The 72,089-nt window shown below is 47.8% G+C and overlaps 1 long non-coding RNA gene across 1 annotated transcript; it reads right to left on the reverse strand.

Annotated features, from left to right (window-relative positions):
- Nucleotides 1-18,747: 18,747 nt before the first annotated feature.
- LOC137320407 (uncharacterized) lies at nt 18,748-42,830 on the reverse strand. The gene is made up of 3 exons (XR_010962506.1): nt 42,609-42,830; nt 20,911-20,958; nt 18,748-18,926 (listed from the first exon to the last, which is right to left on the reverse strand). It is a non-coding gene; the product is annotated as an uncharacterized lncRNA (long non-coding RNA).
- Nucleotides 42,831-72,089: the final 29,259 nt, after the last annotated feature.

Here is a 72,089-nt window from a genome sequence, read left to right on the forward strand (position 1 = left end):
ATATTAACAAACTCCTGGGGCCCCCCTGTAAATACTGACACACTGTAAAGAAATACTAATGAACTCCAGTAGGAGTTAGGGAAGCTAGACAAGTAGATAAGGGAGAAAAGAATACGAGGATATGTTGATAGGATGAGGTCAAGTGAGGTGGGAGGAGGAACATATGGAGCATAAACACCGGCATAGGCCAGATGGGCCAAATGTTCTGTTCCTGAGCTGTAAATTCTATGGAATTTTATGAGTTAAGGGCAGTTTCTCAGAGTAGTTGGAAGGGGGTAGTAGCGTCCCATAGGGTTCAGTTCTGGAGCCACTTCTGTTCACTGTGTGCATCAATGAGTTGGATACAGACCGAGAGGGAGTGGTGTCACAATTTGCAGAAGGCACGAAACCATAAGACCATAAGAGATACGGTAGCATAGTGGTTATGTTACTGGGCTAGTAATCCAGAGGCCTGGACTAAAATCCAGAGTCATGAGTTCAAATCCTGCCACGGCAGCTGGCGAATTTAAATTCAATTAATTAATTAAATTCAACTAAATAAAAATCTGGAATTAAAATACTAGTATCAGTAATGATGGCCATGAAACTACCGGATTGTCATAAAAACCCACCTGGTTCACTAATGTCCTTCAGGGAAGGAAGCCTGCCGCCCTTACCCGGTCTGGCCTATATGTGACTCCAGACCCACAGCAATGTGGTTGATTCTTAATTGCCCTCTGAAATGGCCAAGCAAGCCACTCAGTTGTAAAATCTCGCTACGGAAAGTCATAATAAGAATAAAACCACGAGGCACCGGACACGACAACGGCAAAAAAACACCAAGCCCAGTCGACCCTGCAAGGTCCTCCTCACTAACATCTGGGGACTTGTGCCAAAATTGGGAGAGCTGTCCCACAGACGAGTCAAGCAACAGCCTGACACAGCCATACTCATAGAATCATATCTTTCAGCCAACGTCCCAGACTCTTCCATCACCATCCCTGGGTATGTCCTGTCCCACCGGCAGGACAGACCCACCAGAGGTGGCGGTACAGTGATATACAGTCAGGAGGGAGTGGCCCTGGGAGTCCTCAACATTGACTCTGGACCCCATGAAATCTCATGGCATCAGGTCAAACATGGGCAAGGAAACCTCCTGCTGATTACCACCTACCCTCCTCCCTCAGCTGATGAATCAGTCCTCCTCCATGTTGAACACCACTTGGAGGAAGCACTGAGGGTAGCAAGGGCACAAAATGTACTCTGGGTGGGGGACTTCAATGTCCATCACCAAGAGTGGCTCGGTAGCACCACCACTGACCGAGCTGGCCGAGTCCTGAAGGACATAGCTGCCAGACTGGGCCTGCGGCAGGTGGTGAGCGAACCAACACGAGGGAAAAACTTACTTGACCTCGTCCTCACCAATCCACCTGTCGCAAATGCATCTGTCCATGACAGTATTGGTAGGAGTGACCACCGCACTGAGGACACCATCCAACGTGTTGTGTGGCACTACCACCGTGCTAAATGGGATGGATTCAGAACAGATCTAGCAGCTCAAAACTGGGCATCCATGAGGCGCTGTGGGCCATCAGCAGCAGCAGAATTGTATTCCAGCACAATCTGTAACCTCATGGCCCGGCATATTCCTCACTCTACCATTACCAACAAGCCAGGGGATCAACCCTGGTTCAATGAGGAGTGTCGAAGAGCATGCCAGGAGCAGCACCAGGCGTACCTAAAAATGAGGTGCCAACCTGGTGAAGCTACAACTCAGGACTACATGCATGCTAAACAGCGGAAGCAACATGCTATAGACAGAGCTAAGCGATTCCACAACCAACGGATCAGATCAAAGCTCTGCAGTCCTGCCACATCCAGTCGTGAATGGTGGTGGACAATTAAACAACTAACGGGAGGAGGAGGCTCTGCAAACATCCCCATTCTCAATGATGGCGGAGTCCAGCACGTGAGTGCAAAAGACAAGGCTGAAGCGTTTGCAACCATCTTCAGCCAGAAGTGCCGAGTGGATAATCCATCTCAGCCTCCTCCCGATATCCCCACCATCACGGAAGCCAGTCTTCAGCCAATTCGATTCACTCCACGTGATATCAAGAAACGGCTGAGTGCACTGGATACAGCAAAGGCTATGGGCCCTGACAACATCCCAGCTGTAGTGCTGAAGACTTGTGCTCCAGAACTAGCTGCACCTCTAGCCAAGCTGTTCCAGTACAGCCACAAAACTGGCATCCACCCGACAATGTGGAAAATTGCCCAGATATGTCCTGTCCACAAAAAGCAGGACAAATCCAATCCGGCCAATTCCCGCCCCATCAGTCTACTCTCAATCATCAGCAAAGTGATGGAAGGTGTCGTCGACAGTGCTATCAAGCGGCATTTACTCACCAATAACCTGCTCACCGATGCTCAGTTTGGGTTCCGCCAGGACCACTCGGCTCCAGACCTCATTACAGCCTTGGTCCAAACATGGACAAAAGAGCTGAATTCCAGAGGTGAGGTGAGAGTGACTGCCCTTGACATCAAGGCAGCATTTGACTGAGTGTGGCACCAAGGAGCCCTAGTAAAATTGAAGTCAATGGGAATCAGGGAGAAAACTCTCCAGTGGCTGGAGTCATACCTAGCACAAAGGAAGATGGTAGTGGTTGTTGGAGGCCAATCATCTCAGCCCCAGGGCATTGCTGCAGGAGTTCCTCAGGGCAGTGTCCTTGGCCCAACCATCTTCAGCTGCTTCATCAATGACCTTCCCTCCGTCATAAGGTCAGAAATGGGGATGTTCGCTGATGACTGCACAGTGTTCAGTTCCATTCGCAACCCCTCAGATAATGAAGCAGTCCGAGCCTGCATGCAGCAAGACCTGGACAACATCCAGGCTTGGGCTCATAAGTGGCAAGTAATATTCGCGCCAGATAAGTGCCAGGCAATGACCATCTCCAACAAGAGAGAGTCTAACCACCTCCCCTTGACATTCAAAGGCATTACCATCGCCGAATCCCCCACCATCAACATCCTGGGGGTCACCATTGACCAGAAACTTAACTGGACCAGCCATATAAATACTGTGGCTACGAGAGCAGGTCAGAGGCTGGGTATTCTGCGGCGAGTGACTCACCTCCTGACTCCCCAAAGCCTTTCCACCATCTACAAGGCACAAGTCAGGAGTGTGATGGAATACTCTCCACTTGCCTGGATGAATGCAGCTCCAACAACACTCAAGAAGCTCGACACCATCCAAGATAAAGCAGCCCGCTTGATTGGCACCCCATCCACCACCCTAAACATTCACTCCCTTCACCACCGGCGCACTGTGGCTGCAGTGTGCACCATCCACAGGATGCACTGCAGCAACTCGCCAAGGCTTCTTCGACAGCACCTCCCAAACCCGCGACCTCTACCACCTAGAAGGACAAGGGCAGCAGGCGCATGGGAACAACACCACCTGTACGTTCCCCTCCAAGTCACACACCATCCCAACTTGGAAATATATCGCCGTTCCTTCATTATCGCTGGGTCAAAATCCTGCAACTCCCTTCCTAACAGCACTGTGGGAGAACCGTCACCACACGGACTGCAGCGGTTCAAGAAGGCGGCTCACCACCACCTTCTCGAGGGCAATTAGGGATGGGCAATAAATGCTGGCCTTGCCAGCGACGCCCACATCCCGTGAACGAATAAAAAAAAAGGAGCAGGAGTAGGCCATTCGGCCCCTCGAGCCTGCTCCACCATTTATTGAGATCATGGCTGATTTGATTTTTACCTCAACTCCACTTTCTAGCCCTTTCCCCATATCCTTTGACTCCCTTGCTGATCAAAAATTTGTCTAACTCAGCCTTGAATGTATTCAATGACTCAGCCTCCACAGCTTTTTGGGGTAAAGAATTCCAAAGAATTCACGACCCTCTGGGAGAAGAAATTCCTCCTCGTTTCCATCTTAACACAACCTACGTGGGAGCTAGAGTTAATCCTTCAGAAGATCAAAGGAAGCTGCAAAGGGATATTGATAAGATGGGGGAATGGCTAAAAAGTGGTAGATGGAATCAAATGTAAGTGCGAGGTGATACATTTTGCTAAAAGACAGTAACAGCAGGAATTATACTGTAAATGGAGGTAGGCTTGGTGCTGTGGAAGAACAGAGGAATTTGGAGCTACAGGTTCACAGGACATTAAAGGCAGCACCTCAGTTGATAAGGCCCCTGCTGTACCTGCCCTGTGAGTGTTTGATGGGAGAGTGTGGAATCATAGAATCATAGAAGTTACAACATGGAAACAGGCCCTTCGGCCCAACATGTCCATGTCGCCCAGTTTATACCACTAAGCTAGTCCCAATTGCCTGCACTTGGCCCATATCCCTCTATACCCATCTTACCCATGTAACTGTCCAAATGCTTTTTAAAAGACAAAATTGTACCCGCCTCTACTACTGCCTCTGGCAGCTCGTTCCAGACACTCACCACCCTTTGAGTGAAAAGATTGCCCCTCTGGACCCTTTTGTATCTCTCCCCTCTCACCTGAAATCTATGTCCCCTCGTTATAGACTCCCCTACCTTTGGGAAAAGATTTTGACTATCTACCTTATCTATGCCCCTCATTATTTTATAGACTTCTATAAGATCACCCCTAAACCTCCTACTCTCTAGCTTTACTCCGTATATAACCCCTGCTGTACCTACCCTGTGAGTGTTTGATGGGAGAGTGTAGAGGGAGCTTTACTCCGTATATAACCCCTGCTGTACCTGCCCTGGGAGTGTTTGATGGGACAGTGTAGAGGGAGCTTTACTCTGTATCTAACCCGTGATGTACCTGCCTTGGGAGTGTTTGATGCTGACACTGTACAAAAAATATATTTTGCTTGTTGAAAATGAAATATTATGCTCTATCCCATAGAATCACAAAACTGAGAGATTAATGACCAAGGCTGCATTCCGTGAGGTTACAATGGGGGCTGTTGTTTTTATAAATAACTTGTAGGCGGGGAATAAATCGATAGGAAGTGTCAGTCTCAGTCAGCAAATGCCAGCAGGCAATGGAAAGTGATATTTCTGAGAAGAAGTTCTAGGAAGATGTAAAGTTCTCTGGGCCCACACACTGGTAACAGAAGGAAGGTATGTGGGCAGCTTGGCCGTTAAGCATGAAGGTGTATCATTTCTGGCTCTGTGATCAGATAAAGTGCTGCGCAGATTGAGGCACTCAGCTTCTTCGACTAAGCACAGTAACATCACAGCTAACATCACAACTCCCTGTAGTGCGGATGTCACTTGCAGCCCGTGGCAGAATGCACTCATCATTATTTACAGCACACAAGAAAGCCATTTGGCCCATCGTGTATGTGCCAGCTCTTTGCTAGGGCAATCGTAAAACTACTCCCACCGCTCCACTTTCTCCCTATGTCCCATTATCTTCCTCTGCTTCAAATGTTTACCTGTTCTTACCTTAAAACATGCAGTGGTCTCGTCTCAGCCACTCCCTTTGGCAAAGCATTCCATCGCTCCAACAATCTGAGTAAAGAAATTCCTCTCTCCTCACTTTTGTAGCGATCATATTAACTTGATGACACCTCGTCACTAACTCACCAAACAGAGCAAATAGACTTTCCCTATTCACTCCGTCGAAATTCTTGAAAATGTCAAAAACCTCTGTATAATCTCCTCCTAGCCTTCTCTGCTCCAATGGAAATAGTCCCAGTAACTCAAGTTTTCATCCCTGGCATCATCCTGGTGAATCTACACTGTACGTTCTCTATGGGTTTAATGTCCTTTCTATAATGGGTGCCCCAAAATGCACACAGTACTTTATCAGTAGCCTAACCAATGTTTATGTATAAATTTATCATTACTCTATTACTCTGGTACTCTGTAGCAACATCATACTTGCATTTATATAGCGCATTTAACATAGAAAAACATTCCGAGGCGCTACACAGCATCACAATCAGACAAAAATGAACAAGAGCCAAAGAAGGAGATATTAAGAGGGATAATTAAAAACTTGGTTAAAGAGGTAGGTTTTAAGGAGGGCCTTAAAGAAGGACAAATGTAAGGAATCTTACAACACCAGGTTATAGTCCAACAGTTTTATTTGAAAATCACAAGCTTTCGGAGATTATCTCCTTCGTCAGGTGAGTGAGTGAATGAGAGGTTCTCAAATCGCATATCTTATATTAGGTTGGGACACAATCACACCAATCAAAGGTGTCGTTGGTGTTCAGACAGGTTAGCCACGGAAAACAGTACGTCCCAGTATACTGAATACACAATGGGTCAAATTACACAGACAAAGAGAGAAAGAGACCCGGTAGAGCTGGGTGTCGTCAGCGTACATAGTGGAACCTGAAGTCGTGTTTTTGGCTGATATCGCCAAAGGGGCAGCATGTAGATGAGAAATAGGAGAGGCCCAAGAATAGATCCTTGTGGGACTCCGAAGGTTATGGTGCAGAAGTGGGAAGAGAAGCCATTGCAGGTGATTCTCTGGCTATAACTGGATAGATAATAATGGAACCAGGCGAGGATCGTCCCACCCAGCTGGACAACGGAGAAGAGGCATCGGAGGAGGATGGTGTGGCCAACCGTGTCAAAGGCTGCAGACAGATCGAGAAGGATGAGGAGGGATAGTTTACCACGGTCACAGTCACATAGGATGTCATTTACTCCTCCCGGGGGTCGATCCTTTATCGCCTATTTTACACCACCACTGAAAGTTAAAATTCAGCATCTTGTGTACTTTGTATCTCCGATGCCGTACCTGAACGGTGGTTCCATGTATTCTGTGGTGAGGTCCAGCTGGCAACGAAGTACTTGCATGGCCCACCGCACATTGCCAGCCAGCCAGCCAATCAGCTCAGATTTTACTTGTCTGCGCAATAAATAGTCATGACACAACTTCTTTCAGTGTTGGAGATCAGAAACATCTTTCTTTCCACCTACTTCCAAAGGGGAAAAAAATATCCCCATCACTCACACATTTCAGGAAGTTTCGGGCAACACCCGAGTCAGCACATCTCCGCTGCTGATCCAAACACTGCTGGAAATAACTGGGCTTTTTGCAAATAATATCTAACAATGTTTAACAGCGGAGTGAAGGCTCCTGAAAGTACCCACTAGCAAATGGAACAGTCCAACCCTGTCTGTTATTCTTTAATAAAGATTCCTGATCTTACCCCACTAGACTCTAATCCCACGGAAGAGGCTTCTGCTGTCTCTCCCAGTCTCTCCACCATGGAGAGTTGAGTCTGGGGACAGACAGTCAGGTCACTCGTGACAAGCAATGAATTATGTGTTTTCCTTCTGTTAATAAAGATCAAATCCAGCATTTATTGCTCAATAAATCAGCTGCTTGAATCTAACATGTAGGAACAAAGCAACAGGGTGAGGCCATTCAGCCCCTCGAGCCTGTTCAACCATTCAATTAGATCGTGGCTGATCTGTACCTCAACTCCATTTACCCGCCTTTGTTGCAAATCCCTTGATACCCTTACTCAATAAAAATCTTTCGATCTCAGTCTTCAACATTTCAACTGACCTCCAGCATCCACAGCCTTTTGGGGGAGAGAGTGCCAGATTTCCACAACCCTTTGTGTGAAAAAGTGCTTGCTGATTTAAAGCCTAAACGCCCTAGCTCAAATTTTAAGATTGTGCCCCCTTGATCTGGATTCCCCCACCAGAGGAAATAGTTTCTCTGTATCTACCCTATCAAATCCCTTTATCATGTTAAACACCATGATTAAATCACCACTTAATCTTCTAAATTCAAGGAAATACAAGTCAGGTTCATGCAACCTGTCCTCATAATTTAATCCTTTAAGCACTGGTATTATTCTGGTGAACCCGCGCTGTATCCCCTCCAAGGCCAATATATCTTTCCTGAGGTGCACTGCCCAAAACTGAACACAGTACTCCAGATGGGGTCGGACCAAGGCTCTTTACAACTGAAGCATCACTTCCTCTCCTTTGTATTCCAGCTCCAAGATAAAGGCCAACATTTCATTAGCCTTTTTGGTAGGTCAGGTCAGGTACAGCACGGATTGGCTACAAAGCCTGCTTTAGGTACCCACAGTCCCATGGCTGCCGGGGCATCCAGCTTGCTGGTAAATTCTCTACTTGGAATGACCTTAATGCAGTCAGGTCAATGTAAGCACGCACTTTGACGCTGTTTTATAATCCGCCTCCACTGTGGATGGTTTGTGGCCTTTTAAACAGCACCATCCCATTGAGGAGGAACCCCTAGGTAAATCTTGCCAAGGGAGCCGAGCTAATGGTGAGTCGACAGTGGTGCTGGAAGATAAAGCCCCCCACAGACCTCCCACCTCACAGCGGCCAGTGTCAGAGCGGTTTTTAGGATATATTGTTCTTCGGGCTCCTAATAATCCAGCAGCAAATGGAGAAGGAAAAGCAACTGGATTTAATATGGAGCAACTTGGGCTTCTCGCTCTTGAAAGTGGCCAAGAGTGAACCTTAGAGAGGAACATAAGATAATAAACAGCATGGAAAAGGTAAATCCCGGAAATTGCTGAACTGTGAGAACGGAAATAAGGATCAGGTCCCAACAAGTGAAAGGCAGATTTGAGACTGATGCCAGGAAGTTTTTCACCCAAACATGGTACGGGCCTTTGGGTGATGCAGTGAAGGCAAAATGCCTGGATTCATTTAAGAAACAGCTGGTTCTGTGATTGGGGAAGGGGAGTGCAAGTTGCAAGTTTAACAGAATCATAGAATGATACAGCTCAGAAGGAGGCCATTTGCCCCATCATGTCTGTGCCAGCTCTTTGACAGAGCTATCCAAATAGTTCCACTCCCCTGCCCTTTCCCCAAAGCCCTGCAAATGTTTCACCTTCAAGTATTTATCCAACTCACTTCCGAAAGTTATTATTGAATCTGCTTCCACCACCCTTTCAGGCAGCGCATTCCAGATCATAGCAACCGCTGCGTAAGAAAATCTCTCCTCATCTTACCTCTGGTTCTTTTGCTAATTACCTTAAATCTGTGTCCTCTGGTTACCAACTCTTCTGCCACTGAAAAACAGTTTCTCTTTATTGACCTCATCAAAACCGTTCATGATTTTGAACACCTCGATTAAATCTCCCCTCAACCTTCTCTGCTCTAAAGAGAACAATCCCAGATTCTCCAGTCTCTCCACATAATTGATGTCCCTCATCCCTGGAACCATTCAAGTAAATCTCTTCTGCACCCTCTCCAAGGCCTTGACACCCTTCCTAAAGTGTCATGCTCAGAATTGGACACAATACTCCAGCTAAGGCCTAACCAGTGTTTTATAAAGGTTTAGAATAACTTCCTTGCTTTCATAATCTATGGCCTGGATTTTAACATGGAGCCGGAAAGACAGCGGGGTGGAAGTTTATTGGATGCGAAACCCTGAAGTAAACATTTTATCCTTCAATTAAGTTGTGATCCCAGATCGGAATCTGGGATCAGAACTTAATTGAAGGATAAAATGTTACTTCCAGGTTTCACGCCCGGCAGCCAGCCTGATTGATAGGCTGACTGCCTGTCAGGTGGGAAAGCAGCCGGGGAGAGATCAGAGTCCTCGGGGTTCGTATGGGGAGGTCGGGGAGAGATCTGGACTTTTGGGGATTGGACGGGGGGGGGGGGGGGGGCAGGGAAGAGATCGGGATCTTTGGGGGTTGGATGGGGGTGCCAATCGCCGGGGTCGGGGGGAAGATGAGAAGTCGGCCGTCGGGAAGGTGAGAAGTCGGCCGTCGTGAAGGTGAGCAGTCGGCCATCGGGAAGGTGAGCAGTCGGCCATCGGGAAGGTGAGCAGTCGGCCATCGGGAAGGTGAGCAGTCGGCCGTTGGGAGGGTGAGCAGTCGGCCGTCGTGAAGGTGAGCAGTCGGCCATCGGGAAGGTGAGCAGTCGGCCGTTGGGAGGGTGAGCAGTCGGCCGTTGGGAGGGTGAGCAGTCGGCCGTTGGGAGGGTGAGCAGTCGGCCATCGGGAAGGTGAGCAGTCGGCCGTTGGGAGGGTGAGCAGTCGGCCGTTGGGAGGGTGAGCAGTCGGCCGTCGTGAAGGTGAGCAGTCGGCCGTTGGGAGGGTGAGCAGTCGGCCATCGGGAAGGTGAGCAGTCGGCCGTTGGGAGGGTGAAAAGTCAGCCATCGGGAACAGAGGAACATAGGAACAGGAGTAGGCCATTCAGCCCCTCGTGCCTGCTCCGCCATTTGATAAGATCGTGGCTGATCTGTGATCTAACTCCATATACCTGCCTTTGGCCCATATCCCTTAATACCTTTGGTTGCCAAAAAGCTATCTATCTCACATTTAAATTTAGCAATTGAGCTAGTATCAGTTGCCGTTTGCGGAAGAGAGTTTCAAACTTCTACCACCCTTTGTGTGTAGAAATGTTTTCTAATCTCACTCCTGAAAGGTCTGGCTCTAATTTTTAGACTGTGCCCCCTACTCCTAGAATCCCCAACCAGCGGAAATAGTCTCTCTATCCACCCTATCTGTTCCCCTTAATATCTTATAAACTTCGATCAGATCACTCCTTAACCTACGAAACTCTAGAAAATACAACCCCAATTTGTGTAATCTCTCCTCATAACTTAACTCTTGAAGTCCGGGTATCATTCTAGTAAACCTACGTTGCACTCCCTCCAAGGCCAATATGTCCTTCCGAAGGTGCGGTGCCCAGAACTGCTCACAGTACTCCAGGTGCAGTCTAACCAGGGTTTTGTATAGCTGCAGCACAACTTCTGCCCCCTTGTACACTAGTCCTCTAGATATAAAGGCCAGCATTCCATTAGCCTTCTTGATTATTTTCTGCACCTGTTCATGACACTTCAATGATCTATGTACCTGAACCCCTAAGTCCCTTTGGACATCCACTATTTTTAACTTTTTACCATTTAGAAAGTACCCTGTTCAATCCTTTTTTGATCCAAAGTGGATGACCTCACATTTGCCTACACTGAATTCCATTTGCCACAGTTTTGCCCATTCACCTAATCTATCAATATTCCTTTGTAATTTTATGTTTTCATCTACACTGCTTACAATGCCACCAATCTTTGTGTCATCGGCAAACTTAGATATGAAACTTTCTATGCCTTCATCTAAGTCGTTAATAAATATTGTGAATAATTGAGGCCCCAAGACAGATCCCTGCGGGACTCCACTAGTCACATCCTGCCAATGTGAGTACCTACCCATTATCCCTACTCTCTGTCGCCTTTCGCTCAGCCAACTTCCTAACCAAGTCCGTACTTTTCCCTCAATTCCATGGGCTTCTATCTTAGCTAACAGTGTCTTATGTGGGACTTTATCAAATGCCTTCTGGAAGTCCATATAAATAACATCCATTGACATTCCCCTGTCCACTACTTTAGTCACCTCTTCAAAAAACTCAATCGGGTTTGTCAGGCACGACCTACCTTTCACAAATCCATGCTGGCTCTCTCTGATTAACTGAAAATTCTCGAGGTGTTCAGTCACCCTATCCTTACTTATAGACTCCACCAATTTCCCCACAACAGATGTTAGGCTAGCTGGTCTATAATTCCCTGTTTTCCCTCTCTCTCCTTTCTTAAAAAGCAGAGTGATATGTCCAATTTTCCAATCTAGAGGGACAGTTGCTGAATCTAGAGAACTTTGAATGATTATAGTTAGGACATCTGCAATGTGCTCACCTACTTCCTTTAAAACCCTGGGATGGAAACCATCTGGTCCTGGGGATTTGTCACTCTTTAGTGCTATTATTTTCTTCATTACTGTTGCTTTACTTATGTTAATTTTATTTAGTCCCTGTCCCCGATTCAATATTAGTTTTCTTGGGATTTCCGGCATGCTATCCTCTTTTTCTACTGTAAATACTGATGCAAAGTAATCGTCCGACATGTCTGCCATTTCCCCATTGCCAATGACAATATCCCCACTTTCAGTTTTCAGGTGAGAAGTCAGCCGTCGGAAAGGTGAGAAGTGATTTAATGACCTAACCAGGTCAGGAAAAGTGAGTAAAGTTAATGATTCACCCACATTCTGTCGTGCACATCACCTTCCCCCCACTCTGTCTTGCCAAGCCCACTCCATCACATCACTCCTCACACCCACTTAAGTCTCAATATCAACTTACCTTCACTTTCTGAGCACTTCCTCACCTCCCCACTTGTGAACCCATCACCCCAATCCTGATGTAATGTCATTAATCTGTCTGATAGTCACCCTCTGCTGCATCACTTGCATGGGCAGCCTCACCCAAAGCAATGCATCCATTGAGTGACCCCGTCACCCTCACTCACTCACAAGTCTGTTCTTTCTCCCCTTGTAGAAGAGAGCGCAAAATACACAGGAAAAGAGTGGGACTGGCGAGAGTCCACCACAAATAATGGCCCTGAAAGAGGCGGAGGAGGAGGCGTTGGAATTAAGCCGGACGCAGGTATGCCTGGCTGTCAGAGCTGCCGAGACTGGCATCCCACAAATGTCTGGTAAGGAAACTTTAACATCCCTCACACACAACATGAATTGATGAATGATTAACCCGTTGCACACCTCAGAATGCTCATCGCAACTTCTGCAATGATTATTAATATTGCTGTAAGTTCTCTTCTAGGGCCTTAAAGGAGCGCTGAACAGGCCGACGACCTGGATGAGGGCAATTCCTCAGAGGAGCTCCATGCCTCTGAGGGCACACCGTCACATCATAGTGAGCCATGCACCAGTGCAGGAACTCACACCTCAGTAGGTCTTACTAGAGAGTTAGATGGGTAGTCACCTGGTGAGTCACCACACACAAGAGAGCACGAGCAGACACTGGTGGCGAGGCAGCTGTGGAGACTCCGCGTCTGTGGGCGCACGTCTCTCCAAGCTCTGCTCAGCTGGACACAGATGCTGGACACAAATGCGGAACCCTGGGGGGGCCATCCTTGAAAAGGAGAATGATGGAGCTACGGACCACCTTTGCGATGTATTGGAAGTCTTGCCACGCTCAGTCTAAGTGGAGAGGATGGAGGGGTCCACCTCTAGCATTAGTGGTCTGGTGGCGCACGTAAATGCGGGAATGTCTGCGATGGAGAAAATGGCAGGCTCCATGGTGCTTCAAGTACGGCTCACCAATGAGTCCATTCAGGTCCTGACAACGGCCGTGTGGACTCAGGGTGAGCAACATTCTGCCGCCTTGAACAGGCATACAGATACAGTAGCAGTTGCCTTAAAAGGCATCATGCATGACCTCCAAGCTGCTCTCCAGCAGAGTGGTAGGACTAAGGTGACCCTGGCCCAGGAGAGGGATGATGGCGAAAGGAGTCATGAAAGTGGGGACTCCAATCAAAGCGCTCCCATTTCTCACCCATTGTCCCCCCTCAACCAGTACCCGCAATGCTGCCTCCTCTCCAGGTGGCCGAGTCTGCCCCTGCACAGGTGCAGGTGGAGCAGTCTTTGGCGGGGCCCTCAAAAGCTCCAAAACCCAGAGGGCGTAGGTCAAGAGCATCTAAGCAGTAAGGGCAGGGACCTGAGCAGCCTGCCACTACCTCTGCTGAAGCCACAAGTGGAGAAATAGCAGGAAGAGGAAGGCAAAGGTTTTGTGATCACCAAGGGTATGCACAAGGGTGTCTGACTGAATGTCATGTTTTTCATTTCTAATTGCTTTTTCTTACCTGCACAATAAATGTTACAATTTTCATCATCACTGCCACATCTTGTCCATTCTTGAGTCCCTTTTGTGAAAGCGATCTTGCATGTCCTCATCATGAACGGCAAGACCTGATGCCATTCATTGGGCGCATTTGCGATGGGTGTATATGCGGTTGAAGGATTGTTTCGTGCAAACGGTGGGGGGGGCGGGGAGCTGGTGTTGGTGGTGGTTGTTCCAAGTACTTCACTTTCTTCACGTTGCACGTCTCTTTATCAGAATCTATCAAATATGAGTGACTCCCTAGTAAAATTGAAGCCAATGGGAATCAGGGGGAAATTTCTCCAGTGGCTGGGGTCATACCGAGCACAACCGAGTGGTTGTTGGAGGCCAATCATCTCAGCCCCAGGACATTGCTGCAGGAGTTCCTCAGGGCAGTGTCCTAGGCCCAACCATCTTCAGCTGCTTCATCAATGACCTTCCCTCCATCATAAGGTCAGAAATGGGGATGTTCGCTGATGACTGCACAGTGTTCAGTTCCATTCGCAACCCCTTGGATAATGAAGCAGTCCATGCCCGCATGCAGCAAGACCTGGACAACATCCAGGCTTGGGCTGATAAGTGGCAAGTAACATTTGCACCAGACAAGTGCCAGGCAATGACCATCTCCAACAAGAGAGTCTAACCACCTCCCCTTGACAATCAACGGCATTACCATCACCGAATCCCCCACCATCAACATCCAGGGGGTCACCATTGACCAGAAACTTAACTGGACCAGCCACATAAATACTGCGGCTTCAAGAGCAGGTCAGAGGCTGGGTATTCTGCAGCGAATGACTCACCTCCTGACTCCCTAAAGTCTTTCCACCACCTACAATGCACAAGTCAGGAGTGTGATGGAATACTCTCCACTTGCCTGGATGAGTGCAGATCCAACAACACTCAAGAAGCTCGACACCATCCAGGAGGAAGCAGCATCCTTGGTGCCACACTCGGTCAAATGCTGCCTTGATGTCAAGGGCAGTCACTCTCACCTCACCTCTGGAGTTCAGCTCTTTTGTCCATGTTTTGACCAAGGCTGTAATGAGGTCTGGAGCCGAGTGGTCCTGGCGGAACCCAAACTGAGCATCGGTGAGCAGGTTATTGGTGAGTAAGTGCCGCTTGATAGCACTGTCGACGACACCTTCCATCACTTTGCTGATGATTGAGAGTTGGCTGATGGGCAGATAATTGGTTGGATTGGATTTGTCCTGCTTTTTGTGGACAGGACATACCTGGGCAATTTTCCACATTGTCGGGTAGATGCCAGTGTTGTAGTTGTACTGGAACAGTTTGGCTAGAGGCGCGGCTAGTTCTGGAGCACAAGTCTTCAGCACTACAGCTGGGATGTTGTAGGAGCCCATAGCTTTTTTTGTATCCAGTGCACTCAGCCATTTCTTGATATCACGTGGAGTGAATTGAATTGGCCGAAGACTGGCTTCTGTGATGGAGGGGATATCGGGAGGTGGCCGAGATGGATCATCCACTCGGCACTTCTGGCTGAAGATGGTTGCAAACGCTTCAGCCTTGTCTTTTGCACTCACGTGCTGGACTCCATCATCATTGAGAATGGGGATGTTTGCAGAGCCTCCTCCTCCTGTTAGTTGTTTAGTTGTCCACCGCCATTCACGACTGGATGTGGCAGGACTGCAGAGCTTTGATCTGATCCGTTGGTTGTGGAATCGCTTAGCTTTGTCTATAGCATGTTGCTTCCGCTGTTTAGTATGCATGTAGTCCTGAGTTGTAGCTTCACCAGGTTGGCACCTCATTTTTAGGTACGCCTGGTGCTGCTCCTGGCATGCTCTTCTACACTCTTCATTGAAGCAGGGTTGATCCACTGGCTTGTTGGTAATGGTAGAGTGAGGAATATGCTGGGCCATGAGGTTACAGATTGTGCTGGAATACAATTCTGCTGCTGCTGGTGGCCCACAGCGCCTCATAGATGCCCAGTTTTGAGCTGCTAGATCTGTTCTGAATCTATCCCATTTAGCACAATGATCGTGCCACACAACACGTTGGATGGTGTCCTCAGTGCAAAGATGGGACTTCATCTCCACTCGGACTGTGCAGTGGTCACTCCTACCAATACTGTCATGGACAGATGCATCTGCGACAGGTAGATTGGCGAGGACGAGGTCAAGTAGATTTTTCCCTCGTCTTGGTTCGCTCACCACCTGCCGCAGGCCCAGTCTGGCAGCTATGTCCCTCAGGACTCGGCCAGCTCGGTCTGTAGTGGTGCTACCGAGCCACTCTTTGTGATGGACATTGAAGGTCCCCACCCAGAGTACATTCTGTGCCCTTGCTACCCTCAGTGCTTCCTCCAAGTGGTGCTCAACATGGAGGAGGACTGATTCATCAGCTGAGGGAGGACGGTCGGCGGTAATCAGCAGGAGGTTCCCTTGCCCATGTTTGACCTGATGCCATGAGATTTCATGGGGTCCGGAGTCAATGTTGAGGACTCCCAGGGCCACTCCCTCCTGACTGTATACCACTGTACCACCACCTCTGGTGGGTCTGTCCTGCCGGTGGGACAGGACATACCCAGGGATGGTGATGGAAGAGTCTGGGACGTTGGCTGAAAGATATGATTCTATGAGTATGGCTATGTCAGGCTGTTGCTTGACTAGTCTGTGGGACAGCTCTCCCAATTTTGGTACAAGTCCCCAGATGTTAGTGAGGAGGACCTTGCAGGGTCGACTGGGCTTGGTGTTTTGCCGTTGTCGTGTCCGGTGCCTAATGATCTGATACCGGGTGCTGCGTCCGGTTTTGTTCTTATTATGACTTTTTTTAGCGAGATTGTACAACTGAGTGGCTTGCTAGGCCATTTCAGAGGGCAATTAAGAATCAACCACATTGCTGTGGGTCTGGAGTCACATATAGGCCAGACCGGGTAAGGACGGCAGGTTTCCTTCCCTAAAGGACATGGGTTGCCCATCGTCGTCCTCCTCATCTTCTTTCTCCTCCTCCTCACCCTCCTCCTCGTCTTCTTCAATGTTGATGGCAAGTGTGGATGCTTCATGGGGGCATAGGACCTCATCGACTGGTAATCCTCTCTGTTGAGCGACGTTGTGCAGGACGCAACAAATGACCAATATTCTACACACCCTTCCCGATGAGTACTGAAGGGATCTCCCAGATTGATCCAGGCACCTGAAGCGCATCTTCAGCATTCTTATGCTTTGTTCAATGACAGACTTGGTGGTGATGTGACTGTCGTTGTACCGCTGCTGTGCCTCGCTGGTGGGGTTTCTCAGAGGTGTCATGAGCCACGTCTGCAGGGGGTATCCCTTGTCCCCAAGGAGCCAGCCCTTAAGTCTGTTTTGTGCGTGGAAGAGGGCGGGATGTTGGATTCGCGCAAAATGAAGAAATCATAACAGCTGCCAGGGAATTTGGCGCACACCTGCAGAAACCTCTTCCGGTGGTCACAAACCAGCTGCGCATTGATGGAGTGATATCCCTTTCGGTTGATGAACGGTCCTGGCTCACATACAGGTCCTTTGATTTCTATGTGTGTGCAATGAATTGCACCCTGTATCCGTGGGAAGCCAGCCAGAGAGTGGAAACCCACTGCCCTCTCAGTCTGACTGATGTCATGCCCCCACCATCCGTGACCTGTGGTATACACTTACGTGCAGACGACTGAGAGTTCCTGGTGATGTCACCGGTGATGCCCTGGAAGGATCCGGAGGCGAAGAAATTGAGGGCAGTGGTGACTTTAAATGCATCGCCGCCAGGTCCAGCCGGGAGCAGCTCTGCCTGAAGGAGCCTGAAGATGTCCTCGACCACCTGGCGGCTCAACCTGAGCCTTCATAGTACTGTGGGAGTGCTGCACTGTCGGAGGTGTCATATTTTGGTTGAGAGAGGTCCAGGAAGCTCAGCCTCTCTCTGTAGGCCCTCCCATGCGGATAGTGCCCCTCTGTTGGTCCCCTCTCTGCTCTATTGCGGGTCCTTGTGGTGCACCTCTGTCTTGTGGAGCTGCAACTCCCAGAACTGGATAACATGCCTGCCACAGTTGGTGATGTGCCTCCTCCTCATTGCACCCTCCCGTCCTGATGGCATCAGTTAGAGATGAATGTCGGTAAATATGTGTGAACACAAGAATTCTGAGTGTGAACCAAGAAATCTCAATCTAAACACAAAGAACACCCAGCAAAGGTTTGTCTCAGAGAACTGAATGCCATGCAGCTAAAACTCACCTTTTATTAAACCAGTGTTAATCACTGGTTTAAAGATCCAAATGGGTGCCGGCTGCAACTCGCCTCTGTTTCCATGGTGTGTTTCAGACGCCACGGGAGACATGTTCAAGGGAAGTTAAAATCGTTTTTCTGGCCGAATACACAAACATTTTATCCTCTTAACTGCTTCAACAGCGTTAATTGGCCCTTTAAATATCGGCCCGCCGGCTTTCAGTGCTGGCGGGATTTCCAGGTTTCAGAAGTGGCGTGCACACAGATGCGTCTGGGTCAAACACGGAAGTCGGCGGGTTGGAGCCGGAATTCAGTCCCGCTGCCAAAACCAACAATTTGCACTTCCCACCCACCTCCAACCCACCCGTTGTTAGGGGTTAAAACTCCCCCTATGCTTCTGTTTATAAAGCCAAGGATCCCAGATCCCATATGTCTCCTCAACCTGTCCCGCCACCTTCAAAGACCTGTGTACACCCACCCCCAGGTCTCTCTGTTCCTGCGCCCCCTTTACAATTGTACCATCTAGTTTATATTGCCTCTCCTCATTCTTCCCACCAAAATGCATCACTTCACACGTCTCTGTCTTGAATTGCATCTGTTTTGTGTCTGCCCATTTCACCAGTCAGTTTATGTCCTCCTGAAGTCTGTTACTATCCTCCTCACTGTTCACTACATTTACGAGTTTCGGGTCATCTGCAAACTTTGAAATTATACCCTGTATACCCAAGTTCAGGTCATTAATATATATCAAAAAGAGCAGTGGTCCTAATACTGACCTCTGGGGAACACCACTGTATACTTCCCTCCAGTCTGAAAAACAACCGTTCACCACTACTCTCTGCTTTCTGTCCCTCAGCCAATTTAGTATCTTTGTAAACAATTTTACAACACCAGGTTATAATCCAACGATTTTATTTGAAATCTACAAGCTTTCGGAGGCTTCCTCCTTCCTCAGGTAAATTTAGTATCTGTGCTGCCACTGCTAACCTGCAAACTTCCTTCCCCAGCTCACTCTCTGCTGTCATATAAATACCTCAGCACCACCTCTTGCGACCCCTCCACTGCCTCCGTGTGATCAGACTGCTCGTCTGCCGTCCGGTATCGGGTGAGCCGCGATTTCCTTCAATTAAACACTGGAAAGAGCGAAGCCATTGGTGAGAATTTTACCCAACCCCACGACGGGCGGGAGAGGGGGTTAAATTGTTAAAAATGTGAAACCTGACACCAACCCGCCGTGAACGAGCCTACTTCCGGCTTAACAGCGCCGGGTTTGGGGCGTCCGAGTAACTCACTCTGGAGAGGCGGTCAGTGATTTTAATATTTAAGTGAACTGCGTTCCTCAGATTTTGGGAGCCATTTAAATTTAACGCTGGTCGGCCAGGTTTCCCAGGGCTCGGGAAACCCGGCAGCTGAAGGGAGGCAGGAACAGTCGGATCCAGCAAGTAAGTGCTTTTTCAGAATTGCTTGTGGGCCAGGAGGAGCAGGAGTGCTTCCCCCAGCCACACAAACACATCTTCTGCCATGATCTCCCGACCACCCCGCGATTTGCCTCACCCTCGTGCGATTTCCCTCTACCTCCCCTCCCTCCCTCCCTGCGGCGTTCTGAGCGCCCCGTGATCTGCTGGCCCCCCCACTGTGATCTCTCTCCCCCGCGATCTCTCCCCTGCGATCTCTCCCTCCTGTGAACTCTCCCTTGTGATTTCTCCCCTCAAGCGATCTCGATCTGTCCCCCATCGATCTCTCCCACCACGTGATCTCGATCTGTCCCCCATCAATCTCTCCCACCACGTGATCTCGATCTGTCCCCCCCACGTGATCTCTCCCCCAACGCAATCTCTCCCTCCATCCCTCCTCGCTGCCGCGCTCCAAGCCCCCCGCCCCATTGACCCCCGATCTCCTCGATTGCCAGGGACCGTCCCCAGTGCTCCCTGGCTGCTGCCTTCTACCGGAAGCTTTCCTGCCTGGCAGCTGGTCAGCCTCTCAATCTGGCCGGCTGCTGGATGGGAATCGGAGTAAAAAAAATTCTAATGAGGTCCTACCGTTAAATTCAGCAGGACCTCCGCCTTCTTGGTATTTCTGGGTTTCCCGGCTGCTGACACACTCCCTCCCCACCTCCCCATAAATATTGGAGCCAGTGTCTTCGGTTCCCGCCACAAACTCAATTCCCTTGCCAATGATTCCATCCCTCTCCCTGGCCACTCTTTCAGGTTGAACCAAACTGTTCACAACCTTGGCGTCCTATTTGACTCTGAGCTGAGTTTCCAACCCCATATCCTCTGCTTCACAAAGAACGTCGACTTCCAGCTTGGTAATATCGTCCGTCTCTGCCCCTTCCTCAGCTCATCTGCTGCTGAAACCCTCATTCTTGCCTTTGTCACCACTAGATTAGACTGTTCCAATGCTCCCGTGGCCGGCCTCTCATCTTCCACCCTCCATAAACTTCAGCTCATCCAAAACAATGCTCCAGGTATCCGAACTCGCACCAAATCCCGTTCACCCATCACCCCCTGTGCTCACTGACTTACATTGGCTCCCGGTCCACCAACGCCTCAAATTTAAAATTCTCATCCTTGTTTTCAAATCCCTCAATGGCCTCGCCCCCCTCCCTATCTCTATAATCTCCTCCAGCCCTACAACCCTCCGAGATCTCTGCGCTCCTTCAATTCTGGCCTCTTGTGCACCTCACTTCCTTCGCCCCACCATTGGCGGCCGTGCCTTCAGCCACCTAGGCCCTAAGCTCTGGAATTTCCTCCCTAAAACTCTCCGCCTTCCCTCCTTAAAATCCACCTCTTTGAACCAAGCTTTTAGTCACCCCTGCTAACATCTCCCTCTTTGGCTCGGTATCGATTTTTGTCCGATTGCACTTCTGTGAAGCACGTTGGAATCTTTCACTACGTTAAAGGCGCTATATAAATGCAAGTTGTAGTGGTTGTTCTTTTTCCCTCACCACCACCAAATTCGATCGGGCCTTAGGCCCTTCCTGTTTGGACACAGGGATCATTCCCTGAACGCAGCTTGGGCTAGAATTGCTACCTCTACAGCTTTAAGTGGGTTGGCCACATAAACAGCAGAATAAAAGATGGTACATGGTATAATATAGCGAATCATCCAACTTACCGTGAGGAATGCCTCAAGAGATTCCATAGTATTACTTAAAGACAGCATCTGAAAGAAAAAAGACAGATTAACGTTTCAGATGAAGTCCCTTCATTAGAACTGATCCTAAATGGTGTGTGCGTATGTGTTGCACACAGAGGTGCAGGGGGTATTTGTGCGTATGTGTTGCACACAGAGGTGGAGGGGGTATTTGTGTGTATGTGTGGCACACAGAGGTGGAGGGAGGATCCGTGTATGTATGGTACACAGAGGTGCAGGGGGTATTTGTGTGTGTGTGGTGTGTGTGGGAAGGGGCACACAGAGGTGGAGGGGGGTATTTGTTTGTGAGGGCACACAAATGTGGAGGGGGTATTTGTGTGTGTATGGCAGACAGAGGTGGAGGGGGTACTTTTTGTGTGCGAGTGAGGGGACTCAGAGGTGGAGGGAGTATTTTTGTGTGTGTGGAAGGTATTTGTGTGTGTGTATATAGGGGGTATTTTTGTGTGTGTGTGTGTGTGTGTGTGTGTGTGTGTGCTTGAGTAGCATCTGAGGGGTGTGTATGGGCGAAGCAGGAAGGGTTGGGGGTGCGGGGAGGGAATGCATTAACCCCTATGTATGCTTTTCATCAAACCTTCACATTCAGAACTGCAGATCCTTATCTGGATATCTGCAGTAATGGCAGACATGAATGGGACAGGCTAGTTAGCAGTCCCTGTGTCAAACTTCACTCAGACGCCAATGCTGTAAGCCTAGCTCTGGTCAGATGACGAACAAAGTACCCAGCCCAATAATATACGTTAACCCAACTCTTGAAGAATGCCCTCAGCTGCACAGTAGGAATATTCCATTTGTCACACCAAGTGAATGATTTTTACCTGGAGCCGGGAAGACAGTGAGGGGGGATGATTTTCGGGCATGAAACCCGGAAGTAAAGTTGGCGGGTTGGAATGTGCGATCGCGGCCTAATTAAATTATTACAATTTTGTTTCCTGCATGAAAGCCAGCCAGAAATCAGTCGGGGAGTGGATGCCAAGTAAGTCTGACATAGTGAGGGGGGTCAGTCATCGGGGGAATTGGGGCCGGACATCGTGGGGGAGGGGTTGGTCACTGGAGGGAGCCGGACATCGGAGGAAGCTGGAGACATCGGGGGCTGGAGACATCATAAGAACGTAAGAAATAGGAGCAGGAGTATGCCATGCAGCCCCTCGAGTCTGCTCTGCCATTCAATCAGATCAGGGCTGATCTTCAACCTCAACTCCACTTTCCCGCCCGATCCCCATATCCCTTGATTCCCTAGAGTCCAAAAATCTATCGATCTCAGCCTTGAATATACTCAACGACTCAGCATTCACAGCCCTCTGGGGTAGAGAATTCCAAAGATTCACAACCCTCTTAGTGAAGGAAATTCCTCCTCATCCCTGTCTTAAATGGCCGACCCCTTATCCTGCGATTATGTCCTCTAGTTCTAGACTCTCCAGCCAGGGGAAATAACCTCTCAGCATCTACCCTGTCAAGCCCCCTAATAATCTTATGTTTCAATGAGATCACTTCTCATTCTTCTAAACTCCTGAGAGTATAGGTCCATTAGACATCGGGGGAAGGCTGGAGACATCGGAGGAAGGCTGGAGACATCGGGGCTGGAGACATCGGGGCTGGAGACATCGGGGCTGGAGATATCGGGGCTGGAGATATCGGGGCTGGAGACATCGGGGCTGGAGATATCGGGGCTGGAGATATCGGGGCTGGAGATATCGGGGCTGGAGACATCGGGGCTGGAGACATCGGGGCTGGAGATATCGGGGCTGGAGATATCGGGGCTGGAGATATCGGGGCTGGAGACATCGGGGCTGGAGACATCGGGGGAAGGCTGGAGACATCGGGGCTGGAGATATCGGGGCTGGAGATATCGGGGCTGGAGATATCGGGGCTGGAGATATCGGAATGCAATAAAGGCACTTACCTGATGAACCGACCCTCCTCGCACGCCTCCAAACACGCCCACGTTAAACCTGGAAGTGGGCGCGTTGGAGCCGGGGTGCGGTCACGGCCCAAAAACTATTTTCACCTCCCATCCGACTTCAACCCACCCATTTAAAATTTCTCCCCAAGTCTCCTAAACACTCTTTAATTAATGCCCAACTGCACCGATTATCATCAGTTTCTAGCTCACATCCTCCAGACATTGGGCTAGAACGTAAACTGCACCAAACACATTTAATGTAGAACCATGTCAGCCATCAGAGAGAGAGAGGTGGTCTTTGCCCCAGTGATTAAACTCAAGTCCCAGGATGAAAGGACAGTGTATGTTATGCCATTTGATCATCCAGTCCTCTATTAGACAGAGGAGAGTCTCGATATGAGAATGAAATGTTGAGTGTCCCACATATGGAGAGATGCAAGGCGACCCGGACTGTACATTGGACGGAAGGGCTGTGCTGTGATTTTGGAGATGTTTCTTTCAGATTCCTGGACTGTCACTGTCATTGTTGGGTTTGAACAGCTGTTTTCAATTCATCCAAAACAAACAGAAAACTGCTCACTATCTGAGTCATTCCAAATCAACAAGTCACTGATTGAGCACTCTGGATCACAGAGTTCCGGTTCAGCAAGGGGACACCCACTCACACTCTTACAGGATGGATTTTGTACAGTCTTGGTGGCAGGGTACAATTACACTGGCAGCCTTCCGATACCTTGCCCCAGTGGGCATTCTGCATGCGTGAGCCTACAGAATGCAGGCTGCTCCACCGTGGGGGGTGGCTCCCTCTTGACATCTACAATTAAACTTAACACCACAGGGCTAGAGAGGGAAAAGATAGGCAGGATTTTCACTCCTGATCACTATTCAGTGACTTCAGTGCAGTACTGAGGGAGTGCTGCATTGTCAGAGGGTCAGTACCGAGGGAGTGCTGCACTATCGAAGGGGCAGTACTGAGGAAATGCTGCATTGTCAGAGGGCCAGTACCGAGGGAGTGCTGCACTATCGAAGGGGCAGTACTGAGGAAATGCTGCATTGTCAGAGGGCCAGTACTGAGGGAGTGCTGCACTGTCAGAGGGCCAGTACTGAGGGAGATCTGTACTGTCAGAGGGGCAGTATTAAGGGAGTGCTGCATTGTCAGAGGGGCAGTACTGAGGGAGTGCTGCACTGTCGGAGGTGTCATCTTTCACGAGTCGATAAACTGAGGCCTCATCTGCCCTCTCATAGGAACAGGAGTAGGCCATTTAGCCCCTCGAGCCTGTTCCGCCATTCAGTGAGATCATGGCTGATCTGTGATCTAACTCCATATACCCGCCTCAGCCCCATATCCCTTAATACCTTTAGTTAACAAAAATCTATCAATCTCACATTTGAAATGAACAATTGAGCTAGCATCAACTGTCGTTTGCGGAGGAGAGTTCCAAACTTCTCCCACCCTTTGCGTGTAGAAGTGTTTCCTAACTTCACTCCTGAAAGTCCTGGCTCTAATTGTTAGTCTATGCCCCCTAGTCCTACACTCCCCAACCAGCGGAAATAGTTTCTCTCTATCCACCCTATCAGTTCCCCTTAATATCTTGAAAACTTCGATCAAATCACGTTTTAATCTTCTAAATTCCAGGGAATACAACCCTAGTTTGTGTAATCTCTCCTCGTAACTTAACCGTAGGAGTCCAGTTATCATTCTAGTAAAACTACGCTGCACTCCCTCCAAGGCCAATATATCGCTCCTAAGGTGCGGTGCCCAGAACTGAACACAGTACTCCAGGTGTGGTCTAACCTCTCAAGTGAACGTAAATGATCCCAAGAGCAGCAGAACTCTCCTGGTGTCCTGGCCAACATTTATACCTCAACCAAAAACAGATTAAGTAGTCATTTATCTCATTGCTGTTTACGGGGCCTTGCCCTGTGCAAATTGGCTGTCGTGTTTATCTACACAGCTTCGGTGACTGCACTTCAAAAGTAATCCATTGGCTGTGCAGCCCTTTGAAACATCCTGAGGTTGTGAAAAGTGTTATGTAAGTGCATGTTCTTTTAAGTGTGTGTTTGTGTGTGTGAAAGTGTACATGTGTTTTTGAGTGCGTGTATTGAGTGTGTTTGTGTGAGAGCGTGCTTGTGTGTGAGTGAGTGCGTTTGTTTGTGTATGGGTGTTTGTGCATGAATGCGCGTGTGTTTGTGAATGAGTATATGAGTGTGTAAGTGAATGTGTTTGTGAGTGTGTGCTTGTGCATGTATGTGTATTTGTGCAGTGTGTGTGTGTGTGTGTTTGTGTGTGAGTGTATTAGTGCATGTGTGTTGGTTCCGATGAATGGTCACAGCAGCTGCATATGCTCATCTTTCTCATTTAGATTCTAGTCTCTTGCTGCTTTCATTGTTTTCCTTTTTGTCTCCACTCCTTGAACCACTGCAGCTTCTCTCCCGGCCATGAAGAGGTTCTGTTCCCTGTTAACGGTCCCCGGGGGGAGCTCATTTCAGTCTGTTGGAGCATATCATAATCGCATTACACATAACAGATTGCACTTGAATCTGAAGCGTATAATAATAGGTATTAAAAAATAAGAAGCGCAGAGGAGCTACAAAGACTGAAATCCAAGAATCATCAACATTCCCTTGAGTTACATCCATACCATGAGGAGGCAATTGAAGGACCCACAAGCCCAATAGTGGCCCAGATTAATTATTTGAGAGGAGGAGAATGAGTGGTTCTGAGCCTCAGTAGATAAAAGGGAAGTTTATTTTTAATGTATATAAAAATACCAGCCACATTTTTCCCAAACCAGAATTAAAATGTTGACTGTGTTTTTCTCGGCATCACAGAGAAGGGCATTGCCTCTGTGCTTGTGAATGAAGTTCTTTAGTTGGATTATAAAATGCGTTGTGTAATTTCCAGGTTCTGATGATTGGAAGTGCCAGAGTGATTCTGCTTGTAGCGCTCTCGCCTCTGGGTCAGAAGATTGCCCAAGTGAAGGAGTTGAACACAGAACCAGGGCTGATGAGGCAGTGCAGTATGGTCACATAGGAACATAGGAACAGGAGTAGGCCATTCAGCCCCTCGTGCCTGCTCCACCAGGCACGAGGGGCTGAATGGTGATGTCATTATTTCCGTATCTTCACGCTGTTCCCTCGGAGAACAGTGCGAAGTAGTGAAAGGACTCACAATCTGACTGGCCACGACCTGAATGCTCCTTCCATGGCCGTAACCGTCTTTACACCAGCTGTTAGGGTGGTTAGTCCTACACAGCGGGAGGGTTTTATATGCTCCCACAACCCATATGATGAGGGGCCACCCAAACTGGGCGATAGTATCCCGCTGGATGTCAACCCAGAGCTCAGAGCCGGAGCTCCAGTCTCCACTCGCCGGGACTGTCTGAAGCGGGGGTTCAAACCCTACACTTTCTGACTCAGAGGCGGGAATGCTACCACTGAGTCAAAGGCTGTCAGAATTGTGTTCTTCAAAAGAGATAAACTGGTGACCCATCTGCCTGTTATGGGGGACATTATAAATCCCACAGCACTATTTGAAAATGAATCCTGGCCAGCAATCCTCCTTTAACCAAAAATATATCCCCTTAAACGTGTCAATGCTGTCTGCTTCAACCACTCCATGTGGGAGCAAGTTTCACATTCTCACCACTCTCACCTCTGGTCTCACTGCCTTTCTTTCAATTGTTTGAGAGTTGTGATAAAACACAAGTTTTTCTCCAGGGTGTATGACCTGGAAATCCCAGTCACCATCTTTGGCCTGCTACTCCCCTTCCCCCAAATTCAGCTTTGGGGGCTTGTCAGGGGGCACGAGAATTCTTCCCAACTTCCCAGGCCTGCTGGGAGGCCCAACGCTAAAAATCTCAGAGGTCATAGGTCCCAGAGGGATCGATTACCTTAAGCCTGCTCTTTCCCTTTTCCCTCTAGGGAGTAACGTTTACTTGGCATTTAATCGTCAAAAAGCACTTCATTGGCTGTAATCATTTTGGGGTGTGTTAAGGATGTAAATGCAAGTTCCTCATTCTTTTTTCTTGCTCCTAACCTTTCAATGACCTTGAGGGAAGACAATCTTTAAAGGAAAATTAACCTCTTTTTGCCCTTTTATGCCTGTGGTGATGAGATACATTGTTAAGTGTTTTTGGCTATTTGATTCCAGGGATCATATGTGGAGCCTGGCTTGATTTGGTTGCAGAGGGGAGTTTACATGGAGACTGTGCTATCCTCTTGCATTTTTCAGTAAATTCCTTCATTAAAGTTTCTAATTCGACCTGGAGAACGAACTACAACAATAGAGAACACATTTTGAGGAGATACAAAGAGGCTGATGCCATTGGAGCTTGTCAACTCCTTGGTTTCACTCAGGAAATGGGAGAATTTCAATTGTGTTATATTGGGTTTCAGATTGGGGGTGGGGGGTACAACACTGCCCTTTCACCTGTGGGGCCTGGGTTTAAGATCAGTGTCGCCTGATGGGATGAAAGTTTACTCTCTGAATCAGCTGCAAGGTTTCCATGTGAAATAGGTTTGGCCAGTCTCAACACAGTCCTTGAAGGTATGGGCACAGATCTGGCAATCTCACCAAGACATGCCACAGGATGGCTGGAGTGAGAAATTGAGAAAAGCCAACACTGGTGCAGTAAAAGGCGCTCTTCTGTGGTTGGGGCATATGGGGGAGATTTGCTCCACATCTAATTCATCCTGGAGCTGTCCTAGGTGTGATTTATGGGACAGTGTAGAGGGAGCTTTACTCTCTATCTAACCCGTGCTGTACCTGCCTGGGAGTGTTTGATGGGACAGTGTAGAAGGAGATTTACCTGTATCTAACCTGTGCTGTCCCTGACCTGGGAGTGTTTGATGGGACAGTGTAGAGGGAGCTTTATTCTGTATCTAACCTGTGCTGTACCTGACCTGGGAGTGTTTGATGGGACAGTGTAGAGGGAGCTTTACTCTGTATCCAACCCGTGCTGTACCTGCCCTGGGAGTGTTTGATGGGACAGTGTAGAGGGAGCTTTACTCTGTATCTAACCCGTGCTGTACCTGCCCTGGGAGTGTTTGATGGGACAGTGTAAAGGGAGCTTTACTCTGTATCTAACCCGTGCTGTACCTGCCCTGGGAGTGTTTGATGGGACAGTGTAAAGGGAGCTTTACTCTGTATCTAACCCGAGCTGTACCTGCCCTGGGAGTGTTTGATGGGACAGTGTAAAGGGAGCTTTACTCTGTATCTAACCCGTGCTGTACCTGCCCTGGGAGTGTTTGATGGGACAGTGTAGAGGGAGCTTTACTCTGTATCTAACCCGTGCTGTACCTGCCCTGGGAGTGTTTGATGGGACAGTGTAGAGGGAGCTTTACTCTGTATCTAACCCGTGCTGTACCTGACCTGGGAGTGTTTGATGGAACAGTATGGAGGGAGTTTTACTCTGTATCTAACCTGTGGTGTTTCTGACCAGTGTGCTCGTGCTGACAAAATTGTGGGGAAATAAATGGTTCCACTCCCTACGACTGACTTACTTTATCTTGATGAGCACGAAATTCATCCAAAAAGCTAAAAATGAACAAAAAAAGTGAATTTTGGTGTAATCTTATATGATTCTAATGATTATTGGAACAATAGAATATAAATTATTATTTTTTTATATTTACTGCATTCTATCCAGACGCTCACATAGGCTATTCACATACTTTTCTCAAATACATAACAGGCTTGAATCTATTCTAGTCACTGTGTTGGCCGTGAGCAGTTTAATAAAGAAATAAAGAGATATGGAGCAGTGAAGGAGCCAGCGAGCGAGTTGTGAGAATGGAAGCGATCACCAGGATGCCTGCTGCCTTCTCCTTGAACAATAAAAGGCAGATTAAAGAATCTACCACTGCAACCAAAATACAAAGCCTGAATCACATGCTGGAGCGGTAATATGATCAGGGGTCGGAGGTGAAGCTGATAAACAGCTTAAACTAAGGTTATAACATCCCCCAGACCACCCCCTCCCCATTAAATTACCATCTCAGTGCTCACTCCACGCCATGTGTCATTTTGTATACATGTTCCATACACATGGCAGTACAAATGGAATTTAATTGTAAGTTTGGACTGTCTCCAAAAGAACATTTAGTAGTCATTAAACGTAGGAAATCTCACCACAAATTAGTGGCTGATGTAACTGTGATTGTTCAAAATAATCCCTGGGTGAGTGAACTGTCTGGTGTGATTCAAAGCCACTGAAAGATGGAAAGACTTGCATTTATATAGCACTTTACACATCGCCAGAATATGCCAAAGTGCTACACCGCCAATGGAATACTTTATAAAACGCAGTCACTGTTGTTTTTTGAGCAAATGTAAGGAATCTTACAACACCAGGTTATAGTCCAACAAATTTATTTTAAAATCACAAGCTTTCGGAGATTATCTCCTTCGTCAGATGATTCGGCTGCCGTGTTTTTTGAGCAAACACGGCAGCCGATTTGCACACAAGGTCCCATGAGCAGCAATGTGACAAATGGCCCGTTCATCTGCTTCTGGTAGTGTTGGTTGAGGGGTGAATGTTGGCACTGGACAGGGCCCAAAATGATCCCAGGCTCCATGCCTGGTTTGTACGGTGTTCGCTGATCTCATCTGGGACATTGGCAGATATTGACAAAGATGGCTTCAGTGCCCTCTGCGTTAGAGAGGGAACAAAATCAAGCACTGCTCCCGCTCCTGATCACCACCCAGCGACCCTAGCTTGAAAACGTGGGCATGTGTGGATATTGGGTGAGGATAGGATTCCAGACTCTGATGTTTGGAGGCTGCACGTGACTGAGTGGGATTTCTGCTCACCAGACTGCTGCACTTTTTTTTTTTATTCGTTCACGGGATGTGGGCGTCGCTGGCGAGGCCGGCATTTATTGCCCATCCCTAATTGCCCTCGAGAAGGTGGTGGTGAGCCGCCTTCTTCAACCGCTGCAGTCCGTGTGGTGACGGTTCTCCCACAATGCTGTTAGGAAGGGAGTTCCAGGATTTTGACCCAGCGACAATGAAGGAACGGCGATATATTTCCAAGTCGGGATGGTGTGTGACTTGAAGGGGAACGTGCAGGTGGTGTTGTTCCCATGTGCCTGCTGCTCTTGTCCTTCTAGGTGGTAGAGGTCGCGAGTTTGGGAGGTGCTGTCGAAGAAGCCTTGGCGAGTTGCTGCAGTGCATCCTGTGGATGGTGCACACTGCAGCCACAGTGCGCCGGTGGTGAAGGGAGTGAATGTTTAGGGTGGTGGATGGGGTGCCAATCAAGCGGGCTGCTTTATCTTGGATGGTGTCGAGCTTCTTGAGTGTTGTTGGAGCTGCACTCATCCAGGCAAGTGGAGAGTATTACACTCCTGACTTGTGCCTTGTAGATAGTGGAAAGGCTTTGGGGAGTCAGGAGGTGAGTCACTCGCCGCAGAATACCCAGCCTCTGACCTGCTCTCGTAGCCACAGTATTTATATGGCTGGTCCAGTTAAGTTTCTGGTCAATGGTGACCCCCAGGATGTTGATGGTGGGGGATTCGGCGATGGTAATGCCGTTGAATGTCAAGGGGAGGTGGTTAGACTCTCTCTTGTTGGAGATGGTCATTGCCTGGCACTTATCTGGAGCGAATGTTACTTGCCACTTATGAGCCCAAGCCTGGATGTTGTCCAGGTCTTGCTGCATGCAGGCTCGGACTGCTTCATTATCTGAGGGGTTGCGAATGGAACTGAACACTGTGCAGTCATCAGCGAACATCCCCATTTCTGACCTTATGACGGAGGGAAGGTCATTGATGAAGCAGCTGAAGATGGTTGGGCCTAGGACACTGCCCTGAGGAACTCCTGCAGCAATGCCCTGGGGCTGAGATGACTGGCCTCCAACAACCACTACCATCTTCCTTTGTGCTAGGTATGACTCCAGCCACTGGAGAGTTTTCCCCCTGATTCCCATTGACTTCAATTTTACTAGGGCTCCTTGGTGCCACACTCGGTCAAATGCTGCCTTGATGTCAAGGGCAGTCACTCTCACCTCACCTCTGGAATTCAGCTCTTTTGTCCATGTTTGGACCAAGGCTGTAATGAGGTCTGGAGCCGAGTGGTCCTGGCGGAACCAAAACTGAGCATCGGTGAGCAAGTTATTGGTAAGTAAGTGCCGCTTGATAGCACTGTCAACGACACCTTCCATCACTTTGCTGATGATTGAGAGTAGACTGATGGGGCGGTAATTGGCCGGATTGGATTTGTCCTGCTTTTTGTGGACAGGACATACCTGGGCAATTTTCCACATTGTCGGGTGGATGCCAGTGTTGTAGCTGTACTGGAACAGCTTGGCTAGAGGCGCGGCTAGTTCTGGAGCACAAGTCTTCAGCACTACAGCTGGGATGTTGTCGGGGCCCATAGCCTTTGCTGTATCCAGTGCACTCAGCCGTTTCTTGATATCACGTGGAGTGAATCGAATTGGCCGAAGACTGGCTTCCGTGATGGTGGGGATATCGGGAGGAGGCCGAGATGGATCATCCACTCGGCACTTCTGTCTGAAGATGGTTGCATACGCTTCAGCCTTGTCTTTTGCACTCACGTGCTGGACTCCGCCATCATTGAGGATGGGGATGTTTGCAGAGCCTCCTCCTCCCGTTAGTTGTTTAATTGTCCACCACCATTCACGACTGGATGTGGCAGGTCTGCAGAGCTTTGATCTGATCCGTTGGTTGTGGAATCGCTTAGCTCTGTCTATAGCATGTTGCTTCCGCTGTTTAGCATGCATGTAGTCCTGAGTTGTAGCTTCACCAGGTTGGCACCTCATTTTTAGGTACGCCTGGTGCTGCTCCTGGCATGCTCTTCGACACTCCTCATTGAACCAGGGTTGATCCCCTGGCTTGTTGGTAATGGTAGAGTGAGGAATATGCCGGGCCATGAGGTTACAGATTGTGCTGGAATACAATTCTGCTGCTGCTGATGGCCCACAGTGCCTCATGGATGCCCAGTTTTGAGCTGCGAGATCTGTTCTGAATCTGTCCCATTTAGCACAGTGATAGTGCCACACAACACGTTGGATGGTGTCCTCAGTGCGAAGACGGGATTTCATCTCCACGAGGACTGTGCGGTGGTCACTCCTACCAATACTGTCATGGACAGATGTATTTGCGACAGGTAGATTGGTTAAGGACGAGCTCAAGTAAGTTTTTCCCTCGTGTTGGTTCGCTCACCACCTGCCGCAGGCCCAGTCTAGCAGCTATGTCCTTCAGGACTCGGCCAGCTCGGTCAGTCTTGGTGCTACCGAGCCACTCTTGGTGATGGACGTTGAAGTCCCCCACCCAGAGTACATTTTGTGCCCTTGCTACCCTCAGTGCTTCCTCCAAGTGGTGTTCAACATGGAGGAGGACTGATTCATCAGCTGAGGGAGGACGGTAGGTGGTAATCAGCAGGAGGTTTCCTTGCCCATGTTTGACCTGATGCCATGAGATTTCATGGGGTCCAGAGTCAATGTTGAGGACTCCCAGGGCCACTCCCTCCTGACTGTATATCACTGTACCGCCACCTCTGGTGGGTCTGTCCTGCCGGTGGGACAGGACATACCCAGGGATGGTGATGGAAGAGTCTGGGATGTTGGCTGAAAGATATGATTCTGTGAGTATGGCTATGTCAGGCTGTTACTTGACTAGTCTGTGGGACAGCTCTCCCAATTTTGGCACAAGTCCCCAGATGTTAGTAAGGAGGACCTTGCAGGGTCGACTGGGCTTGGTGTTTTGCCGTTGTTGTGTCCGGTGCCTCGTGGTCCGATGCCGGGTGGTCCGTCCGGTTTTATTCTTATTATGACTTTTCGTAGCGAGATTTTACAACTGAGTGGCTTGCTAGGCCATTTCAGAGGGCGATTAAGAATCAACCACATTGCTGTGGGTCTGGAGTCACATATAGGCCAGACCGGGTAAGGACGGCAGGCTTCCTTCACCTAAAGGACATTAGTGAACCAGGTGGGTTTTTACGACAATCCGGTAGTTTCATGGCCATCATTACTGATACCAGTATTTTAATTCCAGATTTTTATTTAATTAATTGAATTTTTAATTAATTAATTGAATTTAAATTCGCCAGCTGCCGTGGCGGGATTTGAACTCATGATTCTGGATTTTAGTCCAGGCCTCTGGATTACTAGCCCAGTAACATAACCACTATGCTACCGTACCCTAATTAACTGCAGAGCCTGGTCAATTTCCTGGGGGCCAGCTGAATTCAATGATTTATTTATTGTGGCAGGGTGCCAGCCGGGGTCCCTGCCCTGGCAGGGAGTGTAGGGGGAAGGGCAAGGGACACAATCCCAGCAGCTGCACTTCTCTGGCAAGTGCCGCAGCTTAAAAGAGTTGTTCTCCCTCCATGCTGGGAAAAGGCGTTTGGCCTCTGCAATATTTTTACGGTAGCGTGAATCAGTCGCACTCCCTAGGATGGGCCTTTTCATTTTCAAGAGGCCTCAACTGTCCCTAGCAAGGTTCCTGATGCACGGCATTGCTACAGCGGTAATGACAGCATCCAGTAGAAGTGATGACAGAAGATCACCACAGGGGCGTGGGGGGAAAAATAGACAGAGATGTGGGATGGCTTAGGAACATAGGAACAGGAGTAGGCCATTCAGCCCCTCGTGCCCGCTCCGCCATTTGATAAGATCATGGCTGATCTGTGATCTAACTCCATATACCTGCCTTTGGCCCATATCCCTTAATACCTTTGGTTGCCAAAAAGCTATCTATCTCACATTTAAATTTAGCAATTGAGCTGGTATCAATTGCCATTTGCAGAAGAGAGTTCCAAACTTCTACAACCCTTTGTGTGTAGAAACGTTTTCGAATCTCGCTCCTGAAAGGTCTGGCTCTAATTTTTAGACTGTGCCCCCTACTCCTAAAATCCCCAACCAGCGGAAATAGTTTCTCTCTATCCACCCTATCTGTTCCCCTTAATATCTTATAAACTTCGATCAGATCACCCTTTAACCTTAGAAACTCTAGAGAATACAACCCCAATCTGTGTAATCTCTCCTCGTAACTTAACCCTTGAAGTCCGGGTATCATTCTAGTAAACCTACGCTGCACTCCCTCCAAGGCCAATATGTCCTTCCGAAGGTGCGGTGCCCAGAACTGCTCACAGTACTCCAGGTGCGGTCTAACCAGGGTTTTGTATAGCTGCAGCATAACTTCTGCCCCCTTGTACTCTAGTCCTCTAGATATAAAGGCCAGCATTCCATTTGCCTTCTTGATTATTTTCTGCACCTGTTCATGACACTTCAATGATCTATGTACCTGAACCCCTAAGTCCCTTTGGACATCCACTGTCTTTAACTTTTTACCATTTAGAAAGTACCCTGTTCTATCCTTTTTTGATCCAAAGTGGATGACCTCACATTTGTCTACATTGAATTCCATTTGCCACAGTTTTGCCCATTCACCTAATCTATCAATATCACTTTGTAATTTTATGTTTTCATCTACACTGCTTACAATGCCACCAATCATTGTGTCATCGGCAAACTTAGATATGAGACTTTCTATGCCTTCATCTAAGTCGTTAATAAATATTGTGAATAATTGAGGCCCCAAGACAGATCCCTGCGGGACTCCACAAGTCACATCCTGCCAATGTGAGTACCTTCCCATTATCCCTACTCTCTGTCGCCTTTCGCTCAGCCAACTTCCTAACCAAGTCCGTACTTTTCCCTCGATTCCATGGGCTTCTATCTTAGCTAACAGTCTCTTATGTGGGCTTCCTGCCCAACTTTCTGTCCCCGGTCGAGTTATTGAGTTGGGAGTTATATCGAGTTGGGACGGAAAACTGTCCCATTTGGAGAAGAAAATGCTCCCTATCAACAATAACAACTTGCATTTATATAGCAACGTATTTAGCATAGGAAAACGCGCCACAGTGCTTCACAGGAGCGTAATCGGACAGAAAGTGACACCGAGCCAAAGGAGGAAACATTAGGACAGGTGACCAAAAGCTTGATCAACATAGTAAAGAAAGAACTTGCATTTCTACAGCGCCTTTCACAATGTCCCAAGGCACTCTGCAGCCAATGCAGGCCCTTTGAAGTGTAGTCACTGTTGTAATGTAGGAAATGCTGCAGCCAATATGCACACAGCAGGGTCCCACAAACAGTAATGTGATAACACCAGATAATCTGTTCTTAATGATGTTGGTTGAGGGATAAATATTGGCCAGGAAAACACAAGAACTCCCTGCCTTCCAATAGTGTCACAGGATCTTTTACATCCATCTGAGAGGGTAGAGGGGGCCTCGGTATAATATCTCATCCGAAAGACGGACCTCCAACAGTGTCGGCCTGGATCTTGTGCTCAAGTCTCTGGAGTGGGACTTTGAACCCATGACCTTCTGACTCAGAGGCAAGAAGGCTACCACTGAGCCACAGCTGACACCCAGGTTACAATGAGCATCTTAAAAAATGGAAAACTGTAAACAATTTTACAACACCAAGTTATAGTCCAACAATTTTTATTTGAAATCTACAAGCTTGTATTGTTGGACTATAACTTGGTGTTGTAAAATTGTTTACAATTGTCAACCCCAGTCCATCACCGGCATCTCCACATCTTAAAAAATGGAGAGAGAGAAGTGGAGAGGATCAGGCCCCAGAGCTTCCCTCCACTGAATGCAGGGCAGAGGAGATTTAACAGACTATATGCTCTGAAGTATTAACTGTGCTGCCTTCAGTCTTTACTTGGGTTCACCATGGTCTTGGAGAGATCATTGCTCGGCACAGTTTCAACACTTGTACACTCTTGTCCTGGGCAGCATCTGTCAGCCAGGTGTTGTGTAACTCGGACCTTTTGAGATTAAGAAGAAGAAAAGTGCTACGGTTTGCTTTTCCGAAATAGGATTAAATCCAGGGACACAGGGAATGCCTTTAATCAGTCCCAGGATTTGCAGAGTGTGGGAAAATAGGAGGGAAACAGCTTATTTTTGTTTTGTAATATGTGTAGCATAATTCCCAAAGAATTCAATGTTCCCAGACAATTCTGATTTGCCTTGTGTACCTGTGAAGTCTATCACTTTCTAATGGAAGACCACAGACTTTAAAGAATGTCACAGTGGGGCATGTCATGGGAGTGTTTGATGGGACAGTGTAGAGGGAGCTTTACTCTGTATCTAACCCGTGCTGTACCTGCCCTGGGAGTGTTTGATGGGACAGTGTAGAGGGAGCTTTACTCTGTATCTAACCCGTGCTGGACCTGCCCTGGGAGTGTTTGATGGGACAGTGTCGAGGGAGCTTTACTCTGTATCTAACCCGTGCTGTATCTGCCCTGGGAGTGTTTGATGGGACAGTGTAGAGGGAGCTTTACTCTGTATCTAACCCTGTACCTGCCCTGGGAGTGTTTGATGGGACAGTGTGGAGGGAGCTTTACTCTGTATCTAACCCGTGCTGTACCTGCCCTGGGAGTGTTTGATGGGACAGTGTAGAGGGAGCTTTACTCTGTACCCAACCCTTGCTGTACCTGCCCTGGGAGTGTTTGATGGGACAGTGTCGAGGGAGCTTTACTCTGTATCTAACCCGTGCTGTACCTGCCCTGGGAGTGTTTGATGGGACAGTGTAGAGGGAGCTTTACTCTGTTTCTAACCCGTGCTGTACCTGCCCTGGGAGTGTTTGATGGGACAGTGTAGAGGGAGCTTTACTCTGTATCTAACCCGTGCTGTACCTGCCCTGGGAGTGTTTGATGGAACAGTATAGAGGGAGCTTTACTCTGTTTCTAACCCGTGCTGTACCTGCCCTCGGAGTGTTTGATGGGACTGTGTAGAGGGAGCTTTACTCTGTATCTAACCTGTGCTGTAAATAAGCTGGGAGTGCTCAACATTGACATCTACTTCATCTGAAATACATTTCTACTTTGACTTCTTGCCAAGTACTGTAAAGAATTGAAAATTTGAACACTGCATTTGTGCTGACAGCATCAAAATTTGAATTCTGGAGGATTCCTGCTGAGCTTAACCCACCCAAGAATGGAATGGCAGTCCCAGGCATCTCTCACGAACGATCCCCAACATTTAAATCAGAAAAAAAAATCACAAGCCACAATAAAGAGAGATTCGTCCTCTCTGATCCGTTGCAATCATTCCTCCCAACCAGGAATGTTTGGAGGTTCAGCTTTGTATTCTTTGCAAATGAACATTAGTCTGGTTGTGACTGTGGCACAACATTGCCCAAATGACTCCAGCTCACTCTATGCATTGTGCAGCTGCAAACACATTTGCTGAAATGTTTGAACGGATGCCAGTTCAACTCAAGTCATGGTATATTTCAAGAAAAATGCTTCCTCCACTGAAGACTATGACGGAGCTTCTTTTGCAAAACAAAGCTCCTGGACAGTTTGACATCTGGATGGTGCAGTGGGTCAGACACTGATTTTTCACCTGTGGGTATCGAGGTTAAAATCCAGCTGAGACTGTGACCGTACAGGTAATGGAGTTGGTCATAATGTGTTTGGGCAGAAATCTCACATGATTCTTATTTTTGACAGTTACTCAGTAAAGTGTTCCTGAGCAGTACTGCGGCACCATGGGGCAAGAGATTTCCCAAGCAATGAGAGCCAGATAGACTACAAGATTAGGAGAGTGGTAGTAGTGGGGAATTCTATAGTCAGGGATATAGATACCCTCTATTCCCTCGTGACCGGGAGTCCCGAATGGTATATTACCACCTGGAGACAAGGTGAAGGACATTACGGAACAGGTGGAAAAGTTCCAGAAAGGGAGTGAGAGTGGTCAAAAGTTGTGGTCCACATTAGAACAAATGACATAGGTGGAAATACGTCTGACATAGAATCATAGAAAGTTACGGTACAGAAGGAGGCCATTTGGCCCATTGTGTCCGTGCCAGCAGAAAAGGAGCGATCTAGCTTAATCCCATTTTCCAGCAATTGGTCCGTAGCCCTGTAGGTTACGGCACTTCAGGTGCATATCCAGGTACTTTTTAAATGAGTTGAGGGTTTCTGCCTCTCCCACCCTTTCAGACAGTGAGTTCCAGACCCCCACCACCCTGTGGGTGAAAAAAATTCTCTTCAGCTCCCCTCTAATCCTTCTACCAACTACTTTAAATCTATGCCCCCTGGTCACTGACCCCTCTGCTAAGGGAAATAGGTCCTACCGTCATAATTTTATACACCTCAATTAAATCTCCCCTCAGCCTCCTTTGTTACAAAGAAAACAACCCCAGCCTATCCAATCTTTTCTCATAGCTAAAATTCTTCAGCACTGGCAACATCCTCGTAAATCTCCTCTGTACCCTCTCGAGTGCAATCACATCTTTCCTGATATGTTGCAGAAGTAGTTCTAGGTTAGACATTAGATGGAGAAACAAGACCTTAAGGTGGTAATCTCTGAATTTCTTCCTGTTCCGCCTGCTGGACAGGTTAAAGAAAAGAAGATTCATATATTCGTATGTAACGGCCTAGAACTGAATCAAATGTTTTTTAAAAATTCATTCTAGGGATGTGGACATCGCTAGTAAGGCGGCATTTATTGCCCATCCCTAGTTCCCTGAGATGATGGCGGTGGGCCTTCTTTTTGAACCAGTGCAGTCCTTTGTAGCGATTTGATGCAACTGAGTGGCTTGTTAACAAGAGTCAACCACATTGATGTGGAACCAAAGTCACATTTAGGCCAGACGGGATAAGGACGGCAGGTTTCCTTCCCTAAAGAACATTAGTGAATCAGTTGGGTTTTTACGATCACTTTTACTGATACCAGCTTTTATTTCCAAACTTTTTAACTGAATTCAAATTCTCAAACTGCAGTGGTGGGATTTGGACTCATGTTCTCTGGATTATTTGTCCAGTAACACAACCATTGCATTACCGTACCCCTTGCCCCCTTATAAGAACATAAGAACATAAGAAATAGGAGCAGGAGTAGGCCAATCGGCCCCTCGAGCCTGCTCCGCCATTCAATAAGATCATGGCTGATCTGATCCTAACCTCAAATCTAAATTCATGTCCAATTTCCTGCCCGCTCCCCGTAACCCCTAATTCCCTTTACTCCGAGGAAACTGTCTATTTCTGTTTTAAATTTATTTAATGATGTAGCTTCCACAGCTTCCTGGGGCAGCAAATTCCACAGACCTACTACCCTCTGAGTGAAGAAGTTTCTCCTCATCTCAGTTTTGAAAGAGCAGCCCCTTATTCTAAGATTATGCCCCCTAGTTCTAGTTTCACCCATCCTTGGGAACATCCTTACCGCATCCACCCGATCAAGCCCCTTCACAATCTTATATGTTTCAATAAGATCGCCTCTCATTCTTCTGAACTCCAATGAGTAGAGTCCCAATCTACTCAACCTCTCCTCATATGTCCGCCCCCTCATGCCCGGGATTAACCGAGTGAACCTTCTTTGTACTGCCTCGAGAGCAAGTATGTCTTTTCTTAAGTATGGACACCAAAACTGTATGCAGTATTCCAGGTGCGGTCTCACCAATACCTTATATAACTGCAGCAATACCTCCCTGTTTTTATATTCTATCCCCCGAGCAATAAAAGCCAACATTCCGTTGGCCTTCTTGATCACCTGAAGTAAAGTTCAATCCGTGGTGTCCTAAGTTAGTTCTTAGCCAGGATAGCGGTTTCAGGTGCTACAGCTGACCTCAAAAATCAGCCAGGGTTCCCGTTATCAGCCACTGTCCTGATAACTCTGCTTGAAGTGCAGGTGCGTGAACACTGGGTTAGGAAAGTATTGGCTGCGATGTCTGTGACAGTGACATTCATTGCCCAGGCTGATAAGTGAATAATAAGCACTTGGGTAAGAATCTGGAGGGCTGCTCGGGCCCATAGACTTGTACATCAGTATGAAGCAACATCATGAGGAAAGGAGGGGAGAAAATCGATAGTGAAGATAAGATTGATTCCAGGACATGGGCACGAAGTGATAAGAACCGACTCAGAGAACTGAATTTGTTTTCACTGGAATGAAAACTGGGCAGCTTTTCCTTAACAGGCGGGCAATCTGCTCCGTCAAATTATTGTCCGTGCAGTGTAGATGAAAATTTACCCCATTGGCTCCTGCACTGCTGGCAGGGCGGGGATTGGTTATGTCGTCTGTGGTGGGCAGCGGTGTATTCTCTCTTGAACACTCCATTTCTCTGACTCTAGCCGACTGTGTATTCCCACCCTCCCTTCATCCCAGCACTGCTAGGGGAACTATCATCTTCCAAAATTCTATCAATACCATCTCTTCAACTAACCTTTCGCTCACCCCAACTAATCGTTCTCTTCCCTGCTCGATGTACTGTCCCATATGCCCATTTGGGACATTTGGGAAGGAAATTAAAAAGGAAATTAGGAAAGCAAAAAGAGGGCATGAAAAATTACTGGCAAGTAAAATTAAGGAAAACCCAAAAATGTTTTATAAATACATAAAGGGCAAGAGGATAACTAAGGAAAGAGTAGGGCCTATTAGTGACCAAAAAGGTAACCTATGTTTGGAGGCAGAAGATGTGGGTATAGTTCTTAAAGAATACTTTGTGTCTGTCTTTACAAAAGAGGGGGACAATGCAGAGATTGTAGTTAGAATATAAGAACATAAGAAATAGGAGAAGGAGCAGGCCATCCGGCCCCTCGAGCCTGCTCCGCCATTCAACACGATCGTGGCTTATCTTCTACCTCAACGCCATTTTCCTGCATTATCCTCATATCCCTTGATGACTTTAATATCTAGAAATCTATCGATCTCTGTTTTGAATGTACTCAATGACTGAGCCTCCACAGTCCTCTGGGGTAGAGAATTCCAAAGATTCACAATCCTCTGAGTGAAGACATTTCTCCTGAGGAGGAGTGTGAAATATTGGATGGGATAAATATAGTGAGACAGGAAGTAATAAGGGGTTTAGCATCTTTGAAAGTAGATAAATCACCAGGCCTGAATGAAATGTATCCCAGGCTGTTAAGAGAAGCAAGGGAGGGAATAGTGGAGCTCTGACCATCATTTTCCAATCCTCACTGGATACAGGCATGGTACCGGAGGATTGGAGGATTGCTAACGTTGTACTGTTGTTTAAAAATGGAGAAAGAGATAGATCAAGTAATTATAGGCCAGTCAGTCTAATCTTGGTGGTGGGCAAATTATTGGAATCAATTCTGAGGGATAGCATAAATCATCATTTAGAAAGGCACAGGTTAATCAAGGACAGTCAGCACGGATTTATTAAGGGAAGGTCGTATCTGACTAACTTGCTTGAATTTTCTGAGGAGGTAACAAGGAGGGTCGATTAGGGTAACGCGTTTGATGTAGCGTACATGGATTTTAGCAAGGCTCTTGACAAGATCCCCATGGCAGACTGGTCAAAAAAGTAAAAGCCCATGGGATCCAAGGGAAAGTGACTAGTTGGATCCAAAATTGGCTCAGTGGCAGGAAGCAAAGGTTTTTGCAACTGGAAGGCTGTTTCCAGTGGGGTTCCGCAAGGTTCAGTACTAGGTTCCTTGCTTTTTGTGGTATATATTGATGATTTGGACTTGAATGTGGGGGCTTGATCAAGAAGTTTGCAGATGATACAAAAATTGGCTGTGCGATTGAAAGTGAGGAGGAAAGCTGTAGACTGCAGGAGGATATCAATGGACTGGTCAGGTGGGCAGAAAAGTGGCAAATGGAATTCAATCCAGAGAAGTGTGAGGTAATGCATTTGGGGAGAGCAAAAAAGGCAAAGGAGTACACAATAAATGGGAGGATACTGAGAGGTGTAAAGGAACAAAGGGGCCTTGGAGTGCATGTCCACAGATCCCTGAAGGTACCAGGACAGGTAGATAAGATGATTAAAAAGGCATATGGGATACTTTCCTTTATTAGCCGAGACACAGAATATAAGAGCAGGGAGGTTATGCTGGAACTGTATAAAACATTGGTTAGGCCACAGCTTGAGTACTGCGTACAGTTCTGGTCACCACATGATAGAAAAGATGTGATTGCACTAGAGAGGATGCAGAGGAGATTTACAAAGATGTTGCCAGGGCTGGAGAATTTTAGCTCTGACGGAAGATTGGATAGGCTGGGGGTGTTTTCTTTGGAACAGAGGAGGTTGAGGGAAGATTTAATTGAGGTGTATAAAATTATGACGGGACTAGATACAGGGGATAGGGAAGACCTAGTTCCCTTAGCAGAGGGGTCAGTGACCAGGGGGCATAGATTTAAAGTAATTGATAGAAGGATTAGAGGGGGGCTGAGGAGAATTTTTTTCATCCAGAGGGTGGTGGGGGTCTGGAACACACTGCCTGAAAGGGTGGTAGAGGCAGAAACCCTCAACTCATTTAAAAAGTACTTGGATGTGCACTTGAAGTGCCGTAACCTACAGGACTACGGACCAAGTGCAGGATAGTGGGATTAAGCTGGATAGCTCTTTTTCGGCCAGCACGGACACAATGGGCTGAATGGCCTCCTTCTGTGCTCTAACTTTCTATGATTCTACGAAGTGCTTTGGGACATTTCTTTATACGAAAGGCACTATACAAATGCATGGTGTATGGAAGCAGTGAGCTTGATGGGTCAAATTACCTTTTCTTGCTTCATGCTTTCTGATACACTTCTGAGCAGGAATAGTTAAACATACTGCATGGAAACAGCCACCAACGGGAAAACATTAGGGAGAAATGGACTTTGCTGAAGAGAATACAGGCAAAAATAAAAAAATCAGAAACAAGCTGAAATCAAGAAATAATTACTCCACTTGTGGAATGATTACATTTAAGGCTTACTCCATCTTATGTAATTAAGTAATCAGCCAAACTCAGTTGGTAGCATACTCACCTCTGGGTCAGGAGGTTGTGCTCCAGGAGATGGGTACCTAATCTGGGTTGACCTACTAGCGTTGCATCATCAAATGTGCCTTCCTTTGAATTGAGACAACATCCTGATGTTGAAAATCCGTCAGTACTATTTGAAGAAGAGCAGGGAGTTCTTCTAGTATCCTGGCCAAAAATTCCTCTCTCCACTAAAACACATAATTAACTGGTTATTCATCTTCGTGAAATACTGCTGGTGCAGGACAACTGCCATGGTGTGACAATACAAGTCTTTTTATTACCATTCTTTTGAAGAAGAATGAAGAAAAACATCAAGAAGCACTTGACACCTGCCATTTCTCTTCACTTTCAATGCTTGATTACCTCCGGGTTATTTAAGAGTTGTGCAGAAATGAGTTTATCTTCTGGTAAAAGCTCTGACGACTTTTCAAGTGGATTGAAGCCATATTGTCCTTTTTCTACTTACTGGAATGAAGGTTCCTCAGATATTAAGTTGAGGAGAGTTGCCTTACATGGACTCATGGGAGGCAAATTGCGAGAAAGCCCGTCAAGAAAATACAAGGGAAAAATACTCAGTTGTCAGGGACAATCTGTTGATAATCTCCAGGAGCTCCGGATTTATTTCAATCTGGGCTATTAAACAGATAGATTGGACACACTTTTCAGCTCTGAATGCAAATCTGTCAAGAGTCCCATGACTTCTTTATCTGGAGATAATGCAGCTGGATCTAAAGACAGCATAACCCCTGCCTATCATAAACCAACAAAGACTGACTCTAATGTTTAAAGAAAGTTTTGGTCGTTTGGTTCAAATTAATAAAGGTCTTAACTATTGGGGTTTCCACTGAACTTATGATGGCAGAGGGGGAGAAGCCCCAAGTGAATTCCAGGTCATTATTGGGGCAAAGTTGATAGGTATTGCATGTACAAAGTGAGCAACAGTCAGAGAATTCAGGCAAGTGTTATAACTCTAATTCTGATCAGCGCTTCCATTGAATGAGGCTCTCCACCAAGAGCACAAGATTGGGGCATTTACTCCGTATCCAACCTGTGCTGTACCTGCCCTGGGAGTGTTTGATGGGACAGCGTAGAGGGAGCTTTACTCTGTAACTAACCCATGCTGTTTCTGCCCTGGGAGTGTTTGATGAGACAATGAAGAGGGAGCTTTACTCTGTATCTAACCCGTGCTGTACCTGTCCAGTGAGTGTTTGATGGGACAATGTAGAGGGATCTTTGTTCTGTATCTAGCTCCTGCTGTACCTGCCCTGGGAGTGTTTCACACTGACGCTGAAGGTGAAAACTGCAAAATATTTCATTTTCTAACACTGACAGCCCTTACTTTGTGGTACTGTGCCATTCACACTGAGAAGTTCCCACGTTTGATTCCTCCTATCAGTCGGGGACATTGCAATGAGCCTCAGAATTCCCAGACTAGGGTGAGGTAAAAAAAATCTACTGGAGTTCCACTCCTGATTATCCAATAGCTCCTTCTGTAAAGTGTTAGTGTGTGATTGTTGAGCTATGCCAAGTTCAGGTCTCACTGGGAATGCAATTCATGTTTGACAACCTGCCCACATTCATGGGCCATCACACAAAAAAATATTCTTGGGCTGTGGATAATACTGGCAAAGCAGTATTTATTGCTCATCCCTTCCCTAATTACTCTGAGGGCTTTAATGGTCAACCGCATAGCATGGAACTGAAGAAAGGCCATTTTGGTGTGATACAGAGGGAAACCTGTGCTCATAGAATCATATACCAGCAAGGAGTCAGCACCTTCAGGAGAGGAAGGAAGAAAACTGAAGAAGAAAATGAGCTGTACTATACAATCCCAGAGGCTTGAGACGATTAATTATGAACTGAAACTCATACATAGCAGCACTGATGAAGAATTTATGGATCTGAGTGAACATGGAAAAGGAGAGATACAGAAAAGACCTTGGAATTACGGCTATTTCAACTGAAACATGACGCAAGTTCCATATAAAGACAATGTTTGAACGGTGATAAAGACCAGCGGTCTGGTGCATTGGTGACCGCTTCTGTCCTTGCGATCCAGCAAGAGAGATTTATTAGGGGAGAAACACAGGAAATTACTGCCAACGCAGGCTGCGAAAGATTACACAAATTGTCCACAAACGTCACAAGATTTCTATCACTGCAGTGCAGATTATGTGAGGCAGTTCAATCACCGCCTGTATTTTTAGAACATCGCTTTATCTCATCACAAACTGATTTATTCTGCAAGGAATGGAGGTATCTTTTCCACACAACCTCATTACCACTGTGGTTGCTAAGGAAAACATTGCAAAGGCACGTTAAGCAGTGAAGAGGCAGAGGATAGCAACCCAAGCAGTATGAGGTAGGGGAACTGGATGGCGCACCTCTCCGAAAGTCTCTTCTCCCTACTGGGCCTACTTTAAATGGTTTTAGGTAATGTCAAACAGCACACAGCACAAAACTAGCCTTAAACAGCACTAGTGTCCTGGCCAACATTATCCCACAACCAACATCACTGAAACAGTTTAATTGCTCATTTATCTCATTGCTGTTTGTGGGGCCTTGCTGTGCACAGATTAGCTGCCACGTTTCCCTACATTACAGCAATGACTATAGTTCAAAAAGTACTTCATTGCCGTGAAGAGCTTTGGGACGGCATACCGTCATGAAAGGTGTTACATAAATGCAAGTTTTGACAGTGGCACTTAGAAAGGCCAGAGGATGACTGGTGTGGGCCATAAAAAAAATATTAAAGGGTTGTTTAAAGAGGTTAAGACTGAGGTAACAGATTCAATAGTAACTGTCAAAAGGGAATTGGACACATACTCAAAGAGGAAAAATTTGCAGGACATTGGGGAAAGAGCAGAGGGAAAGGACTTATCAGATAGCTCTTTCAAAGAGTTGGCACAGACGCGATAGGCCGAATGGCCTCCTTCTGTGCTGCAAGATTCAATGTAAAATGTTGGACCAGAGTAGAGGGAGCTTTACTCTGTATCTAACCCGTGCTGTACCTGCCCTGGGAGTGTTTGATGGGACAGTGTAGAGGGAGCTTTACTCTGTATCTAACCCGTGCTGTACCTGCCCTGGGAGTGTTTGATGGGACAGTGTAGAGGGAGCTTTACTCTGTATCTAACCCTGTACCTGCCCTGGGAGTGTTTGATGGGACAGTGTAGAGGGAGCTTTACTCTGTATCTAACCTGTGCTGTACCTGCCCTGGGAGTGTTTGATGGGACAGTGTAGAGGGAGCTTTACTCTGTATCTAACCTGTGCTGTACCTGCCCTGGGAGTGTTTGATGGGACAGTGTAGAGGGAGCTTTACTCTGTATCTAACCTGTGCTGTACCTGCCCTGGGAGTGTTTGATGGGACAGTGTCGGGGGAGCTTTACTCTGTATCTAACCCTGTACCTGCCCTGGGAGTGTTTGATGGGACAGTGTAGAGGGAGCTTTACTCTGTATCTAACCCTGTACCTGCCCTGGGAGTGTTTGATGGGACAGTGTAGAGGGAGCTTTACTCTGTATCTAACCCTGTACCTGCCCTGGGAGTGTTTGATGGGACAGTGTAGAGGGAGCTTTACTCTGTATCTAACCCTGTACCTGCCCTGGGAGTGTTTGATGGGACAGTGTAGAGGGAGCTTTACTCTGTATCTAACCTGTGCTGTACCTGCCCTGGGAGTGTTTGATGGGACAGTGTAGAGGGAGCTTTACTCTGTATCTAACCCGTGCTGTACCTGCCCTGGGAGTGTTTGATGGGACAATGTAGAGGGAGCTTTACTCTGTATCTAACCCTGTACCTGCCCTGGGAGTGTTTGATGGGACAGTGTAGAGGGAGCTTTACTCTGTATCTAACCCTGTACCTGCCCTGGGAGTGTTTGATGGGACAGTGTAGAGGGAGCTTTACTCTGTATCTAACCCTGTACCTGCCCTGGGAGTGTTTGATGGGACAGTGTAGAGGGAGCTTTACTCTGCACCTAACCCGTGCTGTACCTGATCTGGGAGTGTTTGATGGGACAGTGTAGAGGGAGCTTTACTCTGTATCTAACCCGTGCTGTACCTGCCCTGGGAGTGTTTGATGGGACAGTGTAGAGGGAGCTTTACTCTGTATCTAACCCGTGCTGTACCTGATCTGGGAGTGTTTGATAGGACAGTGTAGAGGGAGCTTTACTCTCCATCTAACCCATGCTGTACCTGCCCTGGGAGTGTTTGATGGGACAGAACTATTCAGGTGCGATTGAATGTCTTGGCCATAGTGTTTTACTTTCAGATTTCCATTTTTTATTCTTTGTATTTATACTATCTGATTCAATGCCACCTCTGTGCCAAGAATGGCAGCCTAGTAGAATTTCAGTTTCGCTCTTAGTTGTGAGTTCTGTTTATCCCTTTCATTGTTCATTTTGTTCACCATAATTGTTATCCCTTTTGCTCCTTGTTTATCACCGTGTATTCGCTAAGGAAAGCAGCAGAATGGGTCCAATTGAAAAGCTCTTTCAAAGAGCCGGCACCGACAAGATGGGCCGAATGGCCTCCTTCTGTGCTGTACCATTCCATGATTCTAGGAAAGGCCTTACATCCAAAACATTAATCTGACTTTTCTCAACTGATCCTGATGGGCCTGCATTTTCACATTTCCTTTCAGTATATTCATATAAGAACATAAGAAATAGGAGCAGGAGTAGTCCATCCGGCCCCTCGAGCCTGCTCCGCCATTCAACAAGATCATGTCTGATTTTCTACCTCGACGCCATTTTCTTGCACTATCCCCATATCCCTTGATGCCTTTAATATCTAGAAATCTATCAATGTGAATGTACTCAATGACTGAGCCTGCTCAGCCCTCTGGGGTAGAGAATTCCAAAGATTCACCACCCTCTGAGTGAAGAAATTTCTCCTCATCTCAGTCCTAAATGGCCTACCCCTTATTCTGAGACTCTGACCCCTGGGTCCAGACTCCACAGCCAGGGGAAAAACGAAAAAATCATTGAAAATAGGAGCAGGAGTAGGCCAATCGGCCCTTCGAGCCTGCTACGCCATTCAATATGATCATGGCTGATCCTCTATCTCAATACCATATTCCCGCTCTCTCCCCAAACCCCTTGATGCCTTTTGCGTCTAGATATCCAACTATCTGCTTCTTAAATATATTCAGTGACTTGGCCTCCACAGCCTCCTGTGGTAGGGAATTCCACAGGTTCACCACCCTCTGAGTGAAGAAATTTCTCCTCACCTCAGCCCTAAATGTCCTACCCCGTATCCTGAGCCTGTGACCCCTCGTTCTGGACCCCCCAGCCAGGGGAAACATCTTCCCTAAATCCAGTCTGTCTAGCACTGTCAGAATTTCAATGAGATCCTCTCTCATTCTTCTAAACTCTAGTGAATTCAGGCCTAGTCGACCCAATCTCTCCTCATAAGACAGTCCTGCCATCCCAGGAATCAGTCTGGTGAACTTTCGCTGGACTCCCTCTATGGCAAGTATATCCTTTCTTAGGTAAGGAGAACAAAACTGCACACAATACTCCAGGTGTGGTCTCACCAAGGCCCTGTATAACTGCAGTAAGACATCCTTGCTCCTGTACTCAAATCATCTTGCAATGAAGGCCAACACACCATTTGCCTTCCTAACTGCTTGCTGCACCTGCATGTTTGTTTTCAGTGACTGGTGTACAAGGACACCCAGGTCCCTTTGTACATCAACATTTCCCAATCTACCACCATTTAAATAATACTCTGCCTTTCTGTTTTTCCTTCCGAAGTGGATAACTTCACATTTATCCACATTATACTGCATCTGCCATGTATTTGCCCACTCACTCAACTTGTCTAAATCGCCTTGAAGGCTCTTTGCATCCTTCTCACAACTCACAATCCCACCTAGTTTTGTGTCGTCAGCAAACTTGGAAATATTACATTTGGTTCCCTCATCCAAATCATTGATATATATTGTGAATAGCTGGGGCCCAAGCACTGATCCCTGCAGTACCCCACTAGTCACTGCCTGCCACCCCGAAAAAGACCAACTTATTCCTACTTTCTGTTTCCTGTCTGTTAACCAACTTTCAATCCGTGCCAGTATATTACCCCCAATCCCATGTGCTTTAATTTTGCACACTAACCTCTTTATCAAAGGCCTTCTGAAAATCCAAATACACCACATCCACTGGTTCTCCCTTTTCTATTCTACCAGTTACATCCTCAAAAAACTCCAGTAGGTTTGTCAAATAGGATTTCCCTTTCATAAATCCATGTTGACTTTGTCTAATCCCGTTGATATTTTCTAAGTGTCCTGTTATCACATCCTTTATAATAGACTCTAGTATCTTCCTACTGCTGATGTTAGGCTAAGCTGTCCATAGGTCCCTGTTTTCTCTCTTCTTCCTTTTTTAAATAGTGGGGTTACATTTGCCACCCTCCAATCTGTAGGAACTGTTCCATAACCTGTAGAATTTTGGAAGATGACAACCAACTATTTCCATGGCTACCTCTTTTAGTACTCTAGGAATAGATTATCAGGCCCTGAGGATTTATCAGCTTTCAGTCCCATTAATTTCTCCAGCACTATTTTTTTACTAATACTAATTTCCTTTAATTCCTCCTTCTCACTAGTCCCTTGGTTCCCAGGCATTTCTGGGAAGTTATTTGTGTCCTCTTCCGTGAAGACAGAACCAAAGTATGTGTTTAATTGCTCTGCCATTTCCCTGTTCCCCATTGTAAATTCTCCCGTTTCTGACTGTAAGGGACCTACATTTGTCTTCACTAATCTTTTTCTTTTGACATACTTGTACAAGCTTTTACAGTCTGCTTTTATGTTCCTTGCAAGTTTACTCTCATACTCTATTTTTCCCCTCTTAATCAACCTCTTGGTCCTTTTTTGCTGAATTCTAAACTCCTCCCAATCCTCAGACTTGCTACTTTTTCTGGCAACTTTATATGACTCCTCTTTGGATCTAATACTATCCTTAATTTCTTTTGTTAGCCATGGTTGGGTCGCTTTTCCTTTTGTATTTTTGCACCAGAAAGGAATGTATAACTGTTGCAATTCATGCATTCGTTCCTTAAATGTTAGCCATTGCCTATCCACCATCATGTCTTTTAATGAAGCTCCCCGATCTATCCTAGCCAACTCACTCCTCATACCTTCGTAGTTTCCTTTGTTTATATTTAGGGCCCTAGTTTCAGATTGGACGGCTTCACTTTCCATCTTAATGAAGAATTTTATCATGTTATGGTCACTCTTCCCTAAAGGACCCCGCACAACAAGATCATTAATTAACCCCTTCTCATTGCACAATACCCAATCTATGATAGCCTGTTCCCAAGTTGGCTCCTCAACGTACTGGTCTAAAAAACCATCTTGTGCACACTCCAGGAATTCATCCTCCACAGTATTATTGCTAATTTGGTTTGGCCAGTCTATATGTAGATTAAAGTCAACCATGATGATGTCCCTTACATTACCACTACTGTTTGGAGGCCTATAGACAACTCGCACCAGTGTTTTCTATCACTTGGTGCTTCTTAACTCCACCCAGACTGATTCTACATCTTGATTTTCAGAGCCAATATCCTTTCTCACTATTGCTCTGATTTCATCCTTTACTAACAACGCCACCCCACCTCCTTTTCCTTTTTGCCTGTCCTTCCTATTCGATATTCAGCTCCCAGCCTTAGTCACCCTGCAGCCTTGCCTCCGTAATCGCAATTATAACATGCCTGTTGCCATCTATTTGTGCTGTTAATTCGTCTACCTTATTACAAATGCTTTGTGCATTCAGATATAGTGCCTTTAGATTTGTCTTTTTAACATTTTTAGATATCTCAACATTTTTTTTACTATGGCCCTATTTGTATTACCAATTTTTCTTACCTGGACCCTATTTGTTAGTGCGCTCTTTTGTTTATACGTTCTATCCCTTCCTGACTGAATCTGGTTATCCTTACCCCAATCACTTTCCTGCACTGCTTACGTGTCTTTTCTCTTTAGCATTCTAGATTTCTCTCCACAGGGACCCTCCCCCTCTACCCCCCCACCCTTATTTAGTTTAAAGCCCTATCTACCTCCCCAGGAAACATCCTCCCAACATCTACCCTTTTTTTTATTCGTTCATGGGATGTGGACGTCGCTGGCAAGGCCGGCATTTATTGCCCATCCCTAATTGCCCTCCAGAAGGTGGTGGTGAGCCGCTGGCTGCAGTCCATGTGGTGAAGGTTCTCCCACAGTGCTGTGAGGAAGGGTGTGTGACTTGGAGGGGAACGTGCAGGTGGTGTTGTTCCCATGTGCCTGCTGCTCTTGTCCTTCTAGGTGGTAGAGGTCGCGGGTTTGGGAGGTGCTGTCGAAGAAGCCTTGGCGAGTTGCTGCAGTGCATCCTGTGGATGGTACACACTGCAGCCACAGTGCGGCGGTGGAGAATGTTTAGTGTGGTGGATGAGGTGCCCATCAAGCGGGCTGCTTTGTCCTGGGTGGTGTCGAGCTTCTTGAGTGTTGTTGGAGCTGCGCTCATCCAGGCAAGTGAATAGCATCACACTCCTGACTTGTACCTTGTAGATAGTGGAAAGGCTTTGGGGAGTCAGGAAGTGAGTCACTCGCCGCAGAATACCCAGCCTATGGCCTGCTCTTGTAGCCAGAGTATTTATGTGGCTGGTCCAGTTGAGTTTCTGGTCAATGGTGACCCCCAGGATGTTGATGGTGGAGGATTCCGAGATGGTAATGCCGTTGAATGTCAAGGGGAGGTGATTAGACTCTCTCTTGTTGGAGATGGTCATTGCCTGGCACTTGTCTGACACAAATGTTACTTGCCACTTATCAGCCCAAGCCTCGACGTTATCCAGGTCTTGCTGCATGCGGGCACGGACTGCTTCATTATTTGAGGGGGTGCGAATGAAACTGAACGATGTGCAATCATCAGCGAACATCCCCATTTCTGACCTTATGATGGAGGGAAAGTCATTGATGAAGCAGCTGAAGATGGTTGGGCCTAGGACACTGCCCTGAGGAACTCCTGCAGCAATGTCCTGGGGCTGACATGATTGGCCTCCAACAACCACTACCATCTTCCTTTGTGCTAGATATAACTCCAGCCACTGGAGAGTTTTCCCCCTGATTCCCATTGACTTCAATTTTATTAGGGCTCCTTGGTGCCACACTCGGTCAAATGCTGCCTTGATGTCAAGGGCAGTCACTCTCACCTCACCTCTGGAATTCAGCTCTTTTGTCCATGTTTGGACCAAGGCTGTAATAAGGTCTGGAGCCGAGTGGTCCTGGAGGAACCTAAATTGAGCATCGGTGAGCAGGTTATTGGTGAGTAAGTGCTGCTTGATAGCACTGTCGATGAATCCTTCCATCACTTTGCTGATGATTGAGAGTTGACTGATGGGGCGGTAATTGGCCGGATTGGATTAGTCCAGCTTTTTGTGGAAAGCAATTGTGGGCAATTTTCCACATTGTCGGGTAGATGCCAGTGTTGTAGCTGTACTGGAACAGCTTGGCTAGAGGCGCGGCTACTTCTGGAGCACAAGTCTTCAGCACTACAGCCAGGATGTTGTTGGGGCCCATAGCCTTTGTTGTATCCAGTGCACTCAGCCGTTTCTTGATATCACGTGGAGTGAATCGAATTGGCTGAAGACTGGCTTCTGTGATGGTGGGGATATCAGGAGGAGGCCGAGATGGATCATCCACTCAGCACTTCTGGCTGAAGATGGTTGCCCTGTAAGAACTTTGTATGTTTCAATGAGATCACCTCCCATTCTTCTAAACTCTAGAGAATACAGGCCTAGTCTACTCAATTTCTCCTCATACAATCCCAGAAATCAGTCTGGTGAACCTTTGTTGAACTCCCTCTATGGCAAGTATATCCTTTCTTAGGTAAGGAGACCAAAATTGTACACAATACTCCAGGTGCGGTCTCACCAAGGCCCTTTATAATTGCAGTAAGACGTCTTTACTCCTGTACACAAACACTCTTGTAATGAAGGCCAACATACCATTTGCCTTCCTAATTGCTTGCTGCACCTGCGTGTTAGCTTTCAGTGACTAATGTACAAGGGCACCCAGATCCCTTTGAACATCAACATTTCCCGATCTATCACCATTTAAAAAATACTCTTCATTTCTGTTTTTCCTGCCAAAGTGGAAAAACTTCACATTTTTCCACATTATATTCCATCTGCCATGTTCTTGCCCACTCACTTAGCCTGTCTATAACCCCTTGAAGCCTCTTTACATCCTTCTCACAACCCACATTTCCACCTAGTTTTGCGTCATCAGCAAGCTTGGAAATATTACATTTAGTCCCCTCATCCAAATCATTGATATAGATTGTGAACAGCTGGGGCCTAAATACCGATCCCTGCGGTACCCCACTAGTCACAGTCTGCCAAAAGACCAGTTTATTCCTATTCTCTGTTTTCTGTCTGTTAACCAATTCTCAATCCATTCCAGTATATTACCCCCAATTCCATGTGCTCTAACTTTGTTCACCAACCTCCTGTGTGGGACCTTATCGAAAGCCTTCTGAAAATCCAAATACACCACATCCACTGGTTCCCCCTTAACTATTCTACTAGTTACATCCACAAAGAACTCCAATAGGTTTGTCAAACATGATTTCCCTTTCATAAATCTATGTTGACTCTGCCAAATCCTATTATTATTTTCTAAGTGTCCTGTTATCACATCCTTTATAATAGATTCTTGCATTTTTCCTGTTACCAATGTCAGGCTAACAGGTCTGTAGTTCCTTGTTTTCTCTCTCCCTCCTTTCTTAAATAGTGGGGTTATATTTGCTGCCCTCCAATCTATAGAATTTTGGAAGATGACAACCAATGCACCCACTATCTCCATAGCCACCTCTTTCAAAGAACTTTCACCTCTGGGAGCCTGGTTTCAGCCCAGAATTACAGGATGAAATTCACTTTCCCTCTGCCAGCTGTAAAACTGCAACACAATATGGATTTACAGCAGTCATAACCCAGCTCCTGGTGGGTGAGGGCTCATAGCACTGATTTTAGAAATATCTGTGTGTGCGTGTGTGTGTGTGATTTATTCACCGATGTCTCTGGACATAATTTGTTCAAGTTCTAATTTTTGGGGTGGGAAGGCAAAGATATAACATTAACTGGCTTTTATTTTTAATGGGGAAGGGTATTCCAGTCTGACAAAACATTCCAGTCGAACCAGTTCTCACCGAAGCTTCCTTAAACATTGCCAAGGGCAAATTATGAAGAAAGACTTCAAACATTGGGTCTTATTTTCATTAGAACAATGTGCATTACGGAGCGATATGATAGAAGTGTTTAAAATTATGAAAGAATGGGACATGGTAGACCAGTTGAGGGGTCAAGAACAAAGGGCCATAGATACAAGATTTAAAGTAAGAGATTTAGAACAGAGAGCAGTTTCATAGAATGGTTACAGCACAGAAGGAGGCCATTCGGCCCATCGAGCCCATGCCGGCTCTTTGTAAGCGCAATCCGGTTAGTCCCATTTCCCCGTGCCCTGCAAATTTTTTCCCTTCAAGTACAACTCAGGACGACATGCGTGCTAAACAGCGGAAGCAACATGTTAGACTGAGCTAAGCGATTCCACAACCAACGGATCAGATCAAAGCTCTGCAGTCCTGCCACATCAAGTCGTCAATGGTGGTGGACAATTAAACAACTAACGGGAGGAGGAGGCTCTGTAAACATCCCCATCCTCAATGATGGCGGAGTCCAGCACGTGAGTGCAAAAGACAAGGCTGAAGCGTTTGCAACCATCTTCAGCCAGAAGTGCCGAGTGGATGATCCATCTCGGCCTGCTCCTGATATCCCCACCATCACAGAAGCCAGTCTTCGGCCAATTAAATTCACTCCACGTGATATCAAGAAACGACTCATTGCACTGGATACAACAAAGGCTATGGGCCCCGACAACATCCCCGCTGTAGTGCTGAGGACTTGTTCTCCAGAACCAGCCGTGCCTCTAGCCAAATTGTTCCAGTACAGCTACAACACTGGTATCTACCCAACAATGTGGAAAATTGTCCAGGTATGTCCTATCCACAAAAAGCAGGACAAATCCAATCCGGCCAATTACCGCTCCAAAAGCCTACTCTCAATCATCAGCAAAGTGATGGAAGGTGTCGTCGTCAGTGCTATCGAGTGGCACTTACTCACCAATAACCTGCTCACCGTTGCTCAGTTTGGGTTCTGCCAGGACCACTCGGCTCCAGACATGGAACAAAGAGCTGAATTCCAGAGGTGAGGTGAGAGTGACCGCCCTTGACATCAAGGCAGCATTTGACTGAGTGTGGCACAAAGGAGCCCGAATAAAACTGAAGTCAATAGGAATCAGGGGAAAAACTCTCCAGTGGCTGGAGTCATACCTAGCACAAAGGAAGATGGTAGTGGTTGTTGGAGGCCAATCATCTCAGCCCTGGAACATTGTTGCAGGAGTTCCTCAAGGTAGTGTCCTAGGCCCAACCATCTTCAGCTGCTTCATCAATGACCTTCCCTCCATCAGTAGGTCATAAATGGGGATGTTCGCTGATGATTGCACATTGTTCAGTTCCATTCGCAACCCCTCAGATAATGAAGCAGTCTGTGCCTGCATGCAGCAAGACCTGGACAACATTCAGGCTTCGGCTGATAAATAGGAAGTAACAGTTGCGCCAGACAAGTGCCAGGCAATGACCATCTCCAACAAGAGAGAGTCTAACCACCTCCCCTTGACATTCAACGGCATTACCATCGCCGTGTAAGTGTTTTTCTCGGACATACCGAAAACACACCTCTTACTATAAGTTCTGGAACGATGGGGATGATAAGGACAGATCAGACTCGGACACACGTTTTCGGGCTCAACCGTATTGTGTTTAATAATATTAACAATAACACTAGTAAACAGTACAAACCATACAACCCTGGCTTGTCCAATAAGCCCTACCGTGCTAAATTACCACGGCCTAACAAGAGAACTCTCCCAGCCAAGTGGTCTTGTGGACATGAAGGCGCAGGCAATATGCTCACCCCGATCGCCCTTGAAGTTTCTTCCTGCCGTTTCGCTCCTGGTTCCGTACCGCCGACGCAGTATCCAAGTTCCAGTTTGAGTCGAGGTCCGTTGATGAGGGATGAAGAGCAGCGCTCAGCTTCTGGCGGTGTTCCGTTGAATCGAGCCGAGCCCCACTCGGGAGATTCGTTGTAGATTGATGCCAAGGAGAAGAGAGAAGAGAGCAGAGCGCAGAGCAGAGAGCAGAGCAGGGAACTGTTGCCAAACGGCTCCTTATATCCCCAAAACCCATCACCTTTTCTCCTGCCAATACTGAACAATTAATTGACTCAGGTGATCTGTTTGGAACCCCACCTTCCTGTGGCCTGGAGTGACTCATAACCTTTGAAATCTTTGTGAAAAATGCTATTTCATTTTCCCACTCCCAGGCCTTGCACCAGGAGAGACAATGGGTGCTGATTACTGGGTGTCTGTCGTTTCCTGAGTTGATGGTCCCCATTAGCAGGTAATGGGTTTCAATCTCAAACCAATCTTGCTTAACTGGCTTCTCTCCTGGAAGACAATGGCCTGGCCATCTCCTGCCTCCCACCAGTTTCGGTTGGGACTGAGAGTCTCTGAGTTCCCTTTCGGGGCATTATTCCCAGTAATCATGTTAAATGGTGATGACGTCAATCGGCCTGGGTTCCTTTCCACCCAGCCTGTCGGTGTGAAATGTCCGTTTGCACATGAATGCACCTCAGTCAGGTTAGCCTGGCTCGAAACTCCTGCCAGTCAATCCTATTCCCTAAGCCACTCCCACAAGCTTGCCAAACCGTACAGTTCTTTCTTGGGGGTACTGGATTTAAAATATGATTAATAAAAATGGCCAGAACACTGGTGCTACAGCTGAATCTCCCACCATCAACATCCTGGGGGTCACCACTGACCAGAAATTTAACTGGATCAGCCACATAAATACTGTGGCTACAAGAGCAGGTCAGAGGCTGGGTATTCTGTGGCGAGTGACTCACCTCCTGACTCCCCAAAGCCTTTCCACCATCTACAACGCACAAGTCAGGAGCGTGATGGAATACTCTCCACTTGCCTGGACAAAGCAACCCGCTTGATTGGCACCCCATCCACCACCCTAAACATTCACTCCCTTCACCACCGGCGCACAGTGGCTGCAGTGTGCACCATCCACAGGATGCACTGCAGCAACTTGCCAAGGCTTCTTCGACAGCACCTCCCAAACCCACGACCTCTACCACCTAGAAAGACAAGGGTAGCAGGCACATGGGAACAACACCACCTGCACGTTCCCCTCCAAGTCTCACACCATCCCAACTTGGAAATATATCGCCGTTCCTTCATTGTCGCTGGATCAAAATCCTGGAACTCCCTTCCTAACAGCACTGTGGGAGAACCTTCACCACAGCGGTTCAAGAAGACGGCTCACCACCACCTTCTCAAGGGCAATTTGGGATGGGCAATAAATGCTGGCCTTGCCAGTGACGTCCACATCCCACGAACTAATAAATTTTTTTTTATCCAATTCCTTTTTGAAAGCCACGATTGAATCTGCTTCCACCACCCTTTCAGGCAGCGCATTCCAGATCATAACTACTCGCTGTGTAAAAAAGTTTTTCCTAATGTCGCCTTTGGTTCTTTGGCCAATCACCTTAAATCTCGATCCTTCCCCCAATGGGAACAGTTTCTCTTTATTTACTTTGTCGAAAACCTTCATGATTTTGCGCGCTTCGATCAAATATCCTCTTAACCTTCTCCGCTGTAAGGAGAACAACTCCAGATTCTAGAGTCTTAAACTCATACAAAGCCAATTACATAAGTATGAGGGTCGAGTTGGCTACAGTTGATTGCAAAATTAGATTAAAGGATATGACGGTGGATAAGCAATCGTGAACATTTAAAGAAATATTTCATAATTCTCAACAAATATGCATTCCATTGGGGAATAAAAACTCCACACGAAAAGTGATCCATCCGTGGCTAACTAGCAGGGGAATAGGACGAGGCCTTTCAGCCCCTTGAGCTTGTTCCGCCATTCAATTCGATCATGGTTGATTTGTACCTCAACTCCATTTACCCGCCCTTACACCATATCCCTTGATACCCGTGCTGAACAAGAATCTTTCGGTCTCAGTCTTGAAGAACTTTGTGTGAAGAACTGTTTCCAGGCATCACCCCTGAATGGCCTAGCTCTAATTTAAAGATTGTACCACCTTGTTCTGGATTCCTCCAGCAGAGGAAATAGTTTCTCTGTTTCGACCCTATCGAATCCTTCAAACATTTTAAACATCTCGATTAGATCACCCCCTCAACCTTCTAAATTCAGTGGAATACAAATCAAGCAGTTGCAACCTGTCCTCATAACTTAACCCTTTAAGCCGTGGGATCATTCTGGTCAATTTGCACTACATCCCCTCCAAGGCCAACATATCCTTCCTGAGGCTCGGTGTCCAAAATTGAACACAGTACTCCAGATGCTTCTATACAACTAAAGTATCACTTCCTCTCCTTTGTATTCCAGCCCTCTTGAGATAAAGGCCAGTGGAATGTATATTTGTTGAGAATTATGAAATATTTCTTTAAATGTTCACGATTGCTTATCCACCGTCATACATATCCTTTAATCTAATTTTGCAATCAACTGTAGCCAACTCGACCCTCATACTTATGTAATTGGCTTTGTATGAGTTTAAGACTCTAGAATCTGGAGTTGTTCTCCTTACAGCGGAGAAGGTTAAGAGGATATTTGATCGAAGCGCGCAAAATCATGAAGGTTTTCGACAAAGTAAATAAAGAGAAACTGTTCCCATTGGGGGAAGGATCGAGATTTAAGGTGATTGGCCAAAGAACCAAAGGCGACATTAGGAAAAACTTTTTTACACAGCGAGTAGTTATGATCTGGAATGCGCTGCCTGAAAGGGTGGTGGAAGCAGATTCAATCGTGGCTTTCAAAAAGGAATTGGATAAAAAAAAATTTATTAGTTTTTTTGGTTACTTTTTGTACCCGTGCACTAGCTTTCAATGATTGGTGTACATGGAAACCCAAATTACTTTGCTCCTCCACAGCTCCCAGTCTCTAGCCATTGAGAAAATATTCAGATTCATCTTTGCCTGATTCCAAATAGATGACCTCACACCAGGAGCAGTATTTGCCCTGCGGGGGTCCCTGTGCTAACATTTGATTTGGGACCCCGACATTGGCCTTAACCGTGATACTAAATACGGCTTACTTAATTTGGTGTCAAATCCGCACACGCACGATCATGGAAAGGCACGTATGCAATAGGTAATATAAAAACAGTTGACAAAATGAAAAGCGCTCGATAACACAAGAGTAACTGGCAGCGAACGATTGGAAAGGTCTTGTAATACCTATGTTATTTCAGTATATGAGCCATATGGACAACTCAGAGTTGCAGGGGCTTAGGCAGAGAGGTCTTGTATAATATGAGTCATCGAACGGTACTCACAGCTCTTGAGAACTGAATTTAGTCTTCTCAACAACTACAACTTGCATTTATATAGCACCGTTAACATAGTAAAACGTTCCAAGGTGCTTCACAGGAGCGTTATCAAACAAAATTTGACACCGAGCCAAAGGAGGAGACATTAGGAAAAGGGGACCAAAGGTTTGGTCAAAGAGGTAAGTTTTTAGGAGTGTCTTAAAGGAGGAGAGAAAGGTGGAGAGGCTGAGGGGTTTGGAGAGGGAATTCTCCTTCTCCCACCTCAGCTGTGACTGCGAGAATGTGAATGGGGTAGGTGAGAAGGCAAGTGCTGAGGTCGGAGGCTGCCGCAAACAGCTGCTGTGTCCCCTGGATTACCACTCTTATTTTATGACAGCTGCAAATCCTCCACCCTGCTCGTACTTCTGTCTCCTCTCAGTACGTAAAATAATATGTCCTTATTGTCTAATTGTTTAGGTAAGTTGTAAAAATTACCTTTTTTCACCCTTAAGGCTTAACTAAAGTGATGGGGAGAAAGAGGCTGGCTGTTCAAGGATCAGCTATTACTGCCGAGGTGCCCTTTCACTGTATCCACTTGGAGGCCCGTGGAATTGCACGGATTTCACAGTCCTAATGCACCCCTCCCTCACGCTTCTCCACCTTGTACTGCGTCTGCCATGATTTTGCTCCATTCCTAACTTAATGTCATCTACAAACTTAGGTGTACAACTCTCTATTCCTTCATCCATGTCATTACTATATAATGGTGAAAAGCTGAGGCCCCAGGACAGATTCCCGGGGAACACCACTTATCACATCTCACCAGAGAACTTTATAATGGCAAATTCTTCTCCATTCTCTGTCTCCTACCTCCCAACCAATTATCAACCATGTCATCAGGTTACCTCCAAATTCCATGCGCTTTACGCAAGACTGTTGTGAGGCTGTGGAATTCATTTCCAGCGTTAGTGGTTGAGGCAGAAACTATATCAACATTGGAGATTAGATTGAATAGGTAGGTGAAGCAAAAGGGGTTGAAGGGATATGTGAACAGGATGTGTTTCGAACTATTTACTCGCATGGAGGGTAAACACAACATGGACTGGTGAGGCTGATTGGCCTGTTTCTGTGTTGTAACTTCCATGTATTTCCATGTAAGAGGTCACTGACTTCATTACTATCTGTGCACTGCATTTACCCACATTAATTGCACTTCAAAATAATTCATTGTAAATGAAGCATTTTGGGATGAGTCTGGGAAATAATAAGATAATTTACAATTGCAAGTTGGTCTTCCTTTACGGAGTAGAATTGCGATAAGATGATCAGAGAACATTGAGAGAGTACGCACCCTGAGATCTCAGGGGAGAGGATACATAGGACGCTAAATTGGGCTGTGTAGCACCCACTGTTTCGAGCATCCAAGATGGCGTCTTGGCTGCGCGCACACGTTTCCAGTGTGACGTGCACCGGACGCCATCTTGGTATAGGAGTTAGCACTTGCGCAAATACCGAATGCCGGAAGTACGTAAGGTAAGGAGAAAATGCGTACAACACCGATTTAAAGTGATAGACACCATTTTGGACCTTAATGCTCAACTCAACGCACTGTCTTAACCACGCACACCTAAATGTGTCTTAGTGGGCCTGGAAGACCCCCCACCGGCACTATTTAAAGGGAGCATGCAGGATTTACAGGTTAGTTGCTGGATTATTGCTTCTGGCTGCTGGTGGAATAGGAAGTGTTTTTTTAAGCTCCCTATACTTACTGAGAGTTCCTAAAGTACATTTGAGAGTGGTTTGGCAGCTACTGCCTAATGGTTCGGAAAGTTACAACCGTGGTTGAACAACATTCTGGCAACCACGGGTGGATTGCTAGGGCTCCCGCTGGGCATGGAGCACGACTGGGAGCATGCAGAGAGGCCACCCACAGCACGTCAAGCTGCGAGGAGATGGAGGACGAGGAGGCACAGGGCACTGAGCAGGAGGCCATATCCAATGAGGGCCTTCCAGGATCAATTCTCTTACCTCAACATGACCGAGGAGGATTGCATCCAACACCTGAGATTCACCAAGGAAGCTGTGACCGAGATCTGTCAACTGGTGCGGCCACAACTGCAAGGACAGCATTACCTGTGGCTGTGAATTCCTACGGCTCAGGATCATTTCAGGCCTCTGCTGGCGACATGTGCAACATCTTGCTGTATGTAGTGCACTGCTGCATAAGGGAGGGCATAGAAGCACTGTACCAGATAAGGAACAGGTTCATCACCTTCCCTCTCCACAGATACAAGCAGAACGAGCGAGCACGGGGGTTCGCTCACATTGCTGGCTTCCCCATGGCGCAGGGTGCCATTGACTGCATGCCCCGCATATCAACTCGGTCATCTTCGTCAACTGAAAGGGCTTCCACTCCCTGAACATGCAGCTGGTGTGCGACCACACGCATCGAATCATGGAGGTTGATGCCTGCTACCCTGGGAGCAGTCACGACGCCTTCATCATGTGGCAGTCCAACGTGCCAGCTATCTTTCACCCAGCTCGGCAAGTCAAAGGCTGACTACTGGGCGACAAGGGCTATCCCCTCATGCCTTGGCTCATGACTCCGATCAGAAACACACACACACGTGCACAGCAGGCCTATAATGAGGCCCATGCTGCCACACACAAAACCGTGGAGCACACCACAGGCCTCCTCAAACAACGCTTCCGCTGTCTGGACCGGTCTGGAGGAGCCCTGCAGTACTCCGCTGAGCTGGTGGGCAGATTCGTGGTGGTCTGCTGCATTCTGCACAACCTCGCCATCATGAGGGACCAGCCTTTGCCGCCAATGATCGGAGAAGATGCTGAGCCAGAGGTGGAGGAGGAGGAGGCTGAGGAGGAAGGGGCTGAGGAGGAGGAGGAGGAAGAGGCTGAGGAGGAGGAGGGGGAGGAGCCAGAAGAGGAAGTGGAGGAAGATGGACCACACGCCTGATCCGTGCCCGCTATCAATAATATCAACTATATCCCCCACCTCACCAACAGTCCTACACTCCCCACCTTTCCCCTCCCACAAGACAATCAAATCGCCCTCCATCAGATTGCACACTGGTTTCCCTCTCAGCTCATCGCACAAATAAAAACCACCACCAAATGTAAATTCAAAGTCACATTTACCAATGAATAAATGAAATTATGGAAACAGAACTATTCACCCTTGTGCATTCCCTTAGTGCCTGTTGTTCGTGTGCCTTTACCTATCCTAGTGCTTCTCCGAGGTGCTTCCCCAGTGGATGCAGCATGGGTGGTGGGAGGCTGTTGACTTTCAATGGAGGAGCATGGAGATGGCCTTGGAGGACGACCTCAAGTAGCTCTGGGCCGGGAGGGCCCGGCTTCAGACTGCACCATCTCAGCATTTGGCTTCAGCAGTCTGGCCTGGCTGGCCGATAAGCAACAACAAGGGCACTGGCAGAGTGGCAGGGGTGGGAGCAGGAAGGCTGTTGTCCTGAGAGAGCACAGCAGGTCCGACTGCCATGGTGCCACTGCCACTCTCCCGGGGCGGTGCCTCAGAAATCCTGGTGATCAGCTGGAGAACGGATTGCTGGAGTGCTGTGACGCCCTGGAAGCCCCGTTCCACAGTGGTCCCCAGAGCCATGATAGCAGCAGTCTGAGCTTTCATTGCAGCAGTCTGAGGAGCAACTGTAGCTTGCAGACCTTTGATACGTCGGTTTGTGCTGTAATGGAAGCAGCTACATCAGTCATCAGATGCTGCATCATGGTGGGTTCCACAGGTGTGCTGACGGAGATGACCACCCGTTCCATGTTGGAAAGGATGGGCTCCAAGCTCTGTGCAAAGCCCTGTGCCAAGTTGGAGCTGGACTCCTCCATGCCCCTTCTCATTATGCGCAAGCTTTCCAGTGCCCCAAGCATTTGGTTGTGTACGGCCATCAGCCCTCTTCTGTCGCCTGGCCCATCGAAGTCCTCATCTGACTCCTCTGCAGCAAAACTAGTGAGTGACCTCGTCCTCCAGCAAGCTGGCACCTGTGGTATCTGTTCCCCCCGCCCCAGCTCCTATGCACTTGTGCTCGGTGTCTCACCACATGCAGATCCCTCCTCTAAACTAGCCTCTAAATGACATGCACTATCAGTCTCTGAGCTGGTGAGCGCAAGTGTCAGATCGAGTGACGGTGTGTCTTCAGTGTCCCCCCCACCCCCCTCCTCCTCGGACAGTGCCGCCACGTGTTCTCGGGTATCTGCTACGACAAAGGGAAACAGGTTGAGTTGTGGAATGGGGAGAGGAGCAAGTAAGACATGTGTGCTGACAGCATCTGCAGCACAAGTCAGAAAAGATTATGGGAGGAGGGAGATGTGGGAAACGTGAAGGAGCATTAGATATGCAGAGACCCCCTTCATCAGGACCTCCAGCACGGCATGTTGTCACGGCTGCAGCGACGGCCCGCCCAATGATCCGAAGCACTGTCTCCTCAGGTAGGGTGAGGATGTGTAAGCGTCCCCGTCCATCCTCAGGTCCCTCCTGCTGCCGGCTGTTACGTGTCACCTTCTCCTGCCAGACAGAGGGCAGCCGTGTCAGTGAGTATCCAGCAAGTTGTACACATGTTGTGGTCGAATAGCTGCCAGTGTGTGTGAACTGTGAGTGTGTGGCCTGCAAGTGCGGGTGAGGTGCAGCATGCTGAGTACAGCATTGCATATGGATGGGCAATATTTGTTGGTGGGTGGCACTTGACACTTGCATTCACTCACCTTGACCACTCGTGTCAAATCATTGAACTTCTTTCGGCACTATGCCCACGTGCGTGGTGCCGTGCTCCTGGCGTTCACTTCCTGGACCACAGCCTGCCACTGCCTGCGGAGCTGCAGTCTGGAGGGTCTCCTGCCACCCTGCAGGTACATGATGGCCCTCCTTTCTTCCACCCCTTCCACCAGGGCCTCCGTGCATCATCGGAGAAGCGTGGGACCCTCTCTCGCGCCGGTCCTGCCATCCTTGCGGCCATCTTTCCCTCCTCCTAGTGGACTGTGCATGTCCCATTTAAAATGTGCACCTGCACCTTTAAGAGGTGCAGGTTGCTGATGACGTGCGCTGAGCACGCCCCATTTCCAACTTCCTTATTCTCCTTGCAGCCTCTCAGCACCGCAGGTAGCACCGCGGGGAGCGCTGGCTGCACGGATCCAGAAGGTTGGCAGCCCCCACAAGGTTAACAGAGAGCAAAGACTGAGTGATTCATGGATAGTGATACCAAGATATCAGATGCCCAAATATTAGCACTCCAATCATTAGACCATCAAACAGTCATGGTAAAATAAATAGCCCAGCGCTCGCAGACAACTGCACTGCTAAGATTCCAGTGCCGGAAAGCATCCCATAAATACTGCCAGTTTTTAAAAATAATCGCATGAGATCTTGCAAGCATGGTAATTGTCTCCAGATAGTTCTGCTGAAGCTCAAGTGCTGTTGCCTGGGGAAAAAAATGGCCTGTCAACATGTTCAGAAAGGATTCTCGGACGATGCTACACAGAATCGGCTTGAGCTATTTCAGCTCCCAATATCTGGGATGCAGAATTGATTTCCATGTTTGTGAGGGGTTAATGCCGGGACTGATCAGCGCAGGCTCTGTCTTCAGCGACTCTGTTTCTTCTTCCCAACTAATACCGGGCTAGAACTGCATGGGCGCTCTCCAATGCCTCCCCGTAAATGGCGCGCAGGCAATGCCTGTTGGCAGGCTATTTCTCCATGGGAGGAGGGGGCAGGGACATCACAGTTGAAGGTCACTCGATGTCCCACGTCACCACTTTAGTGATCAGGGCCCCGATTTTAGAATGGAGGTGGGATGGCAGCGGGGGGGTGGGGGTGAATGGGCGTGTGGGTAACCCGACCAATAAAATATTTCCATTTCCCACGCAATTGCAGGTGAATTGATGCCACTTAACGTGGCTTCCGGGTTTGCCGTTCGAAAGCTGCGCAGTAGGTGGACTGTGCACTCGCATCACAGGCTGTCAGCTGGAGGAGCTCGAATTAAAGGGGCATTGCTCCAAAGGCTTTTAGAGAATCATAGAAGTTTACAACATGGAAACAGGCCCTTCGGCCCAACATGTCCATGTCGCCCAGTTTATACCACTAAGCTAGTCCCAATTGCCTGCACTTGGCCCATATCCCACTATACCCATCTTACCCATGTAACTGTCCAAATGCTTTTTAAAAGACAAAATTGTACCCGCCTCTACTACTGCCTCTGGCAGCTCGTTCCAGACACTCACCACCCTTTGAGTGAAAGAATTGCCCCTCTGGACCCTTTTGTATCTCTCCCCTCTCACCTTAAATCTATGCCCCCTCGTTATAGACTCCCCTACCTTTGGGAAAAGATTTTGACTATCTACCTTATCTATGCCCCTCATTATTTTATAGACTTCTATAAGATCACCCCTCAACCTCCTACTCTCCAGGGAAAAAAGTCTCAGTCTATCCAACCTCTCCCTATAAGTCAAACCATCAAGTCCCGGTAGCATCCTAATAAATCTTTTCTGCACTCTTTCTAGTTGAATAATATCCTTTCTATAATAGGGTGACCAGAACTGTACACAGTATTCCAAGTGTGGCCTCACCAATGCCCTGTACAACTGCAACAAGACATCCCAACTCCTGTATTCAATGTTCTGACCAATGAAACCAAGCATGCTGAATGCCTTCTTCACCACCCTATCCACCTGTGACTCCACTTTCAAGGAGCTATGAACCTGTACTCCTAGATCTCTTTGTTCTATAACTCTCCCCAACGCCCTACCATTAACGGAGTAGGTCCTGGCCCGATTTGATCTACCAAAATGCACCACCTCACATTTATCTAAATTAAACTCCATCTGCCATTCATCGGCCCACTGGCCCAATTTATCAAGATCCCGTTGCAATTCTAGATAACCTTCTTCACTGTCCACAATGCCACCAATCTTGGTGTCATCTGCAAACTTACTAACCATGCCTCCTAAATTCTCATCCAAATCATTGATATAAATAACAAATAACAGCGGACCCAGCACCGATCCCTGAGGCACACCGCTGGTCACAGGCATCCAGTTTGAAAAACAACCCTCTACAACCACCCTCTGTCTTCTGCCGTCAATCCAATTTTGTATCCAATTGGCTACCTCACCTTGGATCCCGTGAGATCTAACCTTATGTAACAACCTACCATGCGATACCTTGTCAAAGGCTTTGCTAAAGTCCATGTAGACCACGTCTACTGCACAGCCCTCATCTATCTTCTTGGTTACCCCTTCAAAAAACTCAATCAAATTCGTGAGACATGATTTTCCTCTCACAAAACCATGCTGACTGTTCCTAATCAGTCCCTGCCTCTCCAAATGCCCGTAGATCCTGTCTCTCAGAATACCCTCTAACAACTTACCCACTACAGATGTCAGGCTCACCGGTCTGTAGTTCCCAGGCTTTTCCCTGCCGCCCTTCTTAAACAAAGGCACAACATTTGCTACCCTCCAATCTTCAGGCACCTCACCTGTAGCTGTCGATGATTCAAATATCTCTGCTAGGGGACCCGCAATTTCCTCCCTAACCTCCCATAACGTCCTGGGATACATTTCATCAGGTCCCGGAGATTTATCTACCTTGATGCGCGTTAAGACTTCCAGCACCTCCCTCTCTGTAATATGTACACTCCTCAAGACATCACTATTTATTTCCCCAAGTTCCCTAACATCCATGCCTTTCTCAACCGTAAATACCGATGCGAAATAGTCATTTAGGATCTCACCCATCTCTTGTGGTTCCGCACATAGATGACCTTGTTGATCCTTAAGTGGCCCTATCTCTCCCTAGTTACTCTTTTGCCCTTTATGTATTTGTAGAAGCTCTTTGGATTCTCCTTTGCCTTATCTGCCAAAGCAATCTCATATCCACTTTTTGCCCTCCTGATTTCTCTCTTAACTCTACTCCGGCAATCTCTATACTCTTCAATGGATCCACTTGATCCCAGCTGCCTATGCATGTCATATGCCTCCTTCTTCTTTTTGACAAGTGCCTCAATCTCCCGAGTCATCCAAGGTTCCCTACTTCTACCAGCCTTGCCCTTCACTTTATAAGGAATGTGCTTACTCTGAACCCTGGTTAACACACTTTTGAAGGCCTCCCACTTACCAGACGTCCCTTTGCCTGCCAATAGACTCTCCCAATCAACTTCTGAAAGTTCCTGTCTAATACCATCAAAATTGGCCTTTCCCCAATTTAGAATTTTAACTTCTGGGCCAGACCTATCCTTCTCCATAGCTATCTTAAAACTAATGGAATTATGATCACTGGTCCCAAAGTGATCCCTCACTAACACTTCTGTCACCTGCCCTTCCTTATTTCCCAAGAGGAGGTCAAGTTTTGCCCCCTCTCTAGTCGGGCCATCCACATACTGAATGAGAAATTCCTCCTGAATACACTCAACAAATTTCTCTCCATCCAAGCCCCTAATGCTATGGCTGTCCCAGTCAATGTTGGGAAAGTTAAAGTCCCCTACTATTACCACCCTATTTTTCTTGCAGCTGTCTGTAATCTCCTTACATATTTGCTCCTCAATTTCCCGTTGACTATTTGGGGGTCTGTAGTACAATCCTATCAAAGTGATCTCTCCCTTCTTATTTTTCAGTTCTACCCATATAGACTCCGTGGGTGAACCCTCGGATATATCCCCTCTCACTACTGCCGTGATGTTCTCCCTAATCAAGAACGCAACTCCCCCTCCTCTCTTACCTCCTGCTCTATCTTTCCTATAGCATCTGTACCCTGGAACATTGAGCTGCCAGTCCTGCCCCTCCCTTAGGCATGTTTCAGTAATAGCTATAACATCCCAGTCCCATGTGCCCATCCATGCCCTGAGTTCATCTGCCTTGCCCATCAGACTTCTTGCATTGAAATAAATGCAGTTTAATCTAGACTTCCCTTGGTCTTTGCCCTGCTTTCTCAGACCATCTGTCCGGTCATGTTTTGTACACTCTCCCTTATTGCCTTTTGTTTCTGTCACCACTTTACTTTCCACTGACTTCCTGCATTGGTTCCCATCCCCCTGCCACATTAGTTTAAACCCTCCCCAACAGCACTAGCAAACACTCCCCCTAGGACATTGGTTCCAGTCCTGCCCAGATGCAGACCGTCCAAGATTTGTACTGGTCCCACCTCCCCCAGAACCGGTTCCAATGTCCCAGGAATTTGAATCCCTCCCTCTTGCACCATCTCTCAAGCCACGTATTCATCCTAGCTATCCTGTCATTCCTACTCTGACTAGCCCGTGGCACTGGTAGCAATCCTGAGATTACTACCTTTGAGGTCCTACTTTTTAGTTTAACTCCTAACTCCCTAAATTCAGCTTGTAGGACCTCATCCCGTTTTTTACCTATATCGTTGGTACCTATATGCACCACGACAACTGGCTGTTCACCCTCCCCCTCCAGAATGTCCTGCAGCCGCTCCGAGACATCCCTGACCCTTGCACCAGGGAGGCAACAGACCATCCTGGAGTCTCAGTTGCGTCCGCAGAAACGCCTGTCTATTCCCCTTACAATCGAGTCCCCTATCACTATAGCTCTGCCACTCTTTTTCCTGCCCTCCTGTGCAGCAGAGCCAGCCACGGTGCCATGAACCTGGCCGCTGCCACCTTCCCCTGGTGAGCCATCACCCCCAACAGTATCCAAAACCGTATACCTGTTTGAGAGGGGGATGGCCACAGGGGACCCCTGGACTACCTGCCTGCACCTCTTACTCTGCCTGGTGGTCACCCATTCACTTCCTGCCTGTACACCCTTTACCTGCGGTGTGACCAACTCGCTAAACGTGCTATCCACGAGTTTCTCTGCATCGCGAATGCTCCACAGTGAGTCCACCCGCAGCTCCAGCTCCGAGATACGATCGGTCAGTAGCTGCAGGTGGACACACTTCCTGCACACATGGTCGGCAGGGACACTGGTAGTGTCCATGACTTCCCACATCTTGCAGGAGGAGCATATCACGGGTGCGAGGTCTGCTGCCATGATTTGCCTTAGCTGAGTTACCCCTTTTAAATTACGTTGAAATTAGAAAATGTTAACTATACCAGGGACCTAGGTTCACTAAAAAAAACACCACTACCTGCTATAAAACCTGCAGACCTTCCCTTTCTTATTACTTTACTTACAGTAAAATGGTAGAAATACTCACCTGAACCTACTCACCAATCAGCTGCCTCCCCTGTGCCGCGTCACTTTCTGACTGGTGACTTCACCCCGAACTCTGCCGCTGGTCTCAGAGCAAGTCTCGGGTCGCTGCTCTTTATATCCCCGCTCTCCGCTCTCTCGCCTCTGGTTCCGCCCAGGTCTCGGGCCTCGGGTCGCTGCTCTTTATATCCCCGCTCTCCGCTCTCTCGCCTCTGGTTCCGCCCAGGCCTCGGGTCGCTGCTCTTTATATCCCCGCTCTCCGCTCTCTCGCCTCTGGGTCCGCCCAGGTCTCGGGCCTCGGGTCGCTGCTCTTTATATCCCCGCTCTCCGCTCTCTCGCCTCTGGTTCCGCCCAGGTCTCGGGCCTCGGGTCGCTGCTCTTTATATCCCCGCTCTCCGCTCTCTCGCCTCTGGTTCCGCCCAGGTCTCGGGTCTCGGGTCACTGCTCTTTATATCCCCGCTCTCCGCTCTCTCGCCTCTGGTTCCGCCCAGGTCTCGGGCCTCGGGTCGCTGCTCTTTATATCCCCGCTCTCCGCTCTCTCGCCTCTGGTTCCGCTCAGGTCTCGGGCCTCGGGTCGCTGCTCTTTATATCCCCGCTCTCCGCTCTCTCGCCTCTGGTTCCGCCCAGGTCTCGGGCCTCGGGTCGCTGCTCTTTATATCCCCGCTCTCCGCTCTCTCGCCTCTGGTTCCGCCCAGGTCTCGGGTCTCGGGTCACTGCTCTTTATATCCCCGCTCTCCGCTCTCTCGCCTCTGGTTCCGCCCAGGTCTCGGGCCTCGGGTCGCTGCTCTTTATATCCCCGCTCTCCGCTCTCTCGCCTCTGGTTCCAACCAGGTCTCGGGTCTCGGGTCACTGCTCTTTATATCCCCGCTCTTCGCTCTCTCGCCTCTGGTTCCGCCCAGGTCTCGGGCCTCGGGTCGCTGCTCTTTATATCCCCGCTCTCCGCTCTCTCGCCTCTGGTTCCGCTCAGGTCTCGGGCCTCGGGTCGCTGCTCTTTATATCCCCGCTCTCCGCTCTCTCGCCTCTGGTTCCGCCCAGGTCTCGGGCCTCAGGTCGCTGCTCTTTATATCCCCGCTCTCCGCTCTCTCGCCTCTGGTTCTGCCCAGGTCTCGGGCCTCGGGTCGCTGCTCTTTATATCCCCGCTCTCCGCTCTCTCGCCTCTGGGTCCGCTCAGGTCTCGGGCCTCGGGTCGCTGCTCTTTATATCCCCGCTCTCCGGTCTCTCGCCTCTGGTTCCGCCCAGGTCTCGGGCCTCGGGTCGCTGCTCTTTATATCCCCGCTCTCCGCTCTCTCGCCTCTGGTTCCGCCCAGGTCCGCCGCCGCTCAGGTCTCGGGCCTCGGGTCGCTGCTCTTTATATCCCCGCTCTCCGCTCTCTCGCCTCTTTTGCCGGAGCAAAGACCCAGAAATCACAATGGAGTAGCACAGGGGCAAGGCTGCTCCAAGGTTCAGTGACGCCTCATTGCAGAAGCTACTGGATGGGGTGAGGAGGAGGCGGGACGTGTTTTAGCCGGCGGACGGGAGAAAGTGCCCTGCCTCTGCCACCAAAAAGGTCTGGCTCAAGGTGGCAGAGGAGGTCACCAGCAGCAGCAACATCTCCCGCACCTGGATCCAGTGCAGGAAGCGGTTCAGTGGCCTAGCTAGGTCAGCAAAAGTGAGTACACTTACTGATTCTCCTACATTCTGTGTTGAACATCAACTCCCCCCCGCCACATCATTCTGCACTGCCAACACTACTCCATCACATCACTCCTCACACCCACTTAAGGCTCATCCTCAAATTACCTGCACTTTCTCACCTCCCAATTTGAGACCGCACCACTACCACTCATCCCAATCCTCATCCAATGTGATGTCTCTGTCTCATACTCATGCATCTCTTTCACGGTCAGCATCACCCAAAGCAATGCATTCATCGGTTGGCCATGTCACCATCACTCACTCACTCATGTCTGTTCTTTCTCCCCTTCTAGAAGAAAGCGCAAAATATATGCGAGAGGGTGAGGACTGGAGGGGGGCCACAACATGACGCGGAGCAGGATGCGCTGGAGATCAGTCGCACCCTCGAGTGCCTGTTCGTCGGGGTCCGAGAGACTGGTACCCGACAAACGTCTAGTGACACAACTTTAACATTCACACACAATATGAATTGATGTTAACAATGCTTGCCACGTTCAACACCTCAGTAAGCTCATCACAACATGACACATCAGTGATGATGCTTAATATTGCCTTCAGCGACCACAGTGACGGCAGAGGGCAATTCCTCAGAGGACCTGCCAGCCTCAGAGGGTGCACCGCCACATCTTAGTGAGCTATCCACCAGCGCAGATACTCACACCTCGGTGGGTCCTAGTAGTGAGTTAGTTGGGTTGGCAGCACACACAAGTGAGCACGAGCAGCCACTGGTGGCAGGGGCAGCTGTGGAGAATCCGCGTCAGTGGGAGCACTCCTCTCCAGGCTCTGCTTAGCTGGACACAGATGCTGAACCCCAGGGGCCATCCTTTAAAAGGATGATCGAGCGACAGCAGCACATTTGCGAGGTGCTGGAACATGTGCCACGTGCACTCTCCACAATACAGCAGAGGATGGAGGAGTCCAACTCCTGCATGAATGGAATGGAGGTACAGGTACAGGAGGGAATCTCAGAGATAGTCTCGCAGGGATGTGAGCAACTGTCTGAGATAGTGTCGCACGTAACTGCTGAAATGTCTGAGACAGTGTCACAGTTAAGTGCGGGAATGTCTGCGATGGAGAGAAGGCTAGCCTCCATTGAGCTTCAAACATGGCTCACAAATGAGTCCATTCAGGCCCTGACAACGGTCGTTCAGACTCAGGTTGAACAACATTCTGCTGCCTTAAATGGGCTGACAGATAGTTTATA

The sequence above is a fragment of the Heptranchias perlo genome, chromosome 4, assembly GCF_035084215.1.
Source record: "Heptranchias perlo isolate sHepPer1 chromosome 4, sHepPer1.hap1, whole genome shotgun sequence".
NCBI classification, from domain to species: Eukaryota; Metazoa; Chordata; class Chondrichthyes; order Hexanchiformes; family Hexanchidae; genus Heptranchias; species Heptranchias perlo.